Source organism: Triticum aestivum, chromosome 3A, assembly GCF_018294505.1.
Source record: "Triticum aestivum cultivar Chinese Spring chromosome 3A, IWGSC CS RefSeq v2.1, whole genome shotgun sequence".
NCBI classification, from domain to species: domain Eukaryota; kingdom Viridiplantae; phylum Streptophyta; class Magnoliopsida; order Poales; family Poaceae; genus Triticum; species Triticum aestivum.
The window spans coordinates 410,630,007-410,702,095 of record NC_057800.1 but is presented as its reverse complement, the minus strand read 5'-3'; the positions used below and the strand labels follow the sequence as shown (position 1 = coordinate 410,702,095).

Below are 72,089 nucleotides of genomic sequence, written 5' to 3'. Positions count from 1 at the left end.
ACGTTGTGACATTTGGCACACCCAAAGTATTCGTATAGTATTCGGGAGTTGCACAATCTCATGGTCTAAGGAAAAGATACTTGACATTAGAAAAGCTTTAGCAGACAAACTACACGATCTTGCGCTATGCTTAGGATTGGGTCTTGTCCATCACATCATTCTCCTAATGATGTGATCCCGTTATCAATGACATCCAATGTCCATGGTCAGGAAACCATAACCATCTATTGATCAATGAGCTAGTCAACTAGAGGCTCACTAGGGACATGTTGTGGTCTATGTATTCACACATGTATTACGATTTCCGGATAACACAATTATAGCATGAACAATAGACAATTATCATGAACAAGGAAATATAATAATAACCATTTTATTATTGCCTCCAGGGCATATTTCCAACACCTGCCGGAGGGGGAATCGATCACGGAGGGCTTCTACATCAACACCATTGCCTCTCGGATGAAGCATGAGTAGTTTACTTCAGACCTACGGGTCCATAGCTAGTAGCTAGATGGCTTCTTCTCTCTCTTTGATTCTCAATACAAAGTTCTCCTCGATGTTCTTAGAGATCTATTCAATGTAATACTCTTTTGCGGTGTGTTTGCCGAGATCCGACGAATTATGGATTTATGATCAGCTTATCGATGAATATTATTTGAATCTCCTCTGAATTCTTATATGCATTATTTGATATCTTTGCAAGTCTCTTCGAACTATCGATTTGGTTTGGCCAACTAGATTGGTTTTTATTGCAATGGGATAAGTGCTTAGCTTTGGGTTCAATCTTGCGGTGTCCTTTTCCAGTGACAGTAGGGGCAGCAAGGCACGTATTGTATTGTTGCCATTGAGGTTAACAAGATGGGGTTTTCATCATATTGCTTAAGTTAATCGCTACATCATGTCATCTTGCTTAATGTGTTACTCTGTTCATATGAACTTAATACTCTAGATACAGGCAGGAGTCGGTCGATGTGTGGAGTAATAGTAGTAGATGCAGAATCGATTCGATCTACTTGACACGGACGTGATGCCTATATTCATGATCATTGCCTTAGATATCATCATAACTTTGCGCTTTTCTATCAACTGCTCAGCAGTAATTTGTTCACCCACCGTAACAATTTCTATCTTGAGAGAAGCCACTAGTGAAACCTATGGTCCCCAGGTCTATTTTCCATCATATAAGTTTCCGATCTACAATTCTAGTTTCCGTTTTACGTTCCTTTGCAATCTTTTACTTTCCGTTCCATAAACCAAAAATACCAAAAGTATTACTTTACCGTTTATCCATCTCTATCAGATCTCACTTTGCGAATAACCGTGAAGGGATTGACAACCCCTTTGTCGTTGGTTGCAAGTTGGTGTTTTTTTGTGCATGTATTCGGTGGCTTGTTGCGTAGTCTCCTACTGGATTGATACCTTGGTTCTCAAAACTGAGGGAAATACTTATGCTACTTTGCTGCATCACCCTTTCCTCTTTAAGGGAAAAACGGATGCAAGCTCAAGAGGTAGCAAGAAGGATTTCTGGCGCCGTTGCTGGGGAGATCTATGACAAGCCAAGACATACCAAGTACCCATCATAAAATTTCATCCCTCGCATTACATGATTCACCATTCGCCTCTCGTTTTCCTTTCCCCCACTTTGATTTTCGAAAAGATTCGCCTTTTCTTCGACTCTCTTCCGTTCGTCTTCTTCGCTTGCTTTTTGTGTGCTCATGTCTTGGATTGCTTGCTTTGTCATGATGGCTCAAGATAATACAAAATTGTGTGACTTTTCCAATGCCAATGACAATGATTTTATTAGTACTCCGGTTGCTCCCGATGCTAATGTGGAATCATGTGAGATTAGTACTGCTTTGCTGAATCTTGTTATGAAGTATCAATTTTCCGGCCTTCCCAATGAAGATGTCGCATCCCATCTTAATAATTTCATTGATTTGTGCGATATGCAAAAGAAAAAAGATATGGATAATGATATTGTTAAGTTGAAGTTATTTCCGTTCTCGCTTAGGGTCGCGCTAAAACTTGGTTTTCATCTTTGCCTAAAAATATTATTGATTCATGGAATAAGTGTAAAGATACTTTTATTTCCAAGTATTTTCCTCCCGCTAAGATCATCTCCCTTAGGAACGATATTATGAATTTTAAGCAACTTGATCATGAACATGTTGCACAATCTTGGGAGAGGATGAAATTGATGATTAGAAATTCCCCTACTCATGGTTTGAATTTGTGGATTGAATTTATGCGGATTGAATTTTGCTTCTAGATATCTTTTAGATTGGGCCGCGGGAGGAACTTTTATGGAAATTACTTTAGGATAAGCTACTAAACTCCTAGATAATATTATGGTTAACTATTCTCAATGGCATACCGAAAGATCTTACACTAGTAAAAAGTGCATGCAATTGAAGAAATAAATGTTTTGAGTGGAAAGATGAATGAGCTTATGAAATTGTTTGCTAGTAAGAGTGCTCCTATTTATCCTAATGATATGCCTTTGTCTACTTTGATTGAAAACAATAATGAATCTATGTATGTGAATTTTGTTGGTAGGAACAATTTTGGTAATAACGCATATAGAGGTAATTTTAATCCTAGGTCGTTTCCTAGTAATTCCTCTAATAATTATGGTAATTCCTACAAGAATTCTTGTGGAAATTATAATAATATTCCCTCTGAATTTTAGAATAGTGTTAAAAAATTTATTAGTTTGCAAAATAATTTCAATGCTTTGATTGAAGAAAAATTGCTTAAGAGTGATGATTTGGCTAGGAACATGGATATAATTTCTCTTGATGTTGATTCTTTGAAACTTAGATCTATTCCACCTAAGCATGATACCAACTAGTCTCTCAAATCCATGAGAATTTCCATTGATGAATGCAAAGAAAGAATCGCTAAGATGTGTGCCAAGAAAGATTGGTTTATAAAAGTGTGTTTTTCTAGTTTCCGTGAAAATAATGATGAAGATATAAAAGTGAATGATGTGACTCCTATTGAATCTTTCTTTTCCAATATAAATCTTGATAAAGATGGGACTGGAGATGAGTCAACTTTAGTTAGAAGGTGTCCCAATGATTCAGAGTTTTTAGATCTTGATGCAAAAATTGATAAAGTGGGATTGGAGAGGTCAAAACTTTAGATAGCAATGAACCCACTATTTTGGATTTCAAGGACTTTAATTCTGATAATTTCTCTTTAATAGATTGTATTTCCTTGTTACAATCCGTGTTGAATTCTCCTCATGCTTATAATCAAAAGAAAGCTTTTACTAAACATATCGTTGATGCTATGATGCAACCTTATGAATAAAAGTTTAATTTGGAAGTTTCTATTCCTAAAAAACTTTATGATGAGTGGGAACCAACTATTAAGATTAAGATTAAATATTATGAATGCTATGCTTTGTGTGATTTGGGTGCTAGTGTTTCCACGATTCCAAAAACTTTATGTGATGTGTTAGGTTTCCGTGAATTTGATGATTGTTCCTTAAATTTGCATCTTGCGGATTCCACTATTAAGAAACCTATGGGAAGAATTAATGATGTTCTTATTGTTGAAAATGGAAATTATGTGCCCGTATATTTCATTGTTCTTGATATAGATTGCAATCCTACATGTCCTATTATTCTTGGTAGACCTTTCCTTAGAACGATTGGTGCAATTATTGATATGAAAGAAGGAAACATTAGATTTAAATTTCCGTTAAGGAAAGGCATGGAACACTTTCCAAGAAAGATAATTAAATTGCCTTATGAATCTATTATGAGAGCCACTTATGGATTGCATGCCAAAGATGACAACACTTAGATATATTCGTGTTTTTATGCCTAGCTAGGGGCGTTAAACAATAGTGCTTGTTGGGAGGCAACCCAATTTTATTTTTCTTCTTGCTTTTAGGTCCTATTTTGCTTTGAATAAATCATCTAGCCTCTGGTTAGCTGTAGTTTTGTGTCTTAATCAGTGTTTGTGCCAAGTAAGACTTTGAGAGAGCTTACGATGATAGTTAATTTGATCCTGCTGAAAAACAGAAACATTTTCACTCAGAAGATTAGTTTTAATTTTTAACAGAAGCGCGATAAAATACTGATTCTTTTTGCAGAGGATTAATAAACAAATTATCTAGGACTTCCTAATTTCTCAGAATTGTTGGTGTTACAGAAGTATCCTAAATCTCCAGATTGCTACAGACTGTTCTGTTTTTGACAGATTCTGTTTTTCGCATGTTGTTTGCTTATTTTGATGCATCTATGGCTAGTATCGAGCGGTATGAACCATGGAAAATTTGAAATACAGTAGATATTACACCAATATAAATAAATAATGTGTTCACAACAGTACCAAAAGTGGTGATTTATTTTCTTATACTAACGGAGCTTACGATATTTTCTGTTGGAGTTTTGTGTTGTGAAGTTTTCAAGTTTTGGGTAAGGATTTGATGGACTATGGAATAAGGAGTGGCAAGAGCCTAAGCTTGGGGGTGCCCAAGGCACCCCAAGGTAATATTCAAGGATGTCAAAAAGCCTAAGCTTGGGGATGCCCCGGGAAGGCATCCCCTCTTTCGTCTTCATCTATTGGTAACTTTACTTGAGGCTATATCTTTATTCACCACACAATATGTGTTTTGCTTGGAGCGTCTTGCATGATTTGAGTCTTTGCTTTTTAGTTTGCCACAATCATCCTTGTTGTAGACACCTTTTGAGAGAGACACGCATGAATCGTGATTTATTAGAATGCTCTATGTGCTTCACTTATACTCCCTCCGTCCCGAAAAACATGTCGCGAGGGCAAATTTGCAAAAAAAACCTATGGTTTCTCCCGACCAAACCCGCGCTCCCTTGTCCTCCTCCTCCAGACAGAAGCCGCAGCTGCGCTTCTCACCGCCGCCGTAGCTGCGCTGCTCCCCCCCAACGCAGCTGCCCTGCTCCCCCGCCGCAGCTGCCGCTCGCCTGCCTCCCCAAGCTTCCCCCTTCCTCAAAAAAACCTTCAATTTCCCAGCTACCGCCGTGCTCTGCTCCGGCTGCGTCGGAACCAGCATCGGCGAGCCCGGAGGCACTGGATCCGGACCACCACCAACAACCTAAAGGGCGACGAGGCCGACAAGCCCGGCGATGACAGGAGATGCAGCAAGCTAAACGCCGACGAGCCCAACAACGACGGCAAGCTAAAGGCCGTCGATTTGCAAGCCTAGAAGACGACGACGATAGCTCCACAAGGAATACAATCGCGGCGGCGTCTTCTTTGCTATTTCTCTGGTGGAAGACCCGTGCCTGCGACACCGCGGCTGTGCTGTCCACGGCACAAGTGGGTCGCGCCTGCTCACTTGGCAGCAGCGGTGGCGGCTACATGTTTTCTCCACTACTGCAGATCATCTCCAGGTCCTACTACCTGGGTCTGAACCTCTCTTCTCTACTCTATGTTTACTGAATTTACTCCATGTTTACTGAATTTTCTCCACTATTCTATGTTTACTGAACCACTAGTTTTTGAACCACTTCACTGAATGTGAGATGTACCACTGAATTTCACTTCTGCTAGTACTCCAAGAAGACTATGCCAACGGCAACCAAGAGGGCTTTGTTGAGTTCGTGCAATGTTCCAATTGAGGGAGGAGGTGGTAGACTGTTTGCAGATGTGGTTGTCTTGATGAGATTCAGTTTGATCAGACCATCCCAATGTCACTTTGCAATTGTTCTGCTTCTTTTCTGAGCATGGAGCTGACAGTTATCTGGGATGATTGCATTGCAGCTGCCATTTCCTGTGGATAGCTTGTACGCCAACCCCGAGCGCAAGGTGAAAATTCAATCATTAACCCGTTCTTTAGTACTGTTTCAGTGATGCCGCAATAGTATCAATAGTAATGAGAAAATGCATATGCTTATCTGATGATCAATCCACACACACAGTCTACTTCAGTGAGTGAAGAGAAGTTTGTGGTGTTCTTGGGTCTCACTGAATGACTGACGGTGAACTCATCTTTTCAGGCTTAGGATGTCTTGGGCCTGTACCATGGATTAGGCCGCACACTCTTCAGTCCAGCCAGTGTAAGCACCATCACTGCATATTTCCCTCCAGAATTCTGATCATGCAACTGTTCATTCAAAAGCCACTAAAATATTGATCCCTGCGTGCAATGAAGGCTAAAATATACTCAAGGCTCGACTCCATCAATTCAGTTAAACTTGGACATGACTGCAGCCCATTTAAACTTGGACTACAAATATTGGATGGATCCATTTAAATTGATAGAAAATTGAATATTCACTGTAGCCTCAGTTAACTGAATTTTCTGGAGCCATTTTCCTACTCACAAGTTGACAGAAAACTGTTTGAAACAAATTTGACAGTAGCAATAACCTATCTTTTCAATTGCTCCACTGCTCGTTTATTTACCGTATATCTGTTTGTTATGTAAGTCATTTTATTTAGTAAAGTATAGACAGTATTATTTCTTGCAAATTATTGTGTGACTATTCTGGAGATGGTCTTTAAGTGTTCCTATCTAGACTTCTTGTTTTAGGCTTTTAGCTGATCCATTCCATGAGATATGCTAGATTTTAGCATTTGTATTGATGAACCTTTGATGAAACTAAAGAAAAACTGGAAGTGTCCTTGATAGCATTAAATGGACCTCTTAACTAAATAGAAGCGATTTCTTGTCATCCACTGTCCTTTTATTTCTTGTCATCCTCTTAACTAAATAGACCATATCATCTACTGATGATATGGGATTAGCAAAGGCCTTGCTTGGCTCATTAGTTGTTGTAGTTGTCAAGCAAAAATTTCAGTCCACTAACCCAAATTAGTTCAAATAACTAAAATTAATGCAAATCAATTCAAATCATTCAAATAAATCCAAATAACCCAAATTAATTCAAATAACCCAGATAATTCAATTAATCCAAATCACCCAGATAATTCCAATAAATTCCAACAAGGAGTTGGTATACAAGGATTAGACAAGGTATACATAAGGACATGACATAAGGGCATCTTTGTCCCCTGTTGACACAAGATTACACAAGACATACACAAGGAGCACCTGACTACATGACATAAGGGCCTCTTTGCCCCCTTTTGACTACATTCTTTTCCTTTCTCTGGCCACTTCTTCCCTTCCCTTCCCTTTACTTTTCTTTATTTTCCCTTCTCTAGCTAATTCTTTCCTTTTATTTTCTTTTCCTATTGCAATTTCCATTTATTCCATAAGGGCCCTAGTATCAACAACTACCCGACTATCGCAATATACACCGGTTATTTCCATTCCAGCATTCTGAACGCGATCCTTGTGCAAGTGGGGCAACTTATATTGATTTCCTCCCTTGTCTTTCATAACTTCAAACATAACTGCTTCTAATGTGATAAAGCTTCTGTGCAACTTGTCGGGATCGTAGTTCTCGAATTCCTCTTCCACGCCCTGTACCAGTTCCTGGATGTTTGTAGGTGACCTGCAGTCAGTTAGAGACTGGAGAGAGTTATGGAAGCAGAGGTCCAAACAATTTAACTCAGGGCTATTTGGGGGTTGTTGTAGCAATCGGATGTCAAGATCAGTTTGTTCCACAACTTCTCGGAAAGCTACATCATTGGGAAGGACATGAGGCTTTGCGTTATCCTGTTGGATGAATATTGTTGCTCCCTCATCATCGTCAGGCCACTTATCCTGAATTGTCGGGATAACCTTATTGATTAGATAATCTCTGCACACTGGCTTGGTTACTTTCACTGATGTCAACACTTTTGTTCCCTTTTTTCTGTTCTGACTTGTCCACTTCGCCTCAGTCTCTTCGATGAATGCCCAAATGCCGATCTTCCCATCGAATGTTAGCTCCCCCTCATTGTTATATCGAGGCCTGGCAACAGCTGTTAGGAACATTACCTTCCCAATGTTGTGAGTGTTTGACACGGTGCGCTTCGGTTCAGGTTCTCCTGGAAGTACATAGTAACTATTCTTCACTCTCGTCATGTCAAACCACTTCTCATCGATGTGAACCATATTCGTCATTGGTTTTAACATAGCCCGAGAAGTTGAGATCGAATTTTCATCGACCATGGACATACAAAATTTCAATCTCGCAAGCTTGTTCTCTAGCTTGAGGTGAGGCTTCACGGTGCTTGTGATGCGGTTGAGCTCATTCAACTGGAACCTCTTATGTAGGGTCGATCGGGCCACACCTAGAGACTGTGCCAGAGATCGAATTGTTCTTCTTTTATTCAGTGGGATTGTTGAGGTCCTCTCTAGATCCAGCTCCTTTCTCTTTCGGCCAGATCTTCCTGGCTTCTTGCTTGAGACATCTACTTCTTTGACATCGGCAATTTGCTTTTTAGCCTCTTCCCAGATTCTTTCAACAGATCGTACACTTATGTCTAACAGGTTTGAGACTAGCAGCTTGTCATCTGGTTGAACAGACCCATCTTTGAGCTCGATTACCAGCAAGGCAAAGTAAACACCATGCCTCTCCTTATCTGACAATTCTCTTCTCTTCTCTTGAAGTATCCAATTCATAACTTCATCCTCTTCCTCTTGAGCTTCATCCTCTTTCCCTTCATCTTCTTGAGGCATCCAATTCATATCTTCATCGTCTTCCTCTTGAGGCATCAAGTTCAAATCCATAGCTACATTCTCTGCCACTTGAGGTTCCTCCTTTTCAGGGATCCAATTCAAATTAATACCTTCATCGTCTTCCTCTTGAGGCATCAAGTTCAAATCAATGGTTTCATGTTCTTCCTCTTGAGGCATCAAATTCAAATCCATATTCATGTGTTCCTGCCATCAATGACAAAAGATGAGTACACCGTGGTACCATAACAAGAATATACACACACAAAAAGAGTATTCTAAGATCAACAACATCATTTTTCTTCAGATTTGGAGTATTCTAAGATCAACAACACCATGGTACCATCAAATTCAAGTAATAACAGCAGACAACACAAAAACAGCAGCAACAACACATGTTTTCATAGTACTCCATAAATGATTCATTTCCATACATGTACTCCATGTTCCTAATAACCACTAGCCGCAGCTCTTGGTCAAGTACTCCTCATGTTCCTAATGAGGAGTACATGCAAACCAAGATAACCAACTTACAGTGAGAATCCCAACCTTGACCATGAATATCTCCTAAACTATAAGTCCAAATCAATTGATTCTTTTTGCATTATTATTTTTATTTAATTTCCAAGTTTGGGTTTTATTTGACCTACCTAGATGTTCTAGATAGAGTTTTGTTATTTTTCTCTTTATTGAAAATCCTTTGAAAAATTATTTCCAGAGAGAAATAATTCAGGAGGTGAAGACCAGGAGTTTTGTGACCCTCCATTTAAAACAAGGCAAGCCACTTCATCCAGTTGCTTGATGGCAATTGCAAGGCCATGGCTTCCAACTTGCAGATTCACGGTTATTTTTGCCCTTTTATTGACTTGGCTTGTTATGCTTTTATTGTTTTCCTAAGTAGAGCTTGGTAGTGAGAAATAGACATCAGTAGGGTATTTTAAGAGTTAAACTTAATTGCCTTGGTTACTTTGGAGCTAGCATTCACTATGAAACTGGTATTTACTTTTGATAACATGAATCGTAGAATAAAACAGTAGTGACAAGGAGACCCTTAGGGGTTGCTGGTATTGGTTCAATGGCAACAGTGCGAATGCTAAATGCTCATTTAGGCACCCAGTATGACCTCCTCTGTATTTATTTTGTTGACATAATATATGACCTCCACTGTTCTCTTTTCACTCAAAGCTAGTACTGCAGTTCTAGTCAGTTTAGTGCTTCAGTTAAACAGAGCAACATCATAAGCTATGGAAGTTTGTCTAATTGGCTTCTTCTTGTGGCTGGCAACAGTTGCTCTGCACAAAACCATACTACCCATTTACTCGAACACCCGAGCAGCTACGATTACAGTAATTAATAAGTGTGTGTACTTTCTTTTTAGCCGCTGGATGACTTGCTCGGAGCATCAGCGACTCCGCGGGCACCTCAACAAACTGCCCTTGCACCCAATGGCACCGCAAATCCAGTTGTCCCTTTGTCCCATGGTTGTCCAAAACATGATGATGGTTTTAACCAGCTAACCGGGTGATACTGGACAATTTTGAAAGTTTTAACATGGTTCACATGTACGGAATGAGGCTACTGTTTTATGAATGCTGCTAGTGCTACAAACCTGAATTGACATCATCTGAATTTGCTAGTGCTACAAAGTTCTAACCTGGACTGATTTATGAATGCTGCTAGTGCTACAAACCTGAATTGGCATCAACTGAATTTGCTAGTGCTACAAAGTTTTAACCTGGACTGTTTTATGAATGCTGCTAGTGCTACAACAATTTGCATCCTCTGAATTTTACAGTTTCACTCTGAATTGGCATCATCTGATCTCTGAATTAATCATGCTCTATTTAATTTTCTGATCAGTAATAGTAAATCAACACTACTCTGATGAATAAGTAATGTACCTTCTACAGAGTGCAGAGGAGTAGCAGCAATAGCAGCACGGGCAGTATCAGAGGAGAAGCAGCACGGGCAGGGTCAGAGGAGGAGCAGCAGCACGGGCGGGGGAGAAGGAGCAGTAGCAGCAGCACGGGAAGATCTCCACCGGCGAGCTCCTGGTCCACCGGATTCTGGAGGCAAGCTCCAGCGACGCCAGTAGGGGATCGCCGCGGCGCACACGCGGGAGCTCCAGGAGGATGCGCGGGAGCACGAGGGTGGATGCACACGAGCTTGAGGAGGATGCGCGGGGGCTCCAGGAGGGAAGCGCGCGGCCTCGAGGAAGACGTGGCAGGAGATTCCGGTGAAGCCCGCAGGCAGCGGGAGGAGACCACGGCGGCGTAGGTCTGGGCTGCGGCGGCAGAGGAGGTAATTGGCGAAGGCGGCGAGAGCAGGAGTATTTTTTTGAGCTAGCCAAATTTGCTCTAGTGCTTCACTTATATCTTTTTTAGAGCATAGTGGTGGTTTTATTTTATAGATATTGATGAACTCTTGTACTTTACTTCTATTATTTTGAGAGTCTCTAAACAGCATGGTAATTTTCTTTGGTTATAAAATTAGTCCTAATATGATAGGCATCCAAGAGGGATATAATAAAAACTTTCATATAAAGTGCATTGAATACTATGAGAAGTTTGATTCCTGAGAAAATTCCTTATATAACACTACTTTAAATTTTGTTTCCCTATTTGACACTGAAAAACTTTTTCTTCCTTCTTTAACACTCTGCCTAAATTTTATGCCCTTTATGACACTTCCGTCCATTTTAAGCCTTAGTGGTGTTAAGTGATGTATAAAATGACCTATTTGCCCCTCATGGGTATGTGACCAAATTTTCAAGTAAAATGCATGTGTGGTCTCTAACGTTGTGTGGCGCGCGCGAGGACTGAAACAGAGCAACGGTGATCAGACCATGTTCACGTACGCAAATTTGTTGGCAGTGCACAACTAGAGCTAGCCCATGCCATGTTCACGTACGCAGGTCTACGGCAAAATGCGTATCTACTACTACTTGTGTATAATCGATCAAGCTCCTTCTTGAGCTAGCTTTGCGTGTACATATATTTATTTACTGCTCATGGGCGATTGATCCCCAACAGTGATAAAGGCATGAGTGACGGACGTACATGCACTTGCGACTCGACGGTGAAAGACTGAAAGTGAAGATGTAGCACGTGTCCTACATGCCGGCGGGGGTCTAAACTACAAATTTCTATCCGGTGGGAGCTCTAAAAAATAAATCTAAGTCTCTATTTAGACATGGACACCACAAGTAATGGGTGGGCTGATTCATAGGTGCAGCAAGACTAACATATGTCGATCGATTTTGCTTGGGAATTAGCTCACACACCTAACAAAACTAGTCGGCTGGATAGACACATACACGCAATTTTTTGGTCACATGTCACATGAAGGGCAAATAAGTCTTTTCAGCTGTCATTTGACACTGTTAAGGTTCAAAATGGTTGAAAGTGTTATAAAGGGCATAAAATTTAGACACGGTGTTATATAAGGAAGGAAAAAATTCAATGTCAAATAAGGCAATAAATTTTAAGACAATGTTAAATAAGGAATTCTCCCTTGATTCCGTGTGATTGTTTTGATATATGAAGATGTGATATTAGAGTCATGCTAGTAAGTAGTTGTGGATTTGAGAAAACTTGTGTTAAGGTTTGTGAGTCCCGTAGCATGCACGTATGGTGAACCGTTATGTAACGAAGTTGGAGCATGAGATGTTTTTTGACTGTCTTCCTTATGAGTGGCGGTCGGGGACGAGCGATGGTCTTTTCCTACCAATCTATCCCCCTAGGAGCATGCACGTAGTACTTTGTTTCGATGACTAATAGATTTTTTCAATAAGCATGTTAGTTCTTTATGACTAATGTTGAGTCCATGGATTATACGCATTCTCACCTTTTCGCCATTGCTAGCCTCTCTAGTACCACACAACTTTCGCCGGTAGCATAAACCCACCACATATCCTTCCTCAAAATAGCCACCATACCTACCTATTATGGCATTTCCATAGCCATTCCGAGGTATATTGTCATGCAACTTTCCACTGTTCCGTTTATTATGACACGTGTCGGTGTCAAAACCAGTGGATCTTGGGTAGGGGGTCCCGAACTGTGCGTCTAAGGCGGATGGTAACAGGAGGCGGGGGACATGATGTTTACCCAGGTTCGGGCCCTGTCGATGGAGGTAATACCCTACTTCCTGCTTGATTGATCTTGATGATATGAGTATTACAAGAGTTGATCTACCACGAGATCGTATAGGCTAAACCCTAGAAGCTAGCCTATGGTATGATTGTTGTCTTACGAACTAAAACCCTCCAGTTTATATAGACACCGGAGGGGGCTAGGGTTACACAGAGTCGGTTACAAGGAAGGAGATCTACATATCCGTATTGCCAAGCTTGCCTTCCACGCCAAGGAGAGTCCCATCTGGACACGGGACGAAGTCTTCAATCTTGTATCTTCATAGTCCAACAGTCCGACCAAAGGATATAGTCCGGCTGCCCGGAGACCCCCTAATCCAGGACTCCCTCAGTAGCCCCTGAACCAGGCTTCAATCACTATGAGTCCGGCGCGCAGTTTTGCCTTTGGCATTGCAAGGCGGGTTCTTCCTCTGAATACTCCATAGAAGATTTTGAACACAAGGATAGTGTCCGGCTCTGCAAAACAAGTTCCACATACCACCGTAGAGAGAATAATATTTCCACAAATCTAATCTGCTGACACGTTTGACAGCATGACATCATATCACATCCCAGACATTATTCGAACCGTTTTTCTCAACTAGCTACTGCATATATCGCGAGGTGGTTTCCTTGGCACATCTTGTCGAAGCAGAGATTGTGTCCACTTATCACGGGATTCTCATCAATACGGATGTGGGTAACCCAACCGCGCCATCAATTACGGTGCTTGGGGAATGAGAGGTTTTACCAGGTGAGTGGGGAGGCACATCGCCTCTTCCGCCCTTATAGAGGGACAAGGATTCACTCTTTTCACCCACGCCTTCTTCCCGATTCATTCCCTTCTGCTCAGGCTCCAGCGCCCAAGCGTTCACCTTCTCTGCCCTCAAAAGGGTCTTCCAAAGATGTCCGGATCCGGAGCAGGAGGCAAATGGATGGCCTCTACCGTCCGAGAGAAAGGATATCAAAAAGCTTTGGGAGGCCGGGTATCTGGCCAAGAAAATCAGCCACCGTCTCCCGACGGCGGGACAAATCGTCCCCACTCCAGAACCCCACGAGAGGGTTGTATTCCTCCCTCACTTTGTCCGCGGGCTAGGGTTTCCCCTCCACCCGTTCATTCGTGGCATCATGTATTATTATGGGATCGATCTCCACGATCTGTCCCCTAATTCCTTCCTCAACATCTCGACATTTATTGTCTTGTGCGAGGCTTTTCTCCGCATTTCGCCGCACTTCGGTTTATGGCTGAAGGTTTTTAATGTGAAGCCCAAGGTGGTGGGCGGCGAGCACGCCGAGTGTGGGGGCGCTATGGTGAGCAAGATGCCCAGTGTCATATGGCCAACGGGAACCTTTAATGATTCTGTCAAGGAGTGGCAACGGCAGTGGTTTTACATCACTAAGCCGTGCGGCAAGGAATGGGCCGCCTCTCCCGAGTTTCGATCCGGCGCCCCTCTGTGGCTTACATCCTGGGTTAAGAAAGGCCTGGACTGGTCCTCGTCCGATGAACTGTCGGTGCTCCGGACGCGCATTAAAGATATGGGAGATAAGAACATTGAACTTGTCAACGTAGTCCAGGTGATGTTAGTCCGCCGGGTACTGCCTTGTCAACACCGGACTTGCAATATATGGGAATTCGATCCGGCCAGGCACCAAACCTTGCGAGGGTTCTTCGGCTCCTCGCACAAGGACATTTGGAAGGTGCTTTTCAAGTCCAGCAAATCATGGCCGGACTCCGCCGAGGACCGCGGGTACCAACTGTCCGCCCTGCAAGTTCGGTGAGTTTATCCAACTTTTCTATCCGCATGACCCAAAGGAAGCGCTTAATGCGTGTTATTCAACTCTCCCAGGGCTAGATGAAGAAGGCGGAGCGGATCCATTGTCCGGCCCCGCTGCCCGAAGACCCGGCCATCCCACTTCTGACGAAGATGCTGGTCCCGGCGCCTTACAAGGTGCCGAAGAAGACGGACGAGAAGGAGGCCAAAAAGACCCGGGGCGGCCTTCGTCGCCGCGGCACTTTGAACATAATATCCAAAGGTTTTGGTGCCCATTCCGCCTCCAAAGAGGATGAAGAGGAGGAGGAAGATGAATCCCCTGCGGGGGGAAGAAGGAAGAGGACAGCCTCTGCACCCTTGGAGGCTGAACTGCCCAAAAGGGGAAAGGCTCCTCTTCCGGAGGAGTCCACTGCCGCCGCCGACAGCGGCCCGGCATGGGATCCCAGGGCCTGGCCCCTGGTGAACTCATAAGTATATAAAATCCGAGTACGTTTAAGCGTCCGGACTCATCGTGGCTTAGTATTTTAACCTCAGCATATATTTTTTTGTAGTCCAGCGAGGTCCCGTACCAAACAATCCTCATCAGAGGACCTGCTGAGCTCAAATGCTATGGAGAGCGGGACGCCCCCAAAGGCCCCTCCCTCCAAATAGGTGCATAACACTGAGGCTTCGTCCCAGAAGAACTCCGGCCAAGGAGGAAAGGAAGAAACCGTGAAGGCGGCGCCTGGAGGTCAAACCGCAGGGTCCGGACACGTGGGGGAAAAGATTCCCATGGGGTCTGACGGCAGGGGCGATCCTGAGTTCGGCTCCCCACCGGATGCGATTCCAGAGACCTATACGGCTCTAAAATCAAGAAGGCAGCCTCCTTCGGCTAGAGGGGGCATGCCTGTTCCGCCGGTGACCTCTGCCCATCAAGAAGTGTCGGATGCTTTGTTGGTGGCATTGCAAGACGCCTCCATCGTTGATGAACACCGTGCCCTTATGGGTGCGGTGATTGAGAAGATTCAGTCAACTGAAAGTGGACTGAACGAAGCCTGTATCAGCCTTATAAGAGGCTTTGAGGTATGTTTTATGAGTTGTCAAAGAGTGTCATAGTATAGATAGTAGCCCCTGATACACTGTTCGGTGAAAGAAAGAACCGGACAGGGGATCAAATTGATGATCGCAGGAAGACTCATTGAATGACATTGATTTCTCTTCTGTTTCAAGAAGGTACCTATAGCAGTTGTTGCCTCTCGTACTGCAGAGATCTCCGGACTGAATCAAAGTCTGGAGTGGGCCATAGAAGAACTTGGCCAATTGAAAAATGCAGTTGAGGGATAAACAAGGTATGCACAAGCGTTGCATGCATTTATTGTGAAATAAATGTTCAGTATGAAATAAGCCGCATAATTTGTGCTAGGGGTTATGACTGAAGTCGAGGCCCTCAAAAGGGCCATTGCTGAGGCCGAGAAAAAGGCAGCCACAGAGCGGACTCTTCATGAGAAACACGAGGCCAGAGTTATTAAAGCTGAGCAGGAGCTGCAAGAGGCCGTAAGTAAATGCGAGACCTTGGAGCAGAGTTTAACGGAGAAAGAGTCCGAACTCACCAAGGCGCGTCAAGCCACGAGCGATGCCCAGAGGGAAACCCAAAGCGCCCTGCAGGGGATCCGAGAGGCGAGGAAGATCGCGGAGGGTAAGGCTTTTCCCATGTAAAGCAAGTATTTGAAGGGAAAACTATGTTTCTGATTTTGAATCCGGATTTCTCCGGTGTATTTGCCGAGCTACCTTGCAGCATATTAGATGTTGCCCAATTCTACCGAGCCGAAGAAAGGAACACCGCAGATAAGCTCTTCTGGTCGCAGTATTTGGCGCCGAATTATCCGGTGCCTTTTGCCAATCAACTGAAACAGCTAATCAAACTGCATAAGGCGGCGGAACTGGCCATGAAAGATATGGTTATCCGGCTATGGCCTACCGAGCCGATTCCAAGCAGCTACTTCGGGCTCGTGAGGCACCTTGTAAGCGCTTGCCCTCGAGTTGACATCATCAAGCGATCGATCTATATAGAAGGAGCGCGAATGGCCTTCGCCCGTGCAAAGGTGCACTGTGGGAAGATGGATGCCGAAAAGCTGATGACCGGAGGACCGCCAGAGGGGAAGGAACACCGCAAGCCCGAATTATATTATGAGAGTGTCCTGAAAGGATCCTACCTTGCAGCGGAGCTATGCACCAAGGACATTATATTTCCATGAATACCAATCATGTTGTCATTTGTAATGTTTGAACAAGGTCGTTTATTTGTCGCCTGTTATATAAAAGTTTATCCTCCTGTGCGGCTGTTTTTATATTAAACCTGAGAGTTGGCCAGTCGTCGGCTTCTGCCCCCACGTAAAAAGTATGGGGGTGTTCTGGATAAACTTGAGCACTCTTTATCCCAGTTTTGGGCCCTTCGAAGGAGGTGCTCAGCACAACGAACCATGCAATCAAACTATAGGGCTTTATCACTCTCACTTAGCCATAGGAGCATTAGTATGGTCGGCGCAGCCCCTTGTGTTCGAAAGACCGTACTAGGGGCTCTATAAGCGCCTGATCGGAGAAAAAACCGATCCATCGCACGCTGCATTGGTTATGGCATTATGCGGGAGAAATCCTTAAAGATTTTGTAACCGCTCGAACAGCTGACCAGCTCTCGCCGTATCATGACAGTCAGTTTTCGGCTTTCTCTACTGAGGTGCTCATCCGGAAGAACCGGGACACAATCGCAGTAGTTCTCCCAGTGCTACCTTAGCCGATATAGCGGAACGTAAGGTACCAAAACATGGGAGCCGGGCAAACCCAACTATTGACCCAAGACATGATTCGGAGCTGATGCATATAATGCTATAGGTTCGGGGTGCCGAACTTCCATGAAGGTGTTCGGACTTTTATTGCCGTGTTACGGGAAAAACGAAGCCCCTGGCATATTTAAGGCATATCGCTGTGTACGGATGCCACTTGACAAAATGATTTCGATAAGAAATAATCAGCAGGTAAACGTCATATAAATCCACATGTTGTATTTGAATAATACGTCTATGCGTATGGGTACAAGTAATGTGATAAAAAAGGGGTTGTGATAGCCGAACCTGCTATGACCAGGGGGAAGAGGTTGAGTGCGGATCCGTAATATAGCCGGACGGTCACTGCGGGGAATGTCTAAGGATTCCCTAACGCGTTCAAGCTGCCTCCGTGTAGTCCGTCCTGGTCGGTGCAAAGGTGAACCTGCGAAGGAAATATAAGAAATGTTTACGTGCCGGAGGGCGGTTGAACCGCTGAGTTCGGCCTGTCATGGCCTTCGCAGGAGTGTTTAGTTGAGCTCTGGATGAGCCGGGGTATCCTTCCGCAAAGTAGTTCAGAGCCCCTTGATGGTGTCCGGGAGCCTGGACGTCGACTCAAGGTTCGGTTGCAAGGTGATGCTCATTGTTTCTGCTGCTAAGGCAGTGGTGTATTTGTTGGTGCCGAAGGAAGGTTCGGCCTTGCCATGAACCGTGATGACGCCGCGTGGACCGGGCATCTTGAGCTTACGGTAGGCATAATGTGGCACCGCGTTGAATCGAGCGAACGCGGTTCGTCCGAGCAGTGCTTGATAATCACTGCGGAAAGGGGCGATTTCGAAGATTAACTCTTCGATACGGTAATTTTCTGGTGATCCGAAGATTACCTCAAGGGCAATGGAGCCTGTACAGCTAACCTCCATACCTGGTATGATGCCTCTAAAAGTGGCTTTAGTGGGTTTGGTCGCCGAATGATCGATGCCCATCTTGCGCACTGTGTCCTGGTAAAGCAGATTTAAACTGCTACCTCCGTCCATAAGGACTCGAGTGAGGTGGAACCCGTCTACTATTGGGTCGAGGATTAGTGCGGCTGGATTGCCCTGATTGGCGTTAACCGGACGATCCGTGCGGTTGAAGGTGACCGGCCCTAGTTTATATTGTGGGACGGCTAGTTCCGTTGAGTCGCCATCCCTAAGGGTGCATATCTGGTCCGAGTTGGCAATTTGGGTGGTATTTACCACATTCACCGATTGAATATGGGGGGGGTTCTTTTGCCCTCCTGTGTTCGGTGATCTGGGCTCTTCGTCGCTATCGTCGCTTTGAGACCCCTCTTCGTCTTTGGTGCCTGCCTTGCCGGCTTGTTTGAAGACCCAGCATTCTCTGTTGGTATGGGTGGCTGGCGTTTCTGGGGTGCCATGAATTTGGCATTGGCGATCGAGTATGCGGTCCAGACTGGATGGACCCGGATTTTTATTTTTGGGTGGCCCTTTCCGCTGACCGGACTTTGAGCCCCTGAACCCGGCATTAACTGCCGTATTTTCGGCGTTTTCACCATATTTGCGGCGCTTGTGTTTGTTGCGTCGTGGTTTGCCGTTGCTATCCCTGGCTTCTGATATGCCAGGTTTGCTTGATGTATTGGTACTACGAGCGAACCAGCTATCTTCGCCCGCACAAAAGCGGGTCATAAGTGTCGTGAGGGCTGCCATGGATTTTGGCTTCTCTTGGCCGAGGTGCCGGGCGAGCCATTCGTCACGGATATTATGCTTAAATGCCGCTAAGGCCTCTGCATCCGGACAGTCGACAATTTGGTTCTTCTTGGTTAGGAACCGGGTCCAGAATTTCCTGGCCGATTCCCCTGGCTGCTGAGTTATATGACTTAAATCGTCAGCGTCCGGCGGTCGCACATAAGTGCCCTGGAAATTGTCCAGGAATGCCTCTGCCAGGTTCTCCCAACTTTCGATGGAGTTTGCTGGCAAGCTATTGAGCCAATGCCGAGCCGGCCCTTTGAGTTTTAGCGGGAGATACTTGATGGCATGTAGGTCATCCCCGCGGGCCATGTGAATGTGGAGGAAGAAGTCTTCTATCCATACCGCGGGTTCTGTAGTAGCATCGTATGATTCAATGTTTACGGGTTTAAACCCTTCTAGGAATTCGTGATCCATTACTTCATCAGTGAAGTTAAGGGGTGTGCGGCGCCTCTGTGTCGGGCTATATCACGACGCGGTTCATACGAGTCTTGTCTGCCGTGTTCGGCTCGGCCAGATTTGCTTTTAGTGTATCCGGCATGACGATCATCATCGCGTGTTGGTGCACGCCCCCATGATCCGTAGATCGATCTTGCATGTTTTGCCTTGTTTTCCAATATGTCTCGCAGGTCCCGCGTGTTGCCCCGGGCCTTGGCATTTTTGTTTGATTGGCGGCGGGGTGCGGGCTGGACTTCGGGCTAAAATGCCTTTCTGTCTCGGCCACGAGGTGGCCCGTCAGCCGCATCATACGCTGGTGATGTAGGTTTCAATGCTTCCTCCGCGAGGTGAGGTAGCAACCTGCGCTTTGGGTAACTCTTGGAGGGGCGCTTGAGTTCGTATTCCTCGGCCGCAAGGACTTTGGTCTATGTGTCTTCTAGCAAATCTTGATCATCTTGAAGCTGTTGTTGCTTTTTCTTCAAGCTATTTTCTGTGGCCATAAGCCGGCGCTTAAAGCGCTCCTGCTCGACGGGATCCTCAGGCACGATAAATTCTTCATCGCCGAGGCTCACCTCGTCTTCAGAGAGAGGCATGTAATTGTCCTCCTCCGATTCTCCATCTGTTGTCCGCTCTGGAGGGCTAGCTTGTTCACCCTCCCGCTCTAAATCGTGCTGGAGGGGATTGTTGTCGTCTTCGGCACTATCCGGAGTGTTATTGTCTCTTGTGCCGGTATCACTACTTTTGCTATGGCGGGACTTAGAGCGGCGCCGCTGACGTCGGCGCTTGGGTTGCTTCTTGGAGGGGTCATCCTCCGCTGTCTCGTCGCCATTGCCTTCTTTGGGGGTGTCCACCATGTATATATCATATGATGAGGTGGCGGTCCAGCGCCCTGTGGGCGGTGGTTCCTGTTCGTCTCCTGCATCGTCGTCCATACCGTCGATGTCTTCGGAGTCAAAGTCGAGCATGTCGGTTAAATCGTCGACAGTGGCTACTAAGTGGGTGGTGGGTGGGGAGCGAATTTCTTCGTCGTCCGCATCCCATTCTAGCCGGACATAGTTCGGCCAAGGTTCTCCTGACAAGGAGAGAGACCTTAATGAATTTAGCACGTCGCCAAAAGGTGAGTGCTGAAAGATATCCACGGAGGTGAACTCCATGATCGGCGCCCAATCGGATTCGATAGGCATGGATGTAGGCGGCTCGGACTCCGTGGCCGGAGATGAATCCAGTGGTTCGGCAACACGGCTCTCGTAAGGGGTGAAGTCAGTATCTGGCTCTATCGCCACTGAGAGTGCGGCCTCCATGGCGGAGTCTATCCACCCGTCCTTGGATGGCGCAATTTGCTCCGGATTGAAGGCCGGAGTAGTTGCAGGTGTGATCTCCCGAACACTGTCCGACGGCAGAGCTAAATCATGCTCGTCGTGATCGTGCAGCGCACCTGACATGGGCTCGAATCCGTCGAAGATCAAGTCTCCGCGGATGTCGGCAGTGTAGTTTAAGTTTCTGAACCTGACCTGATGGCCAGGGGCGTAGCTCTCGATCTGGTCCAGATGGACAAGCAAGTTGGCCCGCAGTGCGAAGCCGCCGAATACGAAGATCTGTCCGGGAAGGAAAACCTCACACTGGACCGCATCGTTACCGATGATCGAAGGAGCCATCAAGCCTTACGGTGACGGCACAGTGGAACTCTCAATGAAAGCACCAATGTCGGTGTCAAAACCGGCGGATCTCGGGTAGGGGGTCCCGAACTGTGCGTCTAAGGCGGATGGTAACAGGAGGCGGGGGACACGATGTTTACCCAGGTTCGGGCCCTCTCGATGGAGGTAATACCCTACTTCCTGCTTGATTGATCTTGATGATATGAGTATTACAAGAGTTGATCTACCACGAGATCGTAGAGGCTAAACCCTAGAAGCTAGCCTATGGTATGATTGTTGTCCTACGGACTAAAACCCTCCTGATTATGTAGACACCGGAGGGGCTAGGGTTACACAAAGTCGGTTACAAGGAAGGAGATCTACATATCCGTATTGCCAAGCTTGCCTTCCACGCCAAGGAGAGTCCCATCCGGACACGGGACGGAGTCTTCAATCTTGTATCTTCATAGTCCAACAGTCCGGCCAAAGGATATAGTCCGGCTGTCCGGAGACCCCCTAATCCAGGACTCCCTCAACACGCATCATCATTGTCATATTGCTTTGCACGATCATGTAGTAGACATCGTATTTGTGGCAAAGCCACTGTTCATCATTTTTTATACATGTCACTCTTGATTCATGCACATCCTGGTACATCTCCGGAGGCATTCACATAGAGTCATATTTTTGTTCTATTATCGAGTTGCAATTCTTGAGTTGTAAGTAAATAGAAGTGTGATGATTTTCATTATTAGAGCATTGTCCCATGCGAGGAAATAAAAAAGAGAAGGCCTAAAAATGAGAGAAAAAGAGAGAAGGGACAATGTTACTATCCTTTTTGCCACACTTGTGCTTCAAAGTAGCACCACGATCTTCATGATAGAGAGTCTCCTATGATATCACTTTCACATGCTAGTGAGAGTTTTTCATTATAAAACTTGGCTTGTATATTCCAACGATGGGCTTCCTCAAACGCCCTAGGTCTTCATGAGAAAGCAAGTTGGATGCACACCCACTTAGTTTTCTTTTCGAGCTTTCATAAACTTATAGCTCTAGTGCATCCGTTGCATGGCAATCCCTAATCACTCACATTGATATCTATTAATGGGCATCTTTATAGCCATTGATACTCCTAGTTGATGTGAGACTATCTCCTTTTTTTTGTCTTCTCCACAACCACCGTCCATTCCATCTATAGTGTTATGTCCATGGCTCACGCTCATGTATTGCGTGAAACTTGAAAAGGTTTCAGAACATCAAAAGTATGAAACAATTGCTTGGCTTGTCATCGGGGTTGTGCATGATTTGAATATTTTTTGTGATGAAGATGGAGCATAGCCAGACTATATGATTTTGCAGGGATAAGCTTTCTTTGGCCATGTTATTTGCATAATTATTTTGTTAGTATGCTTAATGTATTATTGTCTTTATGTCAATATTAAACTTTTGTTTTGAATCTTATGGATCTGAACATTCATGCCACAATAAAGAGAATTACATGGATAAATAGGTTAGATAACATTTCACATCAAAAATTCTGTTTTTATCATTTACCTACTCGAGAACGAGCAGGAATTAAGATTGGGGATGCTTGATACGTCTCCAATGTATCTATAATTTTTGATTGTTCCATGCTATTATATTATATATTTTGGATGATATACATTAATATGCTATTTTATAGGATTTTTGAGACTAACCTATTAACCCAGAGCCCAGCGCCAGTTTCTGTTTTTTCCTTATTTTAGAGTTTCGCAGAAAAGGAATACCAAACGGAGTCCAAACGGAATAAAACTTTCGCCATGATTTTTCTTGGACCAGAAGACACCCAAGAGACTTGGAGTACAAGTCAGAGGAGCCTCGAGGCGGCCACAAGGGTGGAGGGCGCGCCCCACGACCTTGTGGGCCCCTCGTAGCTCCCTTAACCTAATTCTTTCGCCTATATACATATATACTCTTATACCCCAAAAACATCCAGGGGAGCCACGGAACCACTTTTCCACCACCGCAACCTTCTGTACCCGTGAGATCCCACCTTGGGGCCTTTTCCAGCATCCTGCCGGAGAGGGAATCGATCACGGAGGGCTTCTACATCAACACCATTGCCTCTGCGGTGAAGCGTGAATAGTTTACTTCAGACCTACGGGTCCATAGCTAGTAGCTAGATGGCTTCTTCTCTCTCTTTGATTCTCAATACAAAATTCTCCTTGATGTTCTTGGAGATCTATTCGATGTAATACTCTTTTGCGGTGTGTTTGCCAAGATCCGATGAATTGTGGATTTATGATCAGCTTATCTATGAATATTATTTGAATCTCATCTGCATTCTTATATGCATGATTTGATATCTTTGCAAGTCTATTCGAACTATCGATTTGGTTTGGCCAACTAGATTGGTTTTTCTTGCAATGGGAGAAGTGCTTAGCATTGGGTTCAATCTTGTGGTGTCCTTTCCCAGTGACAGTAGGGGTAGCAAGGCACGTATTGTATTGTTGCCATCGAGGATAACAAGATGGGGTTTCCATCATATTGCTTGAGTTAATCCCGCTACATCATGTCATCTTTCTTAATGCATTACTCTGTTCTTATGAACTTAATACTCTAGATGCAGGCAGAAGTCGGTCGATGTGTGGAGTAATAGTAGTAGATGCAGAATTGTTTTGATCTACTTGACACGGACGTGATGCCTATATTCATGATCATTGCCTTAGATATCGTCATAACTTTGCGCTTTTCTATCAATTGCTCGGTAGTAATTTGTTCACCCACCGTAATAATTTCTATCTTGAGAAAAGCCACTAGTGAAACCTATGGTCTCCGGGTCTATTTTCCATCATATAAGTTTCCGATATATAGTTCTAGTTTCCAATTTGTTGGGGAACATAGTAATTTCAAAAAAATTCCTATGCACACGCAAGATCATGGTGATGCATAGCAACAAGAGGGGAGAGTGTTGTCCACGTACCCTCGTAGACCGAAAGCGGAAGCATTAGCACAATGCGGTTGGTGTAGTCGTACGTCTTCACGGCCCGACCGATCAAGCACCGAAACTACGACACCTCCGAGTTCTAGCACATGTTCAGCTCGATGACGATCCCCGGACTCCGATCCAGCAGAATGTCGGGAAAGAGTTCCATCAGCACGACGGCATGGTGACGATCTTGATGTTCTATTGTCACAGGGCTTCGCCTAAGCACCACTACAATATTATCGAGGACTATGGTGGAGGGGGGCACCGCACACGGCTAAGAGATCAATGATCAACTGTTGTGTCTATGGGGTGCCCCCCTGCCCCCGTATATAAAGGAGCAAGGGAGGGAGGCGGCCGGCCTAGGAGGAGGCGCGCCAAGGGGGAGTCCTACTCCCACCAGGAGTAGGACTCCTCCTTCCCTTGTTGGAGTAGGAGAGAAGGAAAGAGGGGGAGAGGAACAAGGAAAAGTGGGCTGCACCCCTTGTCCAATTCGGGCCAGAGGGGGGGCGCGCGCCTCCTTCCTTTTGACCTCTCTCCTCTATTCCCGTATGGCCCAATAAGGCCCATATACTCCCTGGCGAATTCCCGTAACTCTCCGGTACTCCGAAAAATACCCGAATCACTCGGAACCTTTCCGATGTCCGAATATAGTCGTCCAATATATCGATCTTTACGTCTCGACTATTTCGAGACTCCTCGTCATGTCCCCGATCTCATCCGGGACTCTGAACTCCTTCGGTACATCAAAACTCATAAACTCATAATATAACTGTCATCGAAACCTTAAGCGTGCGGACCCTACGGGTTCGAGAACAATGTAGACATGACCGAGACACGTCTCCGGTCAATAACCAATAGCGGAACCTGGATGCTCATATTGGCTCCCACATATTCTACGAAGATCTTTATCGGTCAGACCGCATAACAACATACGTTGTTCCCTTTGTCATCGGTATGTTACTTGCCCGAGATTCGATCGTCGGTATCTCAATACCTAGTTCAATCTCGTTACCGGCAAGTCTCTTTACTCGTTCCGTAATACATCATCCTGCAACTAACTCATTAGTTGCAATGCTTGCAAGGCTTAAGTGATGTGCATTACCGAGAGGGCCCAGAGATACCTCTCCGACAATCGGAGTGACAAATCCTAATCTCGAAATACGCCAACCCAACAAGTACCTTCGGAGACACCTGTAGAGCACCTTTATAATCACCCAGTTACGTTGTGACGTTTGGTAGCACACAAAGTGTTCCTCCGGTAAACGGGAGTTGCATAATCTCATAGTCATAGGAACATGTATAAGTCATGAAGAAAGCAATAGCAACAAACTAAACGATCAAGTGCTATGCTAACGGAATGGGTCAAGTCAATCACATCATTCTCCTAATGATGTGATCCCGTTAATCAAATGACAACTCATGTCTATGGTTAGGAAACATAACCATCTTTGATCAACGAGCTAGTCAAGTAGAGGCATACTAGTGACACTCTGTTTGTCTATGTATTCACACATGTATTATGTTTCCGGTTAATACAATTCTAGCATGAATAATAAACATTTATCATGATATAAGGAAATAAATAATAACTTTATTATTGCCTCTAGGGCATATTTCCTTCAGTCTCCCACTTGCACTAGAGTCAATAATCTAGTTCACATCGCCATGTGATTTAATACCAATAGTTCACATCACCATGTGATTAACACCCATAGTTCACATCGACATGTGACCAACACCCAAAGGGTTTACTAGAGTCAATAATCTAGTTCACATCGCTATGTGATTAACACCCAAAGAGTACTAAGGTGTGATCATGTTTTGCTTGTGAGAGAAGTTTAGTCAACGGGTCTGCCACATTCAGATCCGTAAGTATTTTGCAAATTTCTATGTCAACAATGCTCTGCACGGAGCTACTCTAGCTAATTGCTCCCACTTTCAATATGTATCCAGATTGAGATTTAGAGTCATCTGGATCAGTGTCAAAATTTGCATCGACGTAACCCTTTACGACGAACCTTTTTGTCACCTCCATAATCGAGAAACATATCCTTATTCCACTAAGGATAATTTTGACCGCTGTCTAGTGATCTACTCCTAGATCACTATTGTACTCCCTTGCCAAACTCAGGGCAGGGTATACAATAGGTCTGGTACACAGCATGGCATACTTTATAGAACCTATGGCTGAGGCATAGGGAATGACTTTCATTTTCTCTCTATCTTCTGCCGTGGTCGGGTTTTGAGTCTTACTCAACTTCACACCTTGTAACACAGGCAAGAACTCCTTCTTTGACTGTTCCATTTTGAACTACTTCAAAATCTTGTCAAGGTATGTACTCATTGAAAAACTTATCAAGTGTCTTGATCTATCTCTATAGATCTTGATGCTCAATATGTAAGCAGCTTCACCGAGGTCTTTCTTTGAAAAACTCCTTTCAAACATTCCTTTATGCTTTGCAGAATAATTCTACATTATCTCCGATCAACAATATGTCATTCACATATACTTATCAGAAATGTTGTAGTGCTCCCACTCACTTTCTTGTAAATACAGGCTTCACCGCAAGTCTGTATAAAACTATATGCTTTGATCAACTTATCAAAGCGTATATTCCAACTCCGAGATGCTTGCACCAGTCCATAGATGGATCGCTGGAGCTTGCATATTTTGTTAGTACCTTTAGGATTGACAAAACCTTCTGGTTGCATCATATACAACTCTTCTTTAATAAATCCATTAAGGAATGCAGTTTTGTTTATCCATTTGCCAGATTTCATAAAATGCGGCAATTGCTAACATGATTCGGACAGACTTAAGCATAGATACGAGTGAGAAACTCTCATCGTAGTCAACACCTTGAACTTGTCGAAAACCTTTTTGCGACAATTCTAGCTTTGTAGATAGTAACACTAATATCAGCGTCCGTCTTCCTCTTGAAGATCCATTTAATCTCAATGGCTCGCCGATCATTGGGCAAGTCAATCAAAGTCCATACTTTGTTCTCATACATGGATCTCATCTCAGATTTCATGGCCTCAAGCCATTTCGCGGAATCTGGGCTCATCATCGCTTCCTCATAGTTCGTAGGCTCGTCATGGTCAAGTAACATGACCTCTAGAACAGGATTACCGTACCACTCTGGTGCGAATCTCACTCTGGTTTACCTACGAGGTTTCGGTAGTAACTTGATCTGAAGTTACATGATCATCATCATTAGCTTCCTCACTAATTGGTGTAGTAGTCACAGGAACAGATTTCTATGATGAACTACTTTCCAATAAGGGAGCAGGTACAGTTACCTCATCAAGTTCTACTTTCCTCCCACTCACTTCTTTCGAGAGAAACTCCTTCTCTAGAAAGGATCCATTCTCAGCAATGAATATCTTGCCTTCGGATCTGTGATAGAAGGTGTACCCAACATTTTCTTTTGGGTATCCTATGAAGACGCACTTCTCCGATTTGGGTTTGAGCTTATCAGGTTGAAACTTTTTCACATAAGCAATGCAACCTCAAACTTTAAGAAACGACAGCTTAGGTTTCTTGCCAAACCATAGTTCATACGGTGTCGTCTCAACGGATTTAGATGGTGCCCTATTTAACGTGAATGTAGCTGTCTCTAATGCATAACCCCAAAATGATAGCGGTAAATCAGTAAGAGACGTCATAGATCGCACCATATCTAATAAAGTACGGTTACGACGTTCAGACACACCATTACACTGTGGTGTTCCTGGTGGCGTGAGTAGTGAAACTATTTCACAATGTTTTAACTGAAGGCCAAACTCGTAACTCAAATATTTTCCTTCTGCGATCATATCGTAGAAACTTTTATTTTTGTTACGATGATTCTCCACTTCACTCTGAAATTCTTCGAACTTTTCAAATGTTTCAGATTTGTGTTTCATCAAGTAGATATACTCATATCTGCTCAAATCATCTGTGAAGATCAGAAAATAATGATACCTGCCGCGAGCCTCAATATTCATCGGACCACATACATCAGTATGTATGATTTCCAACAAATCTGTTGCTTGCTCCATTGTTCCGGAGAACGGAGTCTTAGTCATCTTGCCCATGAGGCATGGTTCGCAAGCATCAATTGATTCATAATCAAGTGATTCCAAAAGCCCATCAGCATGGATTTTCTTCATGCGTTTTACACCAATATGACCTAAACGGCAGTGCCACAAATAAGTTGCACTATCATTATTAACTTTGCATCTTTTGGTTTCAATATTATGAATATGTGTATCACTACGATCGAGATCCAACGAACCATTTTCATTGGGTGTGTAACCATATAAGGTTTTATTCATGTAAACAGAACAACAATTTATTCTCTTACTTAAATGAATAACCGTATTGCAATAAACATGATCAAATCATATTCATGCTCAACGCAAACACCAAATGACACTTATTTAGGTTCAACACTAATCCCGAAAGTATAGGGAGTGTGCGATGATGATCATATCAATCTTGGAACCACTTCCAACACACATCGTCACTTCACCCTTAACTAGTCTCTGTTCATTCTGCAACTCCCGTTTCGAGTTACTACTCTTAGCAACTGAACCAGTATCAAATACCGAGGGGTTGCTACGAACACTAGTAAAATACACATCAATAATATGTATATCAAATATACCTTTGTTCACTTTGCCATCCTTCTTATCCGCCAAATACTTGGGGTAGTTCCGCTTCCAATGACCAGTCCCTTTGCAGTAGAAGCACTCAGTTTCAGGCTTCGGTCCAGACTTGGGTTTTTCACTTGAGCAGCAACTTGCTTGCCGTTCTTCTTGAAGTTCCCCTTTCTTCCCTTTGTCCCTTTACTTGAAACTAGTGGTTTTGTTTACCATCAACACTTGATGCTTTTCTTGATTTCTACCTTCGTCGATTTAAGCATCGCGAAGAGCTTGGGAATCGTTTCCGTTATCCCTTGCATATTATAGTTCATCACGAAGTTCTACTAACTTGGTGATGGTGACTAGAGAATTCTGTCAATCACTATTTTATCTGGAAGATTAACTCCCACTTGATTCAAGCGATTGTAGTACCCAGACAATCTGAGCACATGCTCACTGCTTGAGCTATTCTCCTCCATCTTTTAGCTATAGAACTTGTTGGAGACTTCATATCTCCCAACTCGGGTATTTGCTTGAAATATTAACTTCAACTCCTGGAACATCTCATATGTTCCATGACGTTAAAAACGTCTTTGAAGTCCCGATTCTAAGCCGTTAAGCATGGTGCACTAAACTATCAAGTAGTCATCATATTGAGCTAGCCAAACATTCAGAACGTCTGCATCTGCTCCTGTAATAGGTCTATCACCTAGCGGTGCATCAAGGACATAATTCTTCTGTGCAGCAATGAGGATAATCCTCAGATCACGGATCCAATCCGCATCATTGCTACTAACATTTTTCAACTTAGTTTTCTCTAGGAACATATAAAAATTAAATGGGGAGCAACATCGCGAGCTATTGATCTACAACATAGATATGCTAATACTACCAGGACTAAGTTCATGATAAATTAAAGTTCAATTAATCATATTACTTAAGAACTCCCACTTAGATAGACATCCCTCTAATCATCTAAGTGATCACGTGATCCAAATCAACTAAACCATAACCGATCATCACGTGAAATGGAATAGCTTTCAATGGTGAACATCATTATGTTGATCATATCTACTATATGATTCACGCTCGACCTTTCGGTCTCAGTGTTCCGAGGCCATATCTGCATATGCTAGGCTCGTCAAGTTTAACCTGAGTATTCTGCGTGTGCAAAACTGGCTTGCACCCGTTGTAGATGGACGTAGAGCTTATCACACCCGATCATCACGTGGTGTCTGGGCACGACGAACTTTGGCAACGGTGCATACTCAGGGAGAACACTTTTATCTTGAAATTTAGTGAGAGATCATCTTATAATGCTACCGTCAAACAAAGCAAGATAAGATGCATAAAAGATAAACATCACATGCAATCAATATAAGTGATATGATATGGCCATCATCATCTTGTGCTTGTGATCTCCATCTCCGAAGCACCGTCATGATCACCATCGTCACCGGCGCGACACCTTGATCACCATCGTAGCATCGTTGTCGTCTCGCCAATCTTATGCTTCCACGACTATCGCTACCGCTTAGTGATAAAGTAAAGCATTACAGCGCAATTGCATTGCATACAATAAAGCGACAACCATATGGCTCCTGCCAGTTGCCGATAACTCGGTTACAAAACATGATCATCTCATACAATAAAATTTAGCATCATGTCTTGACCATATCACATCACAACATGCCCTGCAAAAACAAGTTAGACGTCCTCTACTTTGTTGTTGCAAGTTTTACGTGGCTGCTACGGGCTGAGCAAGAACCGTTCTTACCTACGCATCAAAACCACAACGATAGTTTGTCAAGTTGGTGCTGTTTTAACCTTCGCAAGGACCGGGCGTAGCCACACTCGGTTCAACTAAAGTTGGAGAAACTGACACCCGCCAGCCACCTGTGTGCAAAGCACGTCGGTAGAACCAGTCTCGCGTAAGCGTACGCGTAATGTCGGTCCGGGCCGCTTCATCCAACAATACCGCCGAACCAAAGTGTGACATGCTGGTAAGCAGTATGACTTATATCGCCCACAACTCACTTGTGTTCTACTCGTGCACAACATCAACGCATAAAACCTAGGCTCGGATGCCACTGTTGGGGAACGTAGTAATTTCAAAAAAATTCCTACGCACACGCAAGATCATGGTGATGCATAGCAACGAGAGGGGAGAGTGTTGTCCACGTACCCTCGTAGACCGAAAGCGGAAGCGTTAGCACAACGCGGTTGATGTAGTCGTACGTCTTCACGGCCCGACCGATCAAGCACCGAAACTACGGCACCTCCGAGTTCTAGCACACGTTCAGCTCGATGACGATCCCCGGACTCCGATCCAGCAGAATGTCGGGGAAGAGTTCCGTCAGCACGACGGCGTGGTGACGATCTTGATGTTCTACTGTCGCAGGGCTTCGCCTAAGCACCACTACAATATTATCGAGGACTATGGTGGAGGGGGGCACCGCACACGGCTAAGAGATCAATGATCAACTGTTGTGTCTATGGGGTGCCCCCTGCCCCCGTATATAAAGGAGCAAGGGAGGGAGGCGGCCGGCCTAGGAGGAGGGCGCGCCAAGGGGGGAGTCCTACTCCCACCGGGAGTAGGACTCCTCCTTCCCTTGTTGGAGTAGGAGAGAAGGAAAGAGGGGGAGAGGGACAAGGAAAAGTGGGCTGCACCCCTTGTCCAATTCGGACCAGAGGGGGGGGCGCGCCTCCTTCCTTTTGGCCTCTCTCCTCTATTCCCGTATGGCTCAATAAGGCACATATACTCTCCGGCGAATTCCCGTAACTCTTCGGTACTCCGAAAAATACCCGAATCACTCGGAACCTTTACGATGTCCGAATATAGTCGTCCAATATATCGATCTTTACGTCTCAACCATTTCGAGACTCCTCGTCATGTCCCCGATCTCATCCGGGACTCCGAACTCCTTCGGTACATCAAAACTCATAAACTCATAATATAACTGTCATCGAAACCTTAAGTGTGCGGACCCTACGGGTTCGAGAACTATGTAGACATGACCGAGACACGTCTCCGGTCAATAACCAATAGCGGAACCTAGATGCTCATATTGGCTCCCACATATTCTACGAAGATCTTTATCGGTCAGACCGCATAACAACATACGTTGTTCCCTTTGTCATCGGTATGTTACTTGCCCGAGATTCGATCGTCGGTATCTCAATACCTAGTTCAATCTCGTTACCGGCAAGTCTCTTTACTCGTTCCGTAATACATCATCCTGCAACTAACTCATTAGTTGCAATGCTTGCAAGGCTTAAGTGATGTGCATTACCGAGAGGGCCCAGAGATACCTCTCCGACAATCGGAGTGACAAATCCTAATCTCGAAATACGCCAACCCAACAAGTACCTTCGGAGACACCTGTAGAGCACCTTTATAATCACCCAGTTACGTTGTGACGTTTGGTAGCACACAAAGTGTTCCTCCGGTAAACGGGAGTTGCATAATCTCATAGTCATAGGAACATGTATAAGTCATGAAGAAAGCAATAGCAACAAACTAAACGATCAAGTGCTATGCTAACAGAATGGGTCAAGTCAATCACATCATTCTCCTAATGATGTGATCCCGTTAATCAAATGACAACTCATGTCTATGGTTAGGAAACATAACCATCTTTGATCAACGAGCTAGTCAAGTAGAGGCATACTAGTGACACTCTGTTTGTCTATGTATTCACACATGTATTATGTTTCCAGTTAATACAATTCTAGCATGAATAATAAACATTTATCATGATATAAGGAAATAAATAATAACTTTATTATTGCCTCTAGGGCATATTTCCTTCACAATTTACTTTCCTCTGCAATCTTTTACTTTCCATTCCATAAATCAAAATATTACTTTACCGTTTAACCATCTCTATCAGATCTCAGTTTGCGAATAACCGTGAAGGGATTGACACCCCCTTTGTCGTTGGTTGCAAGTTGGTGTTTGTTTGTGCAGGTATTCGGTGGCTTGTTGTGTAGTCTCCTACTGGATTGATACCTTGGTTCTCAAAACTGAGGGAAATACTTACGCTACCTTGCTGCATCACCATTTCCTCTTCAAGGGAAAACCAACACAAGCTCAAGAGGTAGCAGACTGTCGGACTGGTGTTCTTTTGAATTCTGGCATTTAGAAACTAAGCATATTTGCTCTTTTTGGTTGTGATTGGGGATGCGATCCGGCGCGGGTGTGATCCGGCGTGTTGTGTGGATCAGCATAGATTTGAATTGGAATTTGCTGGCTGACAGAATGAGGCTATGGTTGGATGGCGTCCTCCCGCATCCGTGTCCGCGGACTGGCCCCCCCTATCCGCGGACGGATGCGGGACATTTTTTGCGGGTTGCTGTTGGAGATGCCATAACTTGCTCTTTAAAATAGGTACTGGCTATTCCTAGATACATAGAGATGACAATGTGTACCCATTACCCACGTACCCGATGGGTAAAAACCAATGGTATGGGACAAAAAGTCATCATGGTATATAAATAGGAAATCTCAAGCCCACCGCGTAGAGTGGGTACGGGTATGGGACCGCATGATTCATAACCTCATACTCATATATCTGTACAGATTCTAACAAGTACATACAAATTACCTCTATGCTTTGTTGTGAGTTTGTGAACTTAAAATGTATGATTATGTGCTATTGTTTATGACAATGTGTGGTTGTTTTGATGTGTTGCTGTTTATGATAATGTGTTGTTGTTTATAGAAGGTGTCATTTATGATGTGTTGTTGTTTATAAGTATGTGTTGTTGTTATGGTGCTTTGTTATTTATACATTATGATCATATGTTGTTGTTCATGATTATGTACTGCTCAAATTGATGCTTTGCAAACATGTGTATTTTTACCCGCGGGTGCCCGTTTACCTTGTCCAGTGATAGGTATGGCAAAAATGTACCCATTGGTGGGTATGAGTACGGTGATGGGTAGGCTCAAAGGGAACATGTAAGGGTATGTGGTGGATCCACCTGTACCCTAACCCGGTGGGTGCCATCCCTATACATAGGGAGGTTTTCTCAATAAAAGGTAACATATTAATATCAAGATGATACCAATTATACTTGGTTTCTGCAATGACACAACATCAAAATCTGGTTAGGCCATTCACGTTAAGACATTGAAAATGCACACCACCAAAAAATAAAAATAAAAAGAGAAGGAGAAACAAATAAACCCGACACAACCAATGCCTTGCAATAGACAAGCAAGGACGCTATCTAGCATCCTTTGCAACACATGAGCTACTAGAAAGGTTCCCCAAAATAACGCCTTCAAGAAGATAATGAAGCTAAAGTGTTGCCACCGTGGGATTCAACCACTGCAGGGCAGATCTTGGCTTTTCACGCCGGAGAGCACGCCAGAGTAGACTCCAAAGCAATACCTCAACAAGGACATGACGTGTGAAACACTACCATTGCCAGGTACAACAATTGGATGTCGAACCTAGGTTTTCACGCAGAGCTCGAGACCTAGAGCTTGAAAAGCACCACCAAGCCGAAGACACCATATGTTGCCACCACCTGAAGAAGACGAAGCTATGAAAAGGCACCCACTCATGAAAAATTGAAATACGAGCCATTTCATTCCCATTCATGCCCTGAAGGTAGCCGCTCGCCTGCACATCCTTGGCGTGGATATCACCACACCATCAAATCTATGTATGCAAGCACATAACCGTCACAATAATGCAGAGAGCCGAACATCGCTGGGATCCATCTCACTCGCATGTGCTTCGAAAATCCTATGACAAAGGTCGACGACGACAATGACGCCGAGATGTGGCGACAACTCCGTAGCTACCGCAAGCCATAGAGGCAACCACTCCCATCCAACCAATGTATGTCTACACGCCGCAGACCCTAGCCGAGTTGAAGGCCTATATCACCACCCGCGACTATCAGCATCCTATGGCCCTCGGGGCGCCACGCCCAGATATTCAAGCTCCATCAATTATGGCATGCTGCCTGGGCCCCTGTGCTATGTTAACGGAAAGCTCTTCGCACGAGGGCTCAACACACGAAAACGCATCCCCGTCGCTTTCCCCGACCGAGCGGGCCTTGCCCGTTAGTGTCCACCGGCGGCGGCGGGGAAGGAGAGAAAAGGAGGTTGTAGGGATGACAACATCTAGGGTTTTGCCTGATCCGCCCCTGTGGGTGACATGAGTGCTCAACTATTTCTTTTGTATTGAGTAATTTGAGAAGAGATTTTTCAGTACTGTAACAATGGAGAATTTTCTATTACATCCCACCAATTTCGGATAGTGCGTAACCCATAGGGAAAATATAAAAAAAATAGTTTTAACCTTGACTTGTTTTATTTACAAGAAATTGTGGAAAACTTCTTTTCTTTCCGCTTAGAGCATCTAGAACTAAAATTTTGCTCAAGACCTAAAATGTAAAATTTGGATTTTTGGCCCAAAAAACGACTCCAGCAATACATCTAAAAGTGATGCATGCGGACAAAATTGTTTTGGTAGCCACCTAAATTTTTCTACCTAGTACCAATATTTGGGTCCTTACTATACCGCCAAAAATACCAACAAAGTGCCGCAACCCAACCATCCCGGTGTTTTCACCGCTACTGCACCGGCCCACCCTACGTTAGCGCTTGCCGATCACCGACTCCCTCAACGGCCGCTGAGTTTGCGACGCCACCGCCCAATCTCGTCGAGCTCCTCCCCGCTAAAGCTCGATTTCGGCCGGCCGGCGCCGGATCAGCCCCCCCCCCCCCACCCACACACACACACACATTCTAGGCAACACACAAATTGTGAATGACGACATGGATATGCTTTTATTGAATAATAACTAATGTCACATGAAGGTCTCGTTTGGTTCATATGATAGTAAGTAAAATAACATGTATCTCACACCGCAAGAAAAGAAAAGAAAAAGACATGTATCTTAATTTTTATAGGGAAAGAGATCTCATTTGATTCATAGGTAAGAATTTTCCATCGAGTATAGACTAATGTTTTTTTCATTTGAAATGTAAAGGATTAATTCCTACTCACGTAGAAATAGAAATCGATTCCTATACAAATCAAAGGGCGCCAGAGAAAATCTTCCTCATAGAATTCCTACTAAAATCCTTCCTACTCAGCGGCCAAAAATAGATTGGACAGAGGGGGGGAAATGCTGGGAAATAAATACTTACGGGTTTAATCAAGCCCGCATTCCCGCAGGTAAGGCTGGTCACAATGGGGAGGAACTTAGGAGTAACATCACACACTCCAATACAACTTTGCTTATGTGTCACATATTTAATGAAGAGAGAGGTGCTTGTGGTAACTAGCTAAGTTACCGGAACATCACACACTCCAAGAAACAATGAATCTATAACCTAATAAATACATTGTTGCATGACACTACATAGATGTTCCTACCCATTGTGGAGGTAGTAACATAGTCTAGGGAAGTGTGTAAGTTACTAGACTATGTTCTTGCCCATTGTGACCAGCCTAATGCTGGCGAAATAAATGCTGGCTCGCCAAATCCTTCGCGGAAGGACACGCCGTTCTAGAGGACTGCGGCCCTAGTCCAGCCTCGGAGTACGGACTAGGCTTCTAGAAGCGACAAGCGGCCGCACGGTAGAAATGGACGGGGATTTCCGTGGTACCCAAGCCGTCTCCCGTGTTCTCACTTTCCCCGCTTCCCAACTCTGACTCGCAATCGCAAGCCAAAGCCACCACCTTCTTCCCTGCCCCGTTCCGTCCCAACGGATTCCCACGCCCTACAAAACCCCCGTCGTCCCAGCTTCCCTCCCAGCACCAGCCGCAGTCCCACCTCACCCGAATAAGCATAAACGCGCCCGAGAGGCTTGAAACACACCCGAAAAGCCCTTGGAAATCACGCCGACGGTGGGGGGTTAGGCGAGATGGACGCGACGGCGGAAATCCACAATGTCGCCAGCATGCGGCGCGACAGCGGGTCCATATGGCGGCGCGGGGACGACGTGTTCTCGCGATCGTCCAGGGACGAGGACGACGAGGAGGCGCTGCGCTGGGCCGCGCTCGAGAAACTGCCCACCTACGACCGCGTCCGCCGTGCCATCCTCCCGCCTCTCGACGGCGGCGAGGGCGCGGCCCCCGGAGCGGCGGCGGGGAAGGGGGTCGTGGACGTGCACGGCCTCGGGCCGCGCGAGCGCCGGGCTCTCCTCGAGCGCCTCGTGCGCGTCGCCGACGAGGACAACGAGCGCTTCCTGCTCAAGCTCAAGGACCGCCTCGAGCGGTGCGTGCGTGCTACTACTCGTTTCCGTTTTCTGGCCGGAGCTCGTCGCCATGCCTGCCGGGTGTTTGATGATTTGTGCGTGTTTGGTTGCGCAGGGTTGGGATTGAAATGCCGACGATCGAGGTGCGGTTCGAGCGCCTGGTGGCGGAGGCGGAGGTCCGGGTCGGCAACAGCGGCCTCCCCACCGTCCTCAACTCCATCACCAACACGCTCGAGGTGATCATCGCACCAACACGTTTGTGTCTCAGCGTGTGAGTGGAAGAGATCATTGATTTGTTTTGGTTGTGCTTGGTGCAGGAAGCGGCCAACGCGCTGCGCATACTCCCCAACAGGAAGCGGACCATGCCCATCCTCCACGACGTCAGTGGCATCATCAAGCCACGCAGGTAGTCAAAACATCTCTCTTGCCTTTTGGCCACAGAAAACATGCGATGCTCATGCTCATGCTCATGCTCTGCTTGCCTGCGGAGTACACTTGTCACCTGTTTGAACATTGAACTTGTAGACTTTGACCCGGGTCTTTTGGAACTCGGTTTCATTCATCGCTCCTTCCACCTCACGCTCTTTTCGTTCGCGCAGGATGACACTCCTGTTGGGCCCACCTGGGTCCGGCAAGACCACCTTGCTGCTCGCCTTGGCCGGGAGGCTCGACAAAGACCTCAAGGTCTCAGGCAATGTTACCTACAACGGGCACGGGATGGAGGAGTTTGTGCCGGAGAGGACGGCGGCGTACATAAGCCAGCACGACCTCCACATAGGGGAGATGACCGTGAGGGAGACACTTGCCTTCTCCGCACGCTGCCAGGGTGTTGGCACTCGCTTTGGTACCATTCTCTGCAACTGTCACATGCACTTGCTCATGCATTCATTTCTGCTGTTTTCAGATTCTGTGGGATTGGCTTAGTTTGCTTGAGATATGCTTATCAAGCTTCCTTTTTGTTACATCGCCAGATATGCTGACTGAGTTGTCGAGGCGAGAGAAGGCCGCAAATATCAAGCCAGATGCTGATATTGATGCATTTATGAAGGCAAGACTTGCAAATCCGAAATAAACCAATAATATTTTGGTGGTTTCTGTGTGTTCTTCATGATATCTAATCTGAAATGAAGACTTCATGTTTTTTTTTTCTGTTTATCTTCATTAGGCGTCTTCAATGGGAGGTCTGGAGGCCAATGTGAACACAGACTATATACTGAAGGTAGTACATGAAACTTTGAGCTACAGCTACGAGTAACTTCAGATTGAATTACCCAAATCTGTCTTGCTCACCGTTTGGACATTGCTATATTTTACAGATATTAGGACTAGAGATGTGTGCAGACACGATGGTTGGGGACGAGATGCTGAGGGGCATCTCTGGTGGACAACGGAAGCGTGTTACAACTGGTAAAAAAAGATAGAACTCCAGCTCCATTTCAGTATGTATGTCAACGTCAGCTATTAAATAAACAGTTACATGAATAAGCTTACGTTGATATGTCCTGTAGGTGAGATGCTAGTTGGGCCGGCCAAGGCGCTCTTCATGGACGAGATCTCAACTGGGCTCGACAGCTCAACTACATTCCAGATTGTAAACTCACTCAGGCAATCTGTGCACATCCTTGGTGGCACAGCCGTCATCTCCCTGCTGCAGCCGGCCCCTGAAACGTACAACTTATTTGATGACATTATCCTCCTCTCTGATGGCCAAGTCGTGTACCAGGGCCCTCGTGAGGACGTGCTTGAATTCTTTGAGTCTGTGGGGTTCAAGTGTCCTGAGAGGAAGGGCATCGCTGACTTCTTGCAAGAGGTACTTACATTGCCATTGCTACCACCTTATGTACTGAATGGGTGCTTTTATTAAAGACATGTCTCTGTGTGATTAATGAATAGGTGACTTCGAAGAAAGATCAAAAGCAATACTGGGCGCAGGGTGATGAGCCCTACAGGTTCGTGCCGGTTAAGGACTTTGTGCGTGCATTCCAGTCATTCCACACCGGGAGAGCTATAAGAAAGGAGCTCGCAGTGCCATTCGACAAGAGCAAGAGCCATCCAGCAGCATTGACAACTACGAGGTATGGTGTGAGTGGCACGGAGCTGCTAAAGGCAAACATTGACAGGGAGATCCTCCTCATGAAGAGGAACTCTTTCGTCTACATGTTTAGAACCTTCCAGGTAATTGCCATTAGTACAAACAAATATATTGGTTGGTATATAATGGAATGAGAAGCAACATAGGCATGACGAATTCCCTCATGTTCTGACATTACAGCTGATCCTCATGTCATTTATTGCAATGACGCTCTTCTTCCGTACAAAGATGAAGCGTGACTCGGTAACAAATGGGGGCATCTACATGGGGGCACTCTTCTTTGGTGTGCTCATGATCATGTTCAATGGCTTCTCTGAGCTTGCACTCACCGTCTTTAAGCTACCTGTGTTCTTCAAGCAGAGAGATCTCCTTTTCTACCCAGCATGGGCCTACACAATACCCTCATGGATCCTCAAGATCCCAATAACATTTGTTGAGGTTGGCGGTTATGTTTTCATAACATACTATGTCATGGGGTTCGACCCAAATGTAGGCAGGTGAGATTTATGGGGATCCTCTTTTTGGTTAACAACTACGCATCTTGTTTTGATGCTGTTCGGAAATGTTCTGACAGTACCCGCTATCCATCAACCAGGTTCTTCAAGCAATATCTTCTTATGTTAGCAATCAATCAGATGGCGGCATCACTCTTCCGATTCATTGGTGGAGCAGCAAGGAACATGATTGTTGCGAATGTCTTTGCATCATTCATGCTGCTCATTTTTATGGTATTGGGCGGATTCATTCTAGTAAGAGGTAAATATTCATCCTTCTTGCCTAATAGTCCTTGACAATACAGATTTTTTTCATATGTAAGCCTCCCTTCTTTCGAACTTGCAGAAAAAGTGAAGAAATGGTGGATTTGGGGCTACTGGATCTCCCCACTAATGTATGCACAGAATGCCATCTCAGTGAATGAGTTCTTCGGTCACAGCTGGGATAAAATATTGAATAGCACGGCCTCAAACGAGACCCTTGGAGTGCAAGTCCTGAAGTATCGCGGAGTGTTTCCAGAAGCAAAGTGGTACTGGATCGGTTTGGGTGCAATGCTCGGGTACACCTTGTTGTTCAATGCTCTCTTCACTCTTGCCCTTACATATCTGAAGGGTGAGTGCATGCAGAACTAGTTTGATCATTTTTCGTGGATTTGGTTATTATCTATTCCTGAGAACGGTTTCATCTTGGGGTTTTCCAGCATACGGTAACTCCCGTTCGTCGGTATCTGAAGACGAACTGAAGGAGAAGCATGCCAACCTGAACGGTGAGGTTCTGGACATTGATCGCCTGGAATCACCAAGCAATGATGGGCCGATACGAATGAACACTGGAAATGACTCAGCAATAGTCGAAGAGAATTCTAGCCCCATGCAAAGGGGAATGGTGCTTCCATTTCTCCCGCTTTCACTCACGTTTGACAACATCAGATACTCTGTTGACATGCCACCGGTAATTGATAAAAAAATGCTTCTGTTACAGTATCATCGTAGGTCATTGTCGTAGTTCCTAACCATGAGTACGAAATTTGTTTCAGGAAATGAAAGCACAAGGCGTAGTTGAAGACCGATTGGAGCTCCTCAAAGGTGTTAGTGGATCTTTCAGGCCAGGGGTACTGACTGCCCTGATGGGTGTCAGTGGTGCTGGCAAGACTACTCTGATGGATGTGTTGGCAGGGAGAAAGACAGGTGGGTACATTCAAGGAAACATCAGCATTTCAGGATACCCGAAGAAACAAGAGACCTTTGCACGCGTATCAGGATACTGCGAACAGAATGATATCCACTCTCCGCAGGTGACAGTCTATGAGTCGCTGCTTTTCTCAGCGTGGCTCCGTCTTCCCGAGGATGTTGATTCAAACAAAAGAAGGGTCAGTCAACCAAAATAGCAATTATTAGCTTTAGTTAATACACGATCGACTGTTTCTTACCTCTGTGTATGCAGATGTTCATCGAGGAGGTGATGGAGCTTGTGGAGCTCAAGCCTCTGAAAGATGCATTGGTTGGTCTACCGGGAGTGAATGGTCTGTCAACTGAACAGAGGAAGAGGCTGACCATTGCTGTGGAGCTCGTTGCTAATCCTTCTATCATTTTCATGGATGAGCCAACCTCCGGACTTGATGCCCGAGCAGCCGCAATCGTGATGAGGACAGTGAGGAACACTGTTGATACTGGTAGAACTGTGGTTTGCACGATTCATCAACCTAGCATTGACATATTTGAAGCATTTGATGAGGTGAGTGAGATCTCACAGCGGAGATTTCTACCAGCTTTCCTGTGGAACATTCTCTACTGTAGAAGTGTGATCTGCACGATTCATTAGCCTGGCTTGACCGCTTGATTATGGCTGGTTGTCCAAACCTTGAATTATGCCCTGAGATCTAAACTTCCTGATCAATGCTTGCAGCTATTCCTGATGAAGCGAGGTGGAGAAGAGATCTATGCTGGTCCATTGGGCCATCATTCTGCAGACTTAATCAATTACTACGAGGTAAACCAATGTTACAAGAATTTGAATATTACCCCAATCTAATTTGCTTACTGATAAGCCCATGGTTTTGTTTTGCTCAGGGCATTCATGGAGTCAGCAAAATTAAAGATGGCTACAATCCAGCAACATGGATGTTGGAAGTGACAACGATCGGTCAAGAACAGATGCTAGCCATTGATTTCAGTGACATATACAAGAAATCTGAACTCTACCAGTGAGTAACTTACTTGCCATCCTAGATATAGTCATTTGGAATCACATTAGATGGTCAAGGAAACATAGTTATTTTAAGTATGCTACAGATAAAGTAACTTAGCATACTACAGATAAATAGGTACTAGATTTATTTATGGTATGTCAAAACCTTAGAAGTTTGCTACAGGTAACTCAGCATACTAATACAACTAAGGTATGATAACAAACTGAAGGACTACCCGGTTGTAACATACTAATGCTCTTTGACTTGGACTTAGATTTGCAAAGGCAGACTTCCAATAGGCCAGCTTTTTTTCGGAAACGGTTTTTTTTCTTCGAAGTGGACAATAGGCCAGCTTTCCTTTCTCCAATGCATTTTTGCTATGGCAGATGTAGATGTAATATTGGCATGTTACCTTTTGCAGGAGAAACAAGGCATTGATAAAGGAACTAAGCCAACCCGCGCCGGGTTCAACTGATCTGTATTTCCCTACCCAGTACTCGCAGTCTTCGATCACACAATGCATAGCTTGCCTGTGGAAGCAGAACCTGTCATACTGGAGGAACCCTCCTTACAATGCCGTTAGGTTCCTTTTCACTACTGTGATTGCTCTCCTCTTCGGCACCATCTTCTGGGACCTTGGTGGCAAAATGTATGTCATGACACACACATCCTATATAGCAAGCAAGCAGCCAACCTTTGAAATTTTATTTATCTCTTGGTTCTTATTCCAGGAGCCAGTCACAAGACTTGTTCAACGCCATGGGGTCAATGTATGCTGCAGTGCTGTTCATCGGTATTATGAACTGTACTTCGGTTCAACCAGTGGTGGCTGTGGAGAGGACAGTCTTTTACCGTGAAAGAGCAGCCGGCATGTACTCAGCATTCCCGTACGCATTTGGCCAGGTGAAAGTTGTTCTCTTATTATTCAAAGTTCCAGGTGCTCATGCTCTAAGCTGGTGGTTGCATTACTGAGAGCCAGAGTCTGATTAGTGTTGAAACTTCTCTATTGCAGGTTGTCATTGAACTCCCATACACACTCGCTCAGGCTACCGTACACGGAGTCATAGTTTACTCGATGATTGGGTTTGAGTGGACAGCTCCTAAATTCTTCTGGTACCTCTTCTTCATGTACTTCACGCTGCTCTACTTCACATTCTACGGCATGATGGCTGTTGGCTTGACACCCAACTACCACATCGCCTCAATCGTCTCGTCAGCATTCTACGCCATCTGGAATCTCTTCTCAGGTTTCATCATCCCCCGACCAGTAAGTGCCATCACCTTTGGCAGTCCACATCTACTCCTTTTTTCAGCATTTCGTAGCTTAACTATTCCCCGTTTTACCCTGAAACAATGTACAGAAAGTTCCAATCTGGTGGAGATGGTATTGCTGGGTATGCCCCGTAGCGTGGACACTGTACGGGCTGGTTGTCTCACAGTTCGGTGATGTCACAACGCCGATGGAGGACGGCACTCCCGTGAAAGACTTTATAGAGGGCTACTTCGACTTCAAGCACAGCTGGTTAGGTTATGTTGCTACGGTGGTCGTGGCGTTCGCGGTGCTGTTTGCCTTCTTGTTCAGTTTTGCCATCATGAAGCTCAACTTCCAGAAGAGGTAGATGATGACGATATGAGGCATGTTCTAGAAAGAAATGCATTAGTTGCCCGCAAGTATGAATTGATGTGTACATATCATTTGACCACATGGAATGTTTAGGTTCATTAGTTATCTTATACTAGTACATCATAGAGGTCTATCTTTTGTAAACATTTTGCACCACACGAATGCTTTTTTTTGGTAAACGGAATATATTAATATCAAGACGATATCAAGTACACCTGGCTTCTGCAGCAACTCAATACCACGGGCAACTTGAGACATTGATGATGCACACATCCAAATTATTACTAGAAGGCAAAAAAGAAAGAAAACCAAGATCTTAGGCATGTAGTAACTAACAAAGACATTGACCACTACGGTTACTTTATTCGGAGCCTTTAAAGACGGACTTGGATCCATCACTCCTACCCACAATCCTTTGCAACTTCAAAACCTGGTCTTAAGCACTAATGATTTACATGATCGGGAAGGTCCTTTCAACAAAGAGGAGATTGATTTGGTTAGTGAACATATGCCTGCTGACGAAGCCCTCAGACCAGATGGTTCCACAAAAGCTTCTCAAAGCTTGTTGGCACATTGTAACTCTGGACTTCTGCAAACTCATTGGGGATTTCTATTAGGGTCATATCAATATGGAGAGCATAAATTGTTTCTTCATCACCATGATCCCTAAGAAAGATAACCTTCTCTTCCGGGGACTTCACACCTATCTCTCTTCTCAATTGCGCATTGAAAATTCTCACCAAACTTCTGGCTAACAAAGTGCAAAGGACCATTCTTAAATTGGTGCATAAAAATCAATATGGATTTCTGCATAGCAAAAGTATCCAAGATTGTCTGGCATGGGCTTTTGAATATGTGCATCAATGCTATCACTCAAAGATTGAAATAGTGATTTTAAAACTTGATTTTGAGAAGGCATTTGATTTGATCTGCTTGACCATAACACTATCATGGAACTGCTTACCGCCAAAGGATTTGGACAAAGGTGGATGACCCGGATTAGTAAGGTTTCTAACACTGGTTTCTCTTCTGTACTGCCTAATGGTAACATAAAACCTGGAAAACAATTTTTCTGCACGAGGTGTTAGACAAGGATATCCACTTTCACCCCTCATTTTTGTGTTAGCTGCTGGCCTCCTACGGTCTATTTTCAGTGAACACATGCACACTCATTTGGCCGACTCCCCTTTAAGACATACATCTTGTCATCATCCAATTTATTCAGTGTGCAGATGACACATAGATTATTCTCCCTGCTAAAGCTGAGGGCATTTTACATGGAAAAAACCTTCCGCAATATTATGCCGATTATACTGGCTGAAGGTCAATTATTACAAATCTTTGTTGGTGCCCATTAATCTCTTTGCACAAAGAACTTAGTTTCTGGCTGATTTGCTTGAGTTTGAAGGGGGTAAACTTCCATTCACATGCCTTGGGCTTCCTCTAAATACCAAAAACCCAATCTCTCTGCACAAAGAACTCAATTTCCGGCTGCTTTGCTTGAGTGCCAAGGGCAAAAACTTCAATTCACATACCTTCAGCTTCCTCTAAATACCCAAAAGCCCAACACCAAAGACCTAATCCCTATGCCGCAAAGTGATTACCCATAACAACACACTTCTGATGAAGCATCTTCAGAAATTCATGAACCAACAGGATCTGCCCCGGGTTAGTATTATTTGGGAGTCTTACTACTCAGACGGACCACCAACTGATAGAAAACTGGATCATTTTGGTGGAAATCTATTATTAAGATCCCCCTCTCTATAAACAAATTGCCTCTTGTGATGCTGGTAATGACAAACTGTTTTGTTTTGGGAATACCAGTGGAGGCAACAACAGTTGACACTCTCATATCCAGAATTTCACTCCTTCAGTTATCAGGACATGATCTCTCTTCAGAAAGTCATGGCACAAGAGCACTTTGAAGATTTATTCAATAGACCACTTTCCACTCAAGCATGCACCCAATTCTTGCTGCTTTAGACTTTCCTTTAGGAAAGACAGGTTTTGGCTCATAATGACAAATGGATCTACCCTTGGGGCCATACTTACTCTTATCAATAAAATGTATACACATCTCAGGGGACCAGATAAGGCTCATAGCATGTTCACTAAACTCTGGAAATGTGGTGCTATGCTCAGCTACAAAGTCTTCTTCTGGATTGTACTTTTCCTCAAAGTTGTTGGTAGAAGAGCATGCCCAATAAGCACATAGGCATCTCATTCTTTGATGAAGTTCATCTTGTTCTTGTGGAACTTCCCATGACTATTGGTTTGGATATTGTCATCATGGGCAGCTAGAGAATATGGACCCAACGGAACGATAAAATCTTCAAGAATGCTCAAACTCGAACTCCTAGAGCCACTCTCAATGAATTGCTCAAGTTCACATTGTTGCGTATGAAACCTCGGAAAGTAGGCAAGATCAAGAATTGATGATCAGTATATCTGTGATTAGTCCAGTTAGATAATATATTATTCCTTATGTTGCCTAGAAAAGGAAACTCTTGAGCTATACACTCTTTCCTTTTTTCTGTCATTATTTGTTTTTGTAAATACTACTCATATTAATAGAAAAATTTTGTATAACAATTGTCCTATGGTTTCGGGGTAAAAAAACACTATTGTGACAACACATGGGCTGCAAGAAGGTTCTCCAAAAGCAACACCTTCAGGATGATAAAGACACACAAGTGTCACCATCACCAGTTTCAGTCAAAGACTAGATCTCGAGTTTTCACCCTGAGACCAAAATTGAGCAAATTTCATGCAATGCCTTCAACAAGGTAACAAAGTCGAAACACCGCCATTACCAGGCATGACTGATGAAGGTCAAACCAAGGATTTTCACCCTAAAAACTCCAGTTCTGGTACTAAAGTAGCACCACGAAAACTCAACCACTGTGTGTTGTCGCATCTGCTTGACCAGCAGTGTCATTCCTTCTATCCTTGACGATGCCGAACACGGACAAACGCCCATAAGCATGTATGCGTCGTGTCCTAGACCACTTAGAAACGAATATGCATAATCCTCATGCATGAGGATGATGGAACATGACATCTCAGAAAGTCTTCAGCCTAAATGTTGGGCTTTCCAATCACCACACACAGAGACATAGTTCTGATGCGACCGGAAATTATGCACTACAAAAAAAGACACATATGTGACATTTTGGGTCGAACGAAAATTATTTCTGTCATGCTTATGACACTTCTATGCCGATAATTGTGACAAAAGTACGTATCGTCATAGATGTGGTGGGATCCTACTTCTATGACAAAAAATCATGACAGAAAATGGGCTTTTCGTCCTGGGCGGGCCGGGGACGCACCTGCATGACATTCTTTTTGGGACGTCCATGACAGAAAAAATCGTGGTAGAAGCGAGGGCAAGGAAAATTTTGGGGAGTTCCCGGTTACGGTGGGTGGTCGGGGCCGAGCGATGCACGAAGATTTACGCGTTTCTCTCGTACACGTACGCGCGTGTGTGTGAGGCGTTGGGCTCTAACCGAACCCGAGCGATTGCACTAGCTACGTTACTAAACCCCGATCGATCCCTTGGCTGTTAACTGAACCCGAGTGATTCCTTCGCTACTGTTGCTAACTGAAGCCGATCCAAGCTGCCTCTTGATGAACAGTCTCCGGTGGGGGTTGGATAAACAGGATCCCGTGGTAGTAGAGGCCGTTGCCGCTGGATGAACAAGACCCCGATCGAGGAGGTGGGGGTGGATGAACAGTAGTCGGTGGAGGGACCCCGTGAAAGGCTGGTAGAACAGGACCCCGTGGAGGGCTGGTTGAACAGGACCTCATGGAGGGCTGGTTGAATAGGAGCCGGTGGAGGCTGGATGAACAGGACCCCGTGGATGAACAGTAACTGGTGGAGGCAGGAGGAAGTCGACGGTGGATGAACAATAGTAGGTGGAGGCTGGATGAACATGACCCCGTGGATGAACAGTAACTGGTGGAGGCAGGAGGAAGCCGACGGTGGTTGAACAGTAGCCCGTGGAGTCCCATTTTGCGGTACGCCAGACCCCTCCCAATGAACAGGACCCCATTTCGACCGTAGGCGCTCCAACACAAGTCTGTTTCCTCCGTTTTGCAGTACACCACACCCCTCTCAATCAACAGCACCCCATTTCGACCATAGGAACTCAAATAGAAGGCCGTTTCCTCCATTCTGAGGTACGCCAGACCCTTCCCAATGAACAGGACCCCGTTTCGACCGTACGCGGTCGAACAGAAGGCCGTTTTTGTCGGTTTTGCGGTACGCCATACCCCATTCCGGCTGTTCCGTCCAAGCCGGTTGACTCCTGATGAACAGGACACGTTCCGACCCAGTCACTTGGCTCCTGGTGAACACGACGCTGTTTCCTCCGTTCTGACCTAGCCAGTTAGCTGCCGATGAACAGGACGACCTCGCTGCCGTCCGTTGCCTCTCCATGTACACGAGCCCTGGCCGTAAGTATGCGTGCGTACACGTTCATGACCCCACCCGTATGTATGTGCGTAGCCGTATTTACTTTCTTGCAGCGTGGCTGTACGTACATGTACATGATTTATACAGGACCGCCTCAACTGCTACGTCACACGTGCCGCTCCTTGCTTAGCCACGGTTCATCCTTGCAGAGAGACCGATCGACCAATATGTACGTACACATTCGCTACCAGAGAGACAACCCTACGTACAGTTCGACCCGGTGAGTCCCAGCTGTCAGGGAGGATAAGGAGGCACTTCCTTGCGCGTGAAGATATAGCTGATGGGTCCCAGCTGTCAGGGGGAGGAATCATTTTTTTGCCCGTAATAAGGACGCACTTCCTTGTGTGCGAAGATGCAGCTAGTGGGTCTCAACTGTCAGGGGAAGGAAAAATTATTTTTCTGGGTAAAAAGGATGCAGTTGCATGCATACGTCCATGGGCGTGGTGCGTCCCTACGGTTAGCCTCTCACGTACAGTCATCTTCCGATGACTCTCGTTTGTTGACCATGTTGACCACACCGCATCGAGCGCACCAAGGCCGGCGGACGTCGGCGAGGCCCCAGACTGGAACGACTCGGAGATGGGGAAGACGCGGTAGTGGAGTCACAAATGGAGAGGAGCGGGAAACTTGGCTGGTTCGGGTGCGCGGCAGCACTGATGGGAATTGTTGCATGGAAAAACAAAAAAATTCTATGCACACGCAATGATCTATTCATGGAGATGCATAGCAACGAGGGGGAGAGTGTGTCTACGTACCCTTATAGACAATAAGCGGAAGCGTTTCACGACGTGGTTGATGTAGTTGAACTTCTTCTCACGTCAACCGATCAAGTACCGAACGCACAACACCACGCGTTCTGCACACGTTCAGCTCGGTGACGTCCCTCGCCTTCTTGATCCAACAAGTTGTCAAGGTAGTAGATGAGTTTCGTCAGCACGACGGCGTGGTGACAGTGATGGTGAAGTGATCCTCACAGGGATTTCCCTAAGCACTACGAAAATATGATCGGGTGTGCAAACGGTGGAGGGGGCGCCGCACATGGCTAGGCAATTGTCTAGTGTGTGCTATGGCACCCCCTCCACATATATATAGGTGGGAGGGGGGAGGGAGCAGCCAGGAGGGCGCCCCAAGTAGGCCGAATCCTACTTGGGGTCCTCCCCAAGTGGCGCCTGTAACACCCCGAGACAGTTGCGCCAGGTGTCTTCCAGTTATTCGTTGTTGTTGTCTTGTCATTTGCTTGCGTGTTGCATCTTGCCATGTCATCATGTGCATTGCATCTGCATGTTTTCAAAACTTGCATCCGTTCCGGCCTCCTCGTTCTTTCCGTTGTCCGTTCTAAGCCCAGACATACTTGCACGCGCCCATGGCATGTCCGAAATATTATTTTATAAGTGGCCGGAAAATGTCCTCGGAATGGGATGAAAGTTGGCGTGCGGTGTTGTTTTGTTGTCAGTAGGCCGTCTGCCAAGTTTCATCGCATTCGGAGCTCGTTTGATACCCCAACCGTTAAACTATAGCGACATTATAGTCGATCTATCGTCGGACATTTTCGGTCTCCGAAAACAGTCGCCGGGCTGCATTCCCCCTCTTTCCTCTCATCCCAAGTCCTTCTTCATAGTCCATCTAGCCCACCTACCTACCCCCTCCGCTCTGGACCGTCCGATGGTGATCGAACGACTCCGAGACGGAGCAAAACCCCTCCAAACCCTAATCCTAACCCCCTTTTCCTATTTAAACAGCCCCCTTGCCATTTTTGAAACCCTAAACCCCCTCCACCTACTTCTAGCCTTCACCTCGGGATGCCCGCAGCCGCCAGCCACCTTCTCGTCGAATTCCGGCGCCAGCCACCATGTTCCCGCCACTTGGCGCGCCGCCAATCGCCAACGCCGCCGCTTCAGCTGTTCCCAGCCAACTGCGCGCGTCCACGTCGCCCTTCAGCCAACCCCCACCGCGCCAGGCCCGCCGGAGCCCATCCGCGGCCCATGCCGGGCCGATCTAGGCCCGACACACCCGCACCGCGCCGCCGTCCCTGTTCAGGATTGGGAGAGCCTGAGCTCCTCCCGTCCGACCACACCTCCACGTCGCCCCTGCCGGCGACCATCTCCGGTGCCGGTCGCCGCCCACGACCTCCGGCCAGGTCGCGCCGCCCCTGCCTCTCCTCCTTCCTTCCCTGCCTCTCCTCCCTCTCCCTCACGATCTCTCTCTCCCCCACAGGATCCCATCGCCAGGGATTGCCGCCGCCCGGAGCTTCCCATCCTCGCCGTCACCGAAAATGGACCCCCGGAGCCAGATCCGGCCTCCTCCACTCTAGATCCGTCGGCTCCACGTCCGTTCCGGCCAGAGCCCGCCGTGCCGCCGCGCTGGAACGCCGTCCCTTCGCTGATCTTTGCCGCCGCCAGCCTCTGCCTCGACGAGATGAACATGTCGTCGCGCGTTGACCCAGCGCTCGGGTGGGCCGCGCCAGGCACACTAGCAAGGCCGTCCCAAGCCGCTTCCCTGCCCCCAAGCCTCTCCACCGACTGGGCTTGGCCCATGTGAGCACAGCCCTTCTCTCTATCGGGCCAACCAGATTCAGCCTGTTTAGGTTTTTTCCAGATCTGTGAATTTAGTTATTTTTCCAGGAATGCAGTTTTGCAGAAAAACCCTTGTTGTTCATGCATATAATAATTCCACAACCGTGCATCGGTTTAAAATGAATTATATATGAAAAATGCTTAGAATTTCATCTAGTTTAATAATATCCAACTTTCATGCATGTTTGAAATGTTTAAACAGCTGTTTGTTTAAATTTGCTTAAATGCCATGCTTAAATGCTTTAATTCATAACTAAATAACCGTAGCTCCGAATTTAACAAACTTTATATGTAAATGGGGTAGAAAAATGCCTAGTGTAACATGGTGTACTTACTTTGCATGGTTAACAACTCTAAAATATGGTTTAGGGCAGAACATTACCAAATCTATAATTTGCACATGAGGATTTTCCGGACTTGTTGCTTATTGTTCCGGCCTCATTTAAATTTGCCTAGATAGGTATTTTTATCATGCTTCACCTCTTGCCATGTTTAACAATATTTAATTTTGTTGAGTATATAAACGAGAGAGAACTAAATAATTTATGTGGTGTTTCGTCAATATGCAACTCATTGCATATTGAGCCCCACTTAACTTGTAGTATTGTTTGTGCATTTTGCCATGCCATGCCTCATTAAATCGGACATGCATCATACTTGGTTGTGCATCGTGCCATGCTTATGTGATGGTTGTTTACTATGTTATTTGCTTCTTTCTGGGTTGCTTCTCTTGTTAGCTTTGGTTTCATTCCGGAGTTGTGAGGATCTGTTCGACTACGTCCGTTTGTCTTCTTCATGGACTCGTTCTTCTTCCTTGCGGGATCTCGGGCAAGATGACCCTCGAAATCACTTCTATCTTTGCTTGCTAATTGCTCGCTCTATTGCTATGCCGTGATACCTACCACTTGCTATATCATGCCTCCCATATTGCCATGTCAAGCCTCTAACCCTTCTTTCCAAGCAAATCGTTGTTTGGCTAGGTTACGGCTTTGCTCAGCCCCTCTTATAGCGTTGCTAGTTGCAGGTGAAGTTGAAGTTTGTTCCATGTTGGAACATGGATATGTTGGGATATCACAATATCTCTTATTTATATTAATGCATCTATATACTTGGTAAAGGGTGGAAGGCTCGGCCTTATGCCTGGTGTTTTGTTCCACTCTTGCCGCCCTAGTTTCCGTCATACCGGTGTTATGTTCCTTGATTTTGCGTTCCTTACGTAGTTTGGTGTTATGGGAACCCCTTGACAGTTCGCTTTGAATAAAACTCCTCCAGCAAGGCCCAACCTTGGTTTTACATTTGCCTAACAACCTATTACCCTTCCCTTGGGTAGGCCAACCCGAGGGTCATCTTTATTTTACCCCCTGGGCCAGTGCTTCTCTAAGTGTTGGTCCGAACCGAGTAGACTACGGGGCCACCTTGGGAAACTTGAGGTTTGGTTTTACTTGTAGGATGTCTCATCCGGTGTTGCCCTGAGAATGAGACATGTGCAGCTCCTATCGGGATTGTCGGCACATCGAGCGGCTTTGCTAGTCTTGTTTTACCATTGTCGAAATGTCTTGTAACCGGGATTCCGAGTCTGATCGGTTCTTCCTGGGAGAAGGAATATCCTTTGTTGACCGTGAGAGGTTGTGATGGGCTAAGTTGGGACACCCCTGCAGGGTTTGAACTTTTGAAAGCCGTGCCCGCGGTTATGGGCAGATGGGAATTTGTTAATGTCCGCTTGTAGAGAACTTGACACTTAACTTAATTAAAATGCATCAACCGCGTGTGTAGCCGTGATGGTCTCTTTCCGCCGGAGTCCGGGAAGTGAACACGGTTCTTGTGTTATGCTTGAAGGTAAGTAGCTTCAGGATCACTTCTTGATCACTTATAGCTTCTCGACCGTGCTTTGCTTCTCTTCTCGCTCTCTTTTGCGTAAGTTAGCCACCATATATGCTAGTGCTTGGTGCAGCTCCACCTCACTACCCTTTACTACCCATAAGCTTAAATAGTCTTGATCTCGCGGGTGTGAGATTGCTGAGCTCTCGTGACTCACAGATACTTCCAAACAGTTCGCAGGTGCCGATGATACCAGTGCAGGTGACGCAACTGAGCTCAAGTGGGAGCTGATGAAGATCTTGATCGTTGTTTTGTGTCTTTTCCGATTGATCAGTAGTGGAGCCCAGTTGGGACGATCAGGGATCTAGCATTTGGGGTTTTCTTCTCTTATTTTGGTTCCGTAGTCGGACCTTGATTGTATTCTGGATGATGTATGTTTAACTTGTATTTGTGTGAAGTGGCGATTGTAAGCCAACTCTTTATCCCTTCTTATTCAGTACATGGGATTGTGTGAAGATTACCCCTCTTGCGACAAACCTACCATGCGGCTATGCCTCTAAGTCGCGCCCCGACACGTGGGAGATATAGCCGCATTGTGGGTGCTTAATTGCCGGAGAAGAAAGGAAAGAGGGGAAGAGAGAAGGAAGGGGATGCCGAATCTCCCCCCCTTTCCTTCACCACTTGGCTGGCTGCCTTGGGGGCGTGCCAGCCCCTTGTGGGCCGGTGTGCTCCCCTCTTATGGCCCAATGGGCCCAATATTCTCTCAGGGGTGACCGGTACCCCCTCCGGTACTCCGATGACTATCTGGTTTTCTCCGAAACACTTTCAGTGTCCGAATATCATCGTCCTATATATCAATATTTACCTCTCAACCATTTTGAGACTCCTCGTCATGTTCGTGATCTCATCTGGGACTCCGAACAACATTCGGTCACCAAATCACATAACTCATATAATACAATATCGTCATTGAACATTAAGCGTGCGGACCCTACGGGTTCGAGAACTATGTATACATGAATGAGACACCTCTCTGGTCAATAACCAATAGCGGATCTTGGATGCCCATATTAGCTCCTACATATTCTACGAAGATCTTTATCGGTCAAACCGTTATGACAACATATGTTATTCCCTTTGTCTGTTGGTATGTTACTTGCCCGAGATTCGACCGCCGGTATCTTCATACCTAGTTCAATCTTGTTACCGGCAAGTCTCTTTACTCGTTCCGTAATATATCACCTCGTGACTAACTCCTTAGTCGTCTGCTTGCAAGCTTATGATGTGTATTACCGAGAGGGCTCAGAGGTACCTCTCTGATACTCGGAGTGACAAATCCTAATCTTGATCTATGCCAACTCAAAAATACCTTCGGAGATACCTGTAGAGCATGTTTATAATCACCCAATTACATTGTGATGTTTGATAGCACACAAGGCATTCCTCCGGTATCCGGGAGTTGCATAATCTCATAGTCGAAGGAATATGTATTTCACATGAAGAAAGCAATAGCAATAAAACTGAACGATCATTATGCTAAGCTAATGGATGGGTCTTTTCCATCACATCATTCTCTTAATGATGTGATCCTGTTATCAAATAATAACTCATGTCAATGGTGACGAAACCTTAACCATCTTTGATCAACGAGCTAGTCAAGTAGAGGCTCACTAGGGACACAGTGTTTGTCTACATATTCACACATGTATGTAGGTTTCCGATCAATACAATTCTAGCATGAATAATATACATTTATCATGAACAAGGAAATATAAAATAACAACTTTATTATTGCCTCTAGGGCATATTTCCTCCAGTCTCCCACTTGCACTAGAGTCAATAATCTAGATTACATTGCAATGATTCTAAAACCCATGGAGTTTTGGTGCTGATCATGTTTTGCTCATGGAAGAGGCTTAGTCAAGGGTCTGCTACATTCAGTTCTGTATGTATTTTGCAGATCTATATGTCTCCCTCCTTGACTTGATCACGGACGGAGTTGAAGCATCTTTGATGTGTTTGGTTCTTTTGTGAAATCTGGATTCCTTCGCCAAGGCAATTGCTCCAGTATTGTCACAAAAGATTTTCATTGGACCCGATGCACTAGGTATTACACCTAGATCGGATATGAACTCCTTCATCCAAACTCCTTCATTGCCGCTTCCGAAGCAGATATGTACTCCACTTCACACGTAGATCCCTCCATGACGCTTTGCTTGGAACTGCACCAACTGACAGCTCCACCATTCATTATAAATATGTATCCGGTTTGTGACTTAGAGTCATCTGGATCAGTGCCAAAGCTAGCATCGATGTAACCATTTACGATGTGCTCTTTGTCAGCTCCATAAACAAGAAACATATCCTTGGTCCTTTTCAGGTACCTCAGGATGTTCTTGACCGCGGCCCAGTGATACACTCCTGGATTACTTTGGTACCTCCCTGCCAGACTTATGGCAAGGCACACATCAAGTCTGGTACACAACATAGCATACATGATAGAACCTATGGCTGAGGCATAGGGAATGACTTTCATGTTCTCTATATCTTCTACAGTGGTCGGGCTTTGAGTCTGACTCAACTTCACACCTTGCAACATAGGCAAGAACCCTTTCTTTGACTGATCCATTTTGAACTTCTTCAAAACTTTGTCAAGGTATGTGCTTTGTGAAAGTACTATTAAGCGTCTTTATCTATCTCTATAGATCTTGATGCCCAATATATAAGCAGCTTCACCAAGGTCTTTCATTGAAAAACTCTTATTCAAGTATCCTTTTATGCTATCCGGAAATTCTATATCATTTCCAATCAACAATATGTCATCTACATATAATATCAGAAATGCTATAGAGCTCCCACTCACTTTCTTGTAAATACAGGCTTCACCGAAATTCTGAATAAAACCATATGCTTTGATCACCTCATCAAAGCATAAATTCCAACTCCGAGATGCTTGCACCAGTCCATAGATGGATCGCTGGAGCTTGCACACTTTGTTAGCACCTTTAGGATCGACAAAACCTTCTGGTTGCATCATATACAACTCTTCTTTAAGAAATCCATTAAAGAATGCAGTTTTGACGTACATTTGCCAAATTTCATAATCATAAAATGTAGCAATTATTAACATGATCCGGACTGACTTAAGCATCACTACGAGTGAGAAGGTCTCATCGTAGTCAACCCCTTGAACTTGTCGAAAACCTTTTGCGACAAGTCAAGCTTTGTGGACGGTGACATTACCATCAGCGTCAGTCTTCTTCTTGAATATCCATTTATTCTCAATGTCTTGGCGATCATAGGGCAAGTCCACCAAAGTCCATACTTTGTTCTCATACATGGATCCTATCTCAGATTTCATGGCCTCAAGCCATTTACCGGAATCTGGGCTCATCATAGCTTCTTCATAGTTCGCAGGTTTGCCATGGTCTAGTAACATGACCTCCAGAATAGGATTACGATACTTCGCCAACGTATCTATATTTTTTGATTGTTCCATGCTATTATATTATCTGTTTTGGATGTTTAATGGGCTTTAATATGCACTTTTATATTATTTTTGGGACTAACCTATTAACCGGAGGCCCAGTGCCAGTTGCTATTTTTTGCCTATTTCAATGTTTCACAGAAAAGGAATATCAAACGGAATGAAACCTTGGCGACGATATTTTTTGGAACAAATGCAATCCAAGAGACTTGGAGTGGAGGTCAAGGAAGCAACGAGGCGGCCATGAGGTACGGCAGCGCGCCTAGGGGGGCAGGCGCACCCCCACCCTCATGGGCCCCTCGTAGCTCCACCGACCTATTTCCTTCGCCTATATATACTCTTATACCCTAAAAACATCCAAGGGAGCCACGAAACCACTTTTCCACCGCCGCAACCTTTTGTACCCGTGAGATCCCATCTGGGGACCTTTTCCGGCGATCTACAAGAGGGGGATTCGATCACGGAGGGATTCTACATCAACACCATAGCCTCTTCGATGATGTGTGAGTAGTTTACCACAGACCTTCGGATCCATAGTTATTAGCTAGAGGGCTTCTTATCTCTCTTTGGTTCTCAATACAAAGTTCTCCTCGATGTTCTTGGAGATCTATTTGATGTTATACTTTTTGCAGTGTGTTTGCCGAGATTCGATGAATTGTGGGTTTATGATTAAGATTATCTATGAATAGTATTTGATTCTTCTCTGAATTCTTATATGCATGATTTGATATCTTTGCAAGTCTCTTCGAATTATCAGTTTGGTTTGGCATACTAGATTGATCTTTCTTGTAATGGGAGAAGTGCTTAGCTTTGGGTTCAATCTTGCGGTGTCCTTTCCCAGTGACAGTAGGGGCAGCAAGGCACGTATTGTATTGTTGCCATCGAGGATAAAAAGATGGGGTTTATATCATATTGCTTGAGTTTATCCCTCTACATCATGTCATCTTGCCTAATGCGTTACTCTGTTCTTATGAACTTAATACTCTAGATGCATGCCGGATAGCGGTCGATGTGTGGAGTAATAGTAGTAGATGCATAATCGTTTCGGTCTACTTGACACAGACGTGATGCCTATAGTCATGATCATGCCTAGATATCATCATAACTATGCGCTTTTCTATCAATTGCTCGGCAGTAATTTGTTCACCCACCGTAATATATGCTATCTTGAGAGAAGCCACTAGTGAAACCTATGGCCCCCGAGTCTACTTTACATTATATTAGTTTCCCTTCAACTAGCCATTTCTGTCGCCGTTTATTATGAAATCTTTAGTTTTCAATCTATACAACAAAAATACCAAAAATATTTATCTTATTATCTTTACCAGATCTCACTTTTGCTAGTGGCCATGAAAGGATTGACAACCCCTTTATCGCGTTGGTTGCAAGGTTCTTATTTGTTTGTGCAGGTACTAGGCGACTTGCGTGTAGTCTCCTACTGGATTGATACCTTGGTTCTCAAAAACTGAGGTAAATACTTGCACTACTTAGCTGCATCACCCTTTCCTCTTCAAGGGAAAACCAGCGCATGCTCAAGAGGTAGCCAGAAGGATTTCTGGCGCTGTTGCCGGGGAGATCTACGCTCAAGTCAAGACATACCAAGTACCCATCACAAACTCTTATCGCTCGCATTACATTATTTGCCATTTGCCTCTCGTTTTCCTCTCCCCCACTTCACCTTTGCCGTTTTATTCGCCCTTTTTCCGTTTGCTTTCTTTCGCTTGCCTCTTGTGTATTCGTTCTTATTGCGGCTTATTGCCATCATGTCTGAAACTGGGGAGATTATCATTGATAAGGATAATAGTAACAACGGGGGGAACCTTGATGCTTTTGATAATCCTCATGAAGAACCTACTATTTTACACACTAAAAAGTTTTGGATTGGTAGTGGTAATTTATTGGAGAAGGAGTTATTCAAGATTTCTTTACTTGTGTCGGTGCTTTGCCCACTATGGGAGGGTCTATTCTTTATAGAAGTAGTAGTTTTGCGGATGCTATATCTTTGCTCATAGCTGAACTTGAAAGACAATTTATTCATATGCACCCTTGCATTCAAAGTATTTTTCTAGAATTTTCCAATATCGAGCATTCTTCTGTTAAGCGAGCAGCTACCATCTTTTTAGCTCATGAGTTCAGATTTATAATAAAAGAGGCCAACGAATTTTTTTCGCATTATAGGGTGGATGCCGTCCGTCCTCCTATAGAAGCGATCCTTTTTTTATCAAGAAGAGATAATGCGCTTATGATCTCTAGATCATGTTGCTTTTAATGAAAACCTTAGAAAAAAGGTTCCTACCGATGTTCTAGTTGACAGAATTTCTGAACTTGATAATAACTTTGCTATCCAGAATAATGGGTTAGGTTTTTGCCTTGAATAAAAGCTCATGACTTTTTGCCAAAAGAATGCTTATAATGATGAATTGGTTGTGCAATATGAGGGGCCAAAGGAGGAACCAATACCTCCCGAGCTTGATCTTGGGGACTTTTGTCCCATTAAATTTAGCCCTTTTGATTACTTTTGCTTGCCACAAAGGAAACTTGCTGCTGAACGTAGGGAGTATGAGATGAGTTTTCGCGATTTACCTTATCATTATCATGGCAATACCTAGATCTATTCTTGCTTTTATGCCTAGCTAGGGGCGTTAAACGATAGCGCTTGTTGGGAGGCAACCCAATTTTATTTTTGTTCCTGTTTAGTAATAAATAAATCATCTATCCTCTGTTATGATTGTGTTTTTATGTTTTAATTAGTGTTTGTGCCAAGTAAAGCCTTTAGGATATTCTTGGGTGATTGTTATTTGATCTTGCTGAAAAAAATAGAAAGTTTGCGCTCACGAGAATAATTTTCATTTTTTACCAGAGAGTGATAGAATACCAATTCCAACTGAAGTAGATCAATATACAAATTATTTAGGACGTCCTAATTTCTTAGGATTTTTGGAGTTACAGAAGTATTCGAAACCTACAGAATGCTACAGACTGTTCTGTTTTTGACAGATTCTATTTTTCGTGTGTTGTTTGCTTATTTTGATGAATCTATGGCTAGTATCGGGGGGCATGAACCATAGAGAAGTTGGAATACAGTAGGTTTAACACCAATATAAATAAAGAATGAGTTGATTACAGTACCTTAAAGTGTTGGTTTGTTTTCTTATACTAACAGAGCTCATGAGATTTTCAGTTGAGTTTTGTGTTGTGAAGTTTTCAAGTTTTTGGGTAAAGATTTGATGGATTTTGGAATAAGGAGTGGCAAGAGCCTAAGCTTGAAGATGCCCAAGGCAACCCAAGCTAAAATTCAAGGACAACCAAAAGCCTAATCTTGGGGATGCCCCGGAAGGCATCTCCTCTTTCGTCTTTGTCTATCTGTAACTTTACTTGAGGCTATATTTTTATTCACCACATGATATGTGTTTTTCTTGGAGCGTCTTGTATGATTTGAGTCTTTTCTTTTTAGTTTACCACAATCACCATTTCTGTACACACCCTTTTGGAGAGACACACATGAATCGGAATTTATTAGAATACTCTATGTGCTTCACTTATATCTTTTGAGATAGATAATTTTGCTCTAGTGCTTCACTTATATCTTTTTAGAGCATGGTGATGGTTTTATTTTATAGAAATTATTGATCTCTCATGCTTAACTTATATTATTTTGAGTCTTTTAGAATAGCATGGTAATTTGCTTTGGTTATGAAATTAGTCCTAATATGATAGGCATCCAAGATGGGTATATTAAAAACTTTCATATAAAGTGCATTGAATAGCATGAGAAGTTTGATACTTGATGATTGTTTTGAGATATGAAGATGGTAATATTAGAGTCATGCTAGTTGAGTAGTTGTGAATTTGAGAGATACTTGTGTTAAAGTTTGTGATTCCCGTAGCATGCACGTATGGTGAACCGTTATGTGATGAAGTCGGAGCATGATTTATTTTTTGATTGTCTTCCTTATGAGTGGCGGTCGGGGACGAGCGATGGTCTTTTCCTACCAATCTATCCACCTGGGAGCATGCGTGTAGTACTTTGTTTCGATAACTAATATATTTTTGCAATAAGTATGTGAGTTCTTTATGACTAATGTTGAGTCCATGGATTATACGCACTCTCACCCTTCCACCATTGCTAGCCTCTCTAGTACCGCGCAACTTTTGCTGGTACCATAAACCCACCATATACCTTCATCAAAACAGCCACCATACCTACCTATTATGGTATTTCCATAGCCATTCTGAGATATATTGCCATGCAACGTTCCACCATTCCGTTTATTATGACACGCTTCATCATTGTCATATTGCTTTCCATGATCATGTAGTTGACATCATATTTGTGGCAAAGCCACCGTTCATAATTCTTTCATACATGTCACTCTTGATTCATTGCACATCCCGGTACACCGCCGAAGGCATTCACATAGAGTCATATTTTGTTCTAAGTATTGAGTTGTAATTCTTGAGTTGTAAGTAAATAAAAGTGTGATGATCATCATTATCAGAGCATTATCCCATGTGAGGAAAGGACGATGGAGACTATGATTCCCCCACAAGTCGGGATGAGATTCCACACGACAAAAGAGGCCATAAAAAAGAGAAAAGGCCCAAATAAAAAATGGGAGAAAAAGAGAGAAGGGGCAATGCTACTATCCTTTTTCCACACTTGTGCTTCAAAGTAGCACCATGATCTTCATGATAGAGAGTCTCCTATTTTGTCACTTTCATATACTAGTGGGAATTTTTCATTATAGAACTTGGCTTGTATATTCCAATGATGAGTTTCCTCAAAATGCCCTAGGTCTTCGTGAGCAAGCCAGTTGGCTGCACACCCACTTAATTTCTTTTGTTGAGCTTTAATACACTTATAGCTCTAGTGCATCCATTGCATGGCAATCCCTACTCACTCACATTGATATCTATTGATGGGCATCTCCATAGCCCGTTGATACGCCTAGTTGATGTGAGACTATCTTCTCCTTTTTGTCTTCTCCACAACCACCATTCTATTCCACCCATAGTGCTGTGTCCATGGCTCACACTAATGTATTGCGTGAAGATTGAAAAAGTTTGAGAACATCAAAAGTATGAAACAATTTCTTGGCTTGTCATCGGGGTTATGCATGATTTAAATATTTTGTGTGATGAATATAGAGCATAGCGAAACTATATGATTTTGTAGGGATAACTTTCTTTGGCCGTGTTATTTTGAGAAGACATGATTGCCTGGTTAGTATGCTTGAAGCATTATTATTTTTATGTCAATATTAAACTTTTGTCTTGAATCTTTCAATCTGAATATTCATGCCACAATAAATAAAATTACATTGAAAAATATGCTAGGTAGCATTCCACATCAAAAATTTACCTACTCGAGGACGAGCATGAATTAAGCTTGGGGATGCTGATACGTCTCCAACGTATCTATAATTTTTGATTGTTCCATGCTATTATATTATCTATTTTGGATGTTTAATGGGCTCTAATATGCACTTTTATATATTTTTGGGACTAACCTATTAACCGGAGGCCCAGTGCTAGTTGCTGCTTTTTTGCCTATTTTAGTGTTTCACAGAAAAGGAATATCAAACGGAATCCAAACGGAATGAAACCTTCGCGGGGATCTTTTTTGGAACAAACGCAATCCAGCAGACTTGCAGTGGAGGTCAAGGAAGCAACAAGGCGGCCACGAGGTAGGGCAGCGCGCCCCCACCCTCATGGGCCCCTCGTAGCTCCACCGACCTACTTCCTTCGCCTATATATACACTCTTATACCCTGAAAACATCCACGGGAGCCACGAAACCACTTTTCCACCGCTGCAACCTTGTGTACCCGTGAGATCCCATCTAGGGACCTTTTTCGGCGATCTACCGGAGGGGGATTCAATCATGGAGGGCTTCTACATCAACACCATAGCCTCTCCGATGATGTGTGAGTAGTTTACCACAGACCTTCGGGTCCATAGTTATTAGCTAGATGGCTTCTTCTCTCTCTTTGGTTCTCAATACAAAGTTCTCCTCGATGTTCTTGGAGATCTATTCAATGTAATTCTTTTTGCGGTGTGTTTTCGAGATCTGATGAATTGTGGGTTTATGATTAAGATTATCTATGAACAATATTTGATTCTTCTTTGAATTCTTATATGCATGATTTGATATCTTTGCAAGTCTCTTCGAGTTATCAGTTTGGTTTGGCCTACTAGATTGATCTTTCTTGCAATGGGAGAAGTGCTTACCTTTGGGTTCAATCTTGCGGTGTCCTTTCCAAGTGACAGTAGGGGCAGCAAGGCACGTATTGTATTGTTGCCATCGAGGATAAAAAGATGGGGTTTATATCATATTTCTTGAGTTTATCCCTCTACATCATGTCATCTTGCCTAATGCGTTACTCTGTTCTTATAAACTTAATACTCTAGATGCATGCTGGATAGCGGTCGATGTGTGGAGTAATAGTAGTAGATGCAGAATCGTTTCGTTCTACTTGACACAGACGTGATGCCTATATTCATGATCATGCCTAGATATCATCATAACTATGCGCTTTTCTATCAATTGCTCGGCAGTAATTTGTTCACCCACCGTAATATATGCTATCTTGAGAGAAGCCACTAGTGAAACCTATGGCCCCTGGGTCTACTTTACATTATATTAGTTTCCCGTCAACTAGCCATTTCTGTCGCCATTTATTTTGCAATCTTTACTTTTCAATCTATACAACAAAAATACCAAAAATATTTACCTTATTATTTTATCAGATCTCACTTTTGCAAGTGGCCGTGAAGGGATTGACAACCCCTTTATCGCGTTGGTTGCAAGGTTCTTATTTGTTTGTGCAGGTACTAGGCGACTTGCGTGTAGTCTCCTACTATATTGATACCTTGGTTCTAAAAAACCGAGGGAAATACCTACGCTACTTTGCTGCATCACCCTTTGCTCCTCAAGGGAAAACCAACGCATGCTCAAGAGGTAGCAGATTACCGTACCACTCTGGTGCGGAACGTGCTCTGTTCGACCTACGAGGTCCAGTAGTAACTTGATCTAAAGTTTCATGATCATCATCATTAGCTTCCTCTCTAGTTGGTGTAGGCATCACAGTAACGGATTTCTTTGATGTGCTACTTTCCAAAATGAGAGAAGGTACAATTACCTCATCAAGTTCTACTTTCCTCCCACTCACTTCTTTTGAGAGAAACTCCTTCTCTAGAAATGTTTCATTCTTGGCAACAAAAATCTTGCCTTCGGATCTATGGTAGAAGGTGTATCCAATTGTTTCCTTAGGGTATCCTATGAAGACACACTTCTCCGATTTGGGTTCAAGCTTATCAGGCTGAAGCCTTTTGATGTAAGTGTCGCACCCCAAAATTTAAGAAACGACAACTTAGGTTTCTTGCCAAACCGTAGTTCATACGGTGTCGTCTCAACGGATTTAGATGGTGCCTTATTTAACGTGAATGCAGCTGTCTCTAATGCGTAACCCCCCAAAAATAGTGGTAAATTGGTAAGAGACATCATAGATCGCACCATATCTAATAAAGTACAGTTACGATGTTCGGACACACCATTTTGCTGTGGTGTTCTAGGTGGCATGAGTTGTGAAACTATTCCACATTGTTTTAAATGAAGGACAAACTCGTAACTCAAATATTCGCCTCCACGATCAGATTGTAGAGACTTTATTTTATTTTTATGATGATTCTCCACTTCACTATGAAATTCTTTGAACTTTTCAAATGTTTCAGACTTGTGTTTCATCAAGTAGATATAACCATATGTGCTTAAATCATCTGTGAAGGTTAGAAAATAACGATACCCGCTGCGTGCCTCAACACTCATTGGACCACATACATCGGTATGTATTATTTGCAATAAATCATTGGCTCGCTCCATTGTTCCGGAGAACGGAGTTTTAGTCATCTTGCCGATGAGGCATGGTTCGCAAGTATCAAATGATTCATAATCAAGTGATTCCAAAAGTCCATCTGCATGGAGTTTCTTCATGCGCTTTACACCAATATGACCTAAATGGCAGTGCCACAAATATGTTGCACTATCAACTTTGCATCTTTTGGCATCAATATTATGAATATGTGTATCGGCACAATCGAGATTCAACAAAAATAGACCACTCTTCACGGGTGCATGACCATAAAAGATATTACTCATATAAATAGAACAACAATTATTCTCTGATTTAAATGAATAACTGTCTCACACTAAACAAGATCCAGATGTAATGTTCATTCTCAATGCTGGCACCAAATAACAATTATTTAGGTCTAAAACTAATCCCGAAGGTAGATGTAGAGGTAGCATGCCGATAGCGCTCACATCGACCTTGGAACCATTCCCGACGTGCATCATCACCCCGCCCTTAGCCAATCTTTGTTTAATCCGTAGCTCCTATTTCGAGTTACAAATATGAGAAACTGAACCAGTATCAAATACCCAGGCGCTACTACGAGCATTAGTAAGGTACACATCAATAACATGTATATCAAATATACCTTTGTTCACTTTGCCATCCTTCTTATCTGCCAAATACTTGGGGCAGTTCCGCTTCCAGTGACCAGTCCCTTTGTAGTAGAAGCACTCAGTTTCAGGCTTAGGTCTAGCTTTGGGCTTCTTCTCGGGAGTGGAAACTTTCTTGACATTCTTCTTGAAGTTCCCCTTCTTTCTCTTGCCCTTTTTCTTGAAACTAGTGGTCTTGTTAACCATCAACACTTGATGCTCCTTCTTGATTTCTACCTCCGCAACTTTGAGCATTGCGAATAGCTCAGGAATTGTCTTCTCCATCCCTTGCATATTATAGTTCATAATGAAGCCTTTATAGCTTGGTGGCAGTGATTGAAGAACTCTGTCAATAACACTATCATCTGCAAGATTAACTCCCAGCTGAGAAGTGATTATGATACCCAGACATTTTGAGTATGTGTTCACCGACAGAACTGTTCTCCTTTATCTTGCAGCTATAGAACTTGTTGGAGACTTCATATCTCTCAACTCGGGCATTTTGTTGAAATATTAATTTCAACTCCTGGAACATCTCATATGCTCCATGATGTTCAAAACGTCTTTGAAGTCCCGATTCTAAGCCGAAAAGCATGCACACTGAACTATCGAGTAGTCATCAGATCGAGCTTGCCAGACATTCAAAACATCAGCATCTGCTCCTGCAGCAGGCCTTTCACCTAGCGGTGCATCAAGGACATAATTCTTCTGTGCAGCAATGAGGATAATCCTCAAGTTACAGACCTACTATGTGTAATTGCTACCATCATCTTTCAACTTAGCTTTCTGTAGGGACGCATTGAAATTCAGGGGAACGGTAGCATGGGCCATTGATCTACAACATAGATATGCAAATACTATCAAGACTAAGTTCATGATAATTTAAGTTCAATTAATCAAATTAATTAAGAACTACCACTTAGATAGAGATCCCTCATGTCTTCTAAATGATACGTGATCCAAATCAACAAAACCATGTCCGATCATCACGTGAGATGGAGCAGTCATCAATGGTGAACATCTCTATGTTGATCATATCTACTATATGATTCACGTTCGACCTTTCAGACTCCAGTGTTCCGAGGCCATGTCTGTACATGCTAGGCTCGTCAAGTTTAACCCAAGTATTCCGCATGTGCAAAACTGTCTTGCACCCATTGTATGTGAACGTAGAGTCTATCACACCCGATCATCACGTGGCGTCTCAACACGACGAACTATAGCAATGTTGCATACTCAGCGAGAACACTTTTACCTTGAAATTTAGTTAAAGGCTCATCTTATAATGCTACCGTTGTACTAAGTAAAATAAGATGCATTAAAAGATAAACATCACATGCAATCAAAATATGTGACATGATATGGCCATCATCATCTTGTGCTTTTGATCTCCATCTCCAAAGCATCATCATGATCTCCATCATCACCGGCTCGACACCTTGATCTCCATCGCAGCGTCGTGGTCATCTTGCCAACTATTGCTTCTACAAATATCGCTAACGCATAGTGATAAAGTAAAGCAATTACATGGCATTTGCATTTCATACAATAAAGAGACAACCATAAGGCTCCTGCCGGTTGTCAGATATCTTACAAAATATGATCATCTCATAAAATAATGTTTATCACATCATGTCTTGACCATATCACATCACAACATGCCCTGCAAAAACAAGTTAGACGTCCTCTACTTTTCTGTTGCAAGTTTTTTGTGGCTGCTATGGGATTCTAGCAAGAACCGTTCTTACGTACGCATCAAACCACAACGGTGTTTCGTCAAGTTTTCTGTTTTAACCTTCTTCAAGGACTGGTCGTAGTCAAATTCGATTCAAATAAAGTAGGAGAAACAGACACCCGCCAGCCACCTTTATGCAAAACTAGTTTCATGTCTGTCAGTGGAACCGGTCTCATGTGCGTGGACATGTAAGGTTGGTCCGGGCCGTTTCATCCCACAATATCGCCAAATCAAAATAAGACGTTGGTGGTAAGCAGTATGACTATCACCGCCCACAACTCTTTGTGTTATACTCGTGCATATCATCTATGCATAGACCTGGCTCATGATGCCACTGATGGGAATCGTTGCATGGAAAAACAAAAAATTCTACACACACACAATGATCTATCCATGGAGATGCACAACAATGAGGGGGAGAGTGTGTCTACGTACCATTGTAGACTGTAAGCGGAAGCGTTTCACAACACGGTGTAGTTGAACTTCTTCTCACGTCAACTGATCAAGTACCGAACGAATGGCACCTCCGTGTTCTGCACACGTTCAACTCGGTGACGTCCCTCGCCTTCTTGATCCAGCAAGTTGTCAAGGTAGTAGATAAGTTCACTCAGCACAATGGCGTGGTGACGGTGATGGTGAAGTGATCCTTGCAGGGCTTTGCCTAAGCACTACGAAAATATGACCAGGGGTGTAAACGGTGGAGGGGGGCGCCGCACATGGCTAGGAAATAGTCTGGTGTGCTAGGGCGCCCCCTCCACATATATATAGGTGGGAGGGGGGAGGGAGCAGCCAAGAGGGCACCCCAAGTAGGCCGAATCCTACTTGGGGTCCTCCCCAAGTGACGCCTCCCTTTCTTTAATTGCCGGAGAAGAAAGGAAAGGAGGGAAGAGAGAAGGAAGGGGAGGCCGTATCCTCCCCCCTTTCCTTCCCCACTTGGCCAGCTGCCATGGGGAAGGGGCAGCCCCTTGTGGGCCGGTGTGCTCCCCTCTTGTGGCCCAAGAGGCCCAATATTCTCCCGGGGTGACCGGTACCCCCTCCGGTACTCCGATGACTATCCGCTTTTTTTCGAAACACTTCGAGTGTCTGAATATCATCGTCCTATATATAAATCTTTACCTCTATACCATTTCGAGACTCCTTGTCATGTCCGTGATCTCATCCGTGACTCCAAACAACATTTAGTCACCAAATCACATAACTCATATAATACAATATCGTCATCGAACGTTAAGCGTGCGAACCCTACGGGTTCGATAACTATGTAGACATGACCGAGACACCTCTCCGATCAATAACCAATAGCGGATCCTGCATGCCCATATTGGCTCCGACATATTCTACAAAGATCTTTATCGGTCAAACCGTTATGACAACATACATTATTCCCTTTGTCTGTCGGTATGTTACTTGCCCGAGATTCGATCGTCGGTATCTTCATACCTAGTTCAATCTCGTTACCGGCAAGTCTCTTTACTCATTCCGTAATACATCACCTCGTGACTAACTCCTTAGTCGTTTTCTTGCAAGCTTATGATGTGTATTACCGAGAGGGCCCAGAGATACCTCTCCGATACTCGAAGTGATGAATCCTAATCTCGATCTATGCCAACTCAACAAATACCTTTGGAGATACCTGTAGAGTATCTTTATAATCACCCAGTTACGTTGTGATGTTTGATAGCACACAAGGCATTCCTCCGGTATCCGGAAGTTGCATAATCTCATAGTCGAAGGAATATGTATTTGACATGTTGAAAGCAATAGCAATAAAACTGAACGATCATTATACTAAGCTAACAGATGGGTCTTGTCCATCACATCATTCTCTTAATGATGTGATCCCGTTGTCAAATGACAACTCATGTCCATGGTTAGGAAACCTTAACCATCTTTGATCAACGAGCTAGTCAAGTAGAGGCTCACTAGGGACACAGTGTTTGTCTGTATTCACACATGTATTTACGTTTCCGATCAATACAATTCTAGCATGGATAATAAACATTTATCATGAATAAGGAAATATAAAATAAAACTTTATTATTGCCTCTAGGGAATATTTCCTTCAAGCACTACCGCCCACGGGATACATGAGAAGAACAGAAGTCGAAGAAGCAGCATGGCTGTTGGATTAACCTCCAATGGTTCAACTGCTAGAATCATTTGTTGACTAAGTTGACAAAGCCATGCATATGCGTCAGCTTGGTAGGCTCACAAGTCAGCCACCAAATTTGCCGGGTCCCAGCTGTCATCGCGAGGAATAGTTTTTCTTGCATAACAAGGAGGCACTAACTTCTGTGCAAAGATACAGCCGGTCGGTCCCAGCTGTCAGCAGGAGCAATCATTTTTTCGCGTAATAAGGAGAGGCACTTGCTTATGTGGGTCCCTACTGTCAGCCTCTCCACTTACAACCCTTTTCTGATGCCTGTTGTTTGTTGACCATGTTGACCACACCGCATCGAGAGCACAAATGCGGTGGACGAGGGCGAGGCCTAGGAAGGGAACAACCCGGAGCCGGCGAAGCCACATCAGCAGATGCCCACGCTAAGGGGAGTACGAGGGATGACTGGTCAGTTGTGCGGTCAGGCTGACATCACCGGAAAATAACAGGATGTGCGGGTGGGTAGAGGGATGGTCTGGCGGCAGCACAACCGACCACGGGAGGAGGGAGCAGGTAGTCTGGCCTGCGCTGGTTTGGGTGGCTGGAGCAGGAAGATCAGAGACTGAAGAAGCACGGCGGCCATTGGATGGACATCCAACAGTCACTGCTCTGTGTTGACAAAGTTGACAAAGCCTTGCATAGGCGTCAAATTTTTTCAGGACAGCGTCGTCGTCAAACTAGTAGGCCCAGAAGTCAGCCTCCAAATATGTGGAAACAACATACATCGCATTTGCCGTTATTTTCAATAATTTACAACCCATTTGCTAATTCTTAAGGATATTTTGAAGCCCATACTCTTTTTATGAGCATTAGAGACCATATTCTGTGCACTGCTAAAAAATTCAACGAAATTTTGCATATTTCGGTGGGGTCCGAATTCTTTTAATCACGAAATTTCGAGTCACGTTAAAAATAATTTTTAAAAAACTATATCAAAATAAAATACAAAAAAAAATCTCCGCAAAAAAATGAATGAAATTTAAAATCTTGAAATCCAGAAAAAAAATGATATTTGAATGTAATTGCTGGTTGGCTTTGGTTTAAAAATTTACAACCCATTTCTTACTACTCATAGCCCATTTTTTGGGGAAGCTGAATACATTCCTCCTCGTCTTGAAAGATTTGCAGCCCAGCAGGGCTGAGAAAAGCAAGTAGGCCTCGGTTAGGTATTCTCCAAAAAAATAGAACTGGGCTAGCCATTTTCAGAAAGAAAAAAGATATCAACTGGGCTCATCACGTGTTTAAATAAAAGCGTAAGTGTGGGCTAGACGGGCCACAGCCCCCGCACAACGCACAGTTGAGCTCCATCTCTAAAACTAAAAAACAAGTGGGCGAGCTATTGGGTCCCCGGTCTTAGCCGCTCGTTGTGTAATTTTCTCGTTTATTGACTACATTGCCAATGGCGTGGGACCTAGTTGTCAAACAATTAGGAGGAAGTATTTTTTCTGGCTTGTAATAACAAGGCACCTGCTTGTGTAATGCCATGACCCTGGTGGGTCCCTATGTCAGCCACTCCACGTACAGTCATCTCCTGATTCCTCTTGGTTGTTGACCATGTTGACAACGCCAGACGGCAGTGGGCACATTGAGTGAACCAAGGCGGAGAACGATGGCGAGGCATCGGACGGGAACGAACATGAGCCATGGAAGATGCGGCAGTGTAGTGGCAGGCGGAGGGTAGTACGAGGGTAACAACATGTGACTCAAGCTTACGAACGGTACAAAAGCCCAAGGATTAATTGTTCATCAAATTTAGACAAAACCCAGATTGAACATGGCAGTAACATCTAACCCTACCATTGTTATTGGCAGTCACAAACAAATGGATTAGTCTGATCCATAAAATCAACAACCCGTGCCAAAAAATTTATTGGAGCATGACCACAAGTTGTTGCAAAAAGAAGCTGAGCATGTTCAGAAGCCTATTTGTCCACCTGAAACTTCATTTTTTGTTGTTCAACATGTCCGTCCGTGAGAAATTTCTTGTTAAAAAACTTAAGCCTCATGGACAATAGTAACCTCGCATTCAACAGGAAGAATGTGACAATGCTTCTGTTTGCCTGGTTGGAGGCATATCCTTCCATCGTTATTGTCCTTAAACGAATGTCATGAGAACTGAGAAAATCTCGGTGCTTATTACGCCACCGATTGGTTATATATTTTTCTCCATGTGTTAGTGCCTAAGTAAACATGAAGATTGAAAATAGTTACGATCTGAAAAAAGAGTATGTCATTCTCAAAAAAAGAAGAAAATAAAAAAGACTATGTCAAAAGAGCGACATCTGAACGGTTAATTCTAGTACAATATATATGGGCATTCAATGTGCGTGAAATCATCTCCTTTATAAATAAATTCTCCAGACATTGAAAGCATAGCAGCAAACCAATAATTATGTTCAGATTATAACTAAACATTCCGATATATAAGATCTTGTTAGAATCCAGTAGCATTGATAGGCTATCCATGGACGAACTCTTCATTGAGCGTATAACATAATATTAGTACCCAAAATGCACTCCAAGATGATATAAAACTTATGCGCACAATTGAAAAATGTAGCTTATGATTACAAATGTGTAGATGATAATATGCGGTACCTGAATAAGTGTGGAGCCAAACACCAACTTGTGATCATTAAACGGATCACGAATTGCACCCAAGGTCTCCAGTTTGGGTGCAGAGACGACCCTTATTTGCGAAGGTATATAACAATAATGAAGGAGCAACCTTTGAAGTGAAGGGGCATCTTTGATGATTGATACGTCTCCAACGTATCTATAATTTTTGATTGTTCCATGTTGTTATATTATCATTCTTGGATGTTTTATAATCATTTTATATCATTTTTGGCACTAACCTATTGACATAGTGCCAAGTGCCAGTTGCTGTTTTTTGCATGTTTTTACATCGCAGGTAATCAATATCAAATGGAGTCCAAACGCAATGAAACTTTTAGTGGACTTTTTTTGGACCAGAAGACATCCAGTGGGCCCGAGAAGCGCCTGGCGGGTGCTCCAAGGGGAGCACAACCCACCAGGGCGCGCCAGGAGGCCCAGGCGCGCCCTGGTGGGTTGTGCTCACCTCGGGTGCCCCCCCGGACCGCCTCTTTGCTCTATGAATACCCCAATATTCCAGAAACCCTAGGGGAGTCGATGAAAATCAATTCCAGCCACCGCAGAGTCTAGAACCACCAGATCCAATCTAGACACCATCACAGAGGGGTTCACCACCTCCATTGGTGCCTCTTCGATGATGCGTGAGTAGTTCTTTGTAGACCTTTGGGTCTATAGTTCGTAGCTAGATGGCTTCCTCTCTCTCGTTTGATTCTCAATACAATGGTCTCTTGGAGATCCATATGATGTAACTCTTTTTGCGTTGTGTTTGTTGGGATCGGATGAACTTTGAGTTTATGATCAGATCTATCTCTTTTTATCCATGAAAGTTATTTGAGTTTCTTTGATATCGTATATGCATGATTGCTTATAGCCTCATATTTCTTCTCCGATACTTGGGTTTTGTTTGGCCAACTTGATCTATTTATCATGCAATGGGAAGAGGTGCTTTGCAGTTGGTTCGATCTTACGGTGCTTGATCCTAGTGACAGAAGGGGAACCGACACGTATGTATCATTGCTACTAAGGATAAAACGATGGGGTCTATTTCTACATAAATAGATCTTGTCTACAGCATGTCATCATTCTTATTGCATTACTCCATTTCTCTATGAACTTAATACACTAGATGCATGCTGGATAGCGGTCGACGTGTGGAGTAATAGTAGTAGATGCAGGCAGGAGTCGGTCTACTAATATTGGACGTGATGCCTATGTAATGATCATTGCCTGGATATCGTCATGATTATTGAAGTTCTATCAATTGCCCAACAGTAATTCGTTTACCCACCGTTTGCTATTTTTTTTCAAGAGAAGCCACTACTGAAACCTATGGCCCCCGGGTCTCTTTCTCATATTATTTGCCTTAGCGATCTATTTTATTTGCCTTTTATTTTAAGATCTATTAAACCAAAAAT

The 72,089-nt window shown here is 44.2% G+C and overlaps 1 protein-coding gene across 1 annotated transcript; it reads left to right on the top strand.

The window, feature by feature from the left end:
• The first annotated feature begins 36,412 nt into the window (after positions 1-36,412).
• On the top strand, positions 36,413-43,517 carry LOC123061447 (ABC transporter G family member 36). Its single transcript, XM_044484568.1, has 21 exons — positions 36,413-36,926; positions 37,022-37,142; positions 37,224-37,312; positions 37,506-37,750; positions 37,878-37,954; positions 38,072-38,125; positions 38,223-38,313; positions 38,415-38,716; positions 38,800-39,081; positions 39,179-39,495; positions 39,594-39,754; positions 39,839-40,105; positions 40,194-40,444; positions 40,530-40,862; positions 40,937-41,227; positions 41,399-41,482; positions 41,563-41,696; positions 42,103-42,330; positions 42,413-42,584; positions 42,694-42,948; positions 43,043-43,517. Exons 1-21 carry the CDS (start codon positions 36,574-36,576, stop codon positions 43,298-43,300), a joined length of 4,365 nt encoding a protein of 1,454 aa, XP_044340503.1. The 5' UTR covers positions 36,413-36,573; the 3' UTR covers positions 43,301-43,517.
• The last annotated feature ends 28,572 nt before the right edge of the window (positions 43,518-72,089 follow it).

Bases quoted from the DNA above. Each gene is read 5' to 3' on its own strand.
- LOC123061447 (XM_044484568.1), top strand. From the start codon at position 36,574: ATGGACGCGACGGCGGAAATCCACAATGTCGCCAGCATGCGGCGCGAC. The intron at 37,955-38,071 runs GCAAGACTTGCA...TATCTTCATTAG, and splicing joins ATATTGATGCATTTATGAAG to GCGTCTTCAATGGGAGGTCT. The intron at 41,697-42,102 runs GTGAGTAACTTA...TACCTTTTGCAG, and splicing joins AAGAAATCTGAACTCTACCA to GAGAAACAAGGCATTGATAA.